The sequence below is a fragment of the Danio rerio genome, chromosome 11 (genome assembly GCF_052040795.2).
Source record: "Danio rerio strain M-AB ecotype USA chromosome 11, GRCz13ab, whole genome shotgun sequence".
Lineage (NCBI taxonomy): Eukaryota > Metazoa > Chordata > Actinopteri > Cypriniformes > Danionidae > Danio > Danio rerio.
In genome coordinates, this window is record NC_141031.1 from 35,827,717 (window position 1) to 35,899,805 (window position 72,089).

The window sequence follows — 72,089 nt, forward strand, 5'->3', positions numbered from 1 at the left end:
GCAGTGGTGCAGTAGGTAGTGCTGTTGCCTCACAGCAAGAAGGTTGCTGGGTCGCTGGTTCGATCCTCGGCTCAGTTGGCGTTTCTGTGTGGAGTTTGCATGTTCTCCCTGCATTCGCGTGGGTTTCCTCCGGGTGCTCTGGTTTCCCCCACAGGTCGGTGGTTTAGTCGATTGATCAGTCATTTGACAGTGGCTTCTGGTGGATTTACACGAGAACAGCAGGCGCAAATGGCACTCACAAGAGAAATTTGAAATCTCAAAAAGCATCCACAGTGACCTCTGGAGGATCTGCGAAAACAAAAATAGCAAAAAACTTAGCTCCTGGGACGTATTTTTCGCTCTTCAGAAATGTATATTGCGGTACATTTTCAGAATGAGCCTGGGTTGAAAAATGGGCATCCATAAAACACATCTTACCATTTACTATTTAACATGCACTTGTCATTAACTGTGATTGGCTTTTTTTATATACTGTATATTGTTTATTTATTTTTTGTTCTACTCAAATATCTGTTCAAATAGTGTATAAACGTCAGTCAGAATTTCAAGCAGACTTTAAAGGTGACATATACCATTTCTCTGTCACCTAAAAGATTCCCGAATAAATAAAGAAGCTTTTAAAATATTTCCTGTAAGTTGAGGAAATGTCAGCTTGGTTAGGTTGTTCTAGAAGCAATAATCATTTGAGACTGAATCTTAACCAGTTTAAGGTCAGTGGAAAGATATGTCAAAAATCCTCCAAGCTGCTATATTTATGACATATTGGCTGACTCAAACAAGTCCCATAGTCCCTTGCTGGGAAAGGCTAGTGAAGATTGGCCTAGTGCAGAAGGAGAAATGAAATAATGTGAAAATGACCTTGAATTAGCTGTGCTGGCTCTCTGGAATCGATTCAGCCTACATGTAAGAGTAGAATTACTGCTGAGAGGTCAGGCCGGCTGGAAGCCAGAGGAGCAGAGCTGTGGACGGTGTAGTAGCGGAGCAAAGAGCAGGAGAAAACATGTGCGGATGAGCTAAAGGATTCACTCACACTCCATCTGGAGAGAAGAAAAACAGAGGTCTGCTTGATATGTCGCTTTAGATATCCTTAAACCAACAATATATGGGTAAAATGGCACAGGTGCTGTCTGTTTCTTACATGTGTATGTGACATTGTTTTTAATCCTCCTCTTGACCTAGTCAGTAAAGTTCAAAAATGTCCCGTGACCATTTTGACAGAAAAAAGAGAATTTTAATGTGTATTTTGAAGATATATTACATTTCTCAAATGACCCTAACATTAGAAAAGATGCATTTATTTTTGTGAAGTCTGTGCACAACAAAATACAGCAACAATTGTTTCCAATGGAGGCGTGCAGCTCTATGTTTCATCACATAAAATATTATTAATTAGAATTAAAATACTACAAAAATTACTACTCTCTACATAAATACAAAAATCACTACCTTAAAATGGGTCAGGAACGTCAGGAAATTTAAAAAAAGAGAGACTTATTGTCTTTATATCACCTCAGTATGACTGTGGACACATTATAACTACACACAGTTCTGTCCAATCAGCTTACAAAAGGGGATTTTCATCATAGGTGCCCTTTAATGTTCAAAGATCAAATGTTTACAGGTCAAAATATGAAAGCTATACCTAATTATTTAAAATAAAGTCTGAATGGGTAAATTGCATTCTGTATAGTGTAATCCTTGCATATATGTATGCATGTATACATTAAATATTGATTAAAGCATAGACTTCATGCAATCAGAACATATGCATTACATATTAAAAACTAAGAATGAATCAAAGCAGTAAACTGATCAGTTTTGCATAACCATCAAACCGCCATAGGCAAGTGGACCTTTTAAATATGCCTGGCATGCTTGGAAATTGACCGTTTCTTAGAAAAGTGTTGCACAGTGGTTTATATTTAACATAATCCAATGTGAAGCCACATGGTGCTGAACTGTTAAATCAATATTTGATGCAATTTCTTTTTTTTTCTCCTGTGATTTATTTAATGATTTAAAAAACACATTTATAATATTAAAGCAGATAAAATCAAAGCCTACATGCGGCATGCTAGAATGAAAAAAGGCAGTGTTTATGGTTTGTACCGAGAAACAACACTCGCTTCAAAGAATTGTAATTAAAAAGGCTTGCTTGAGTTTGTGTTTAAAGAACTCAATTAACTGATACTTTTAAATAAACACAAAACTGTTCATTCACAGCATCATATATTCACACTTCATCTGTGAGGAAGAAACACGGCTGAACAGCAACAGCACGCGCATTAATATTAATTTAGGATTTTAATTGTGTTTCTGTGCTTAAATACATACAAATGATTTGCAGAGCTTTAAAGCTTTAACGAGCATAACATTGGATTAGATTTGTCAATCCCTACTAATGAAAATTAGACATTTGGGTTGTCAAAAACAATGATTTCCACACACAAAAAAAATACCCATTTTAGTCTACGCTCCACAATAGGATCTCTTCATCCAGACACAGCAGGCTAATAAAGAATAATGATTTCAGTGGGTGGTCATCAAACACTTTAAGGGCTGAGCTTTTTAAAGAGACAGTTCATCCTCAAATAAACGTTTGCTATTCAGTTAGTCACCCTCAGGCCATACAAGATGTTTTTTTTTTTTTTTTTCACTTTAGTAGAACATGAAGATCACCTAAAACGGTGGTCCTTGGTTTAAAAATAAAAAATATTATTTCATAAATTTCAAAATCAACTGTAGGCATCTTTCTCATATCTGGCACCTGTACTCTGAAAAAGCCTTCCTAGCACAGTTCGGGAGGGAGACACACTTTGTCAGTTTAAAACTAGATTAAAGGTCTCTTTGCATTAGCATACACATAATACACACACTATTTTAAATCGGAAATCTCTAAAGGACTGTTAGTCTGCATTATTTAGAGCAATCAGAGCTGGGAACACTTCCCAAAAGACAATATAATTTGAATGACATCTACACTTATGTTAGTCTGCTTTTCATTATCCTGAGGTTTCCATAGTCCTGGATCAGGCTGTATCCTGAGCATATGCTGTGGTGATCATGGAGGAGTGGAGTGGGGACTGATTCCTGAGAGACCCCAGTGTCTTTGCATTGATCCCATGGGCCAGCCTGATCACCTGCTGGTGACCTTCTTACACCTGCAGCTTCTCCACAATGGACGTCCAGCATTCTCCAGCGTCCAGCACCTAGACTGCAGCTATTTATAATCGCTATCAATAACTCCTGTACAGCAGTCCTACAACATTCTGTCACTCGATGACACTGGAATACCCTGTCAGAAAAGTCTAGTGGCTGGGAATGAGCTTTTTACAATGTCCGCTATGTTGGTAATGTTGTTTTGGTGTGATGAATATGGCCACGGTGTAAATGCACAGTATAGTTTCGATTTTATTGCCACATTAGATTGTTATGATAACATAAAATATGCCTTCAGTGATTTTCTGAAGATAAATACCAAAAATTAGCACAACTGGAATAACTACAGCAGTTGCGATTGTCTGATCTCATATGAAGCATGAGATTGCGATGGCATGTGATGACGTGTGCAGGATCTGCAGTGCTGTGCCAATTTTTAGGGGTAAATTTAGGGGTGGAAGTACAAAAATAGAAATGGGATTGGGCCTAAGTTTGGCCAGAGTAAAAATGGCCGTGCCCAACTGAGCCTGGTTTCTCTCGTGTTTTTTTTTTCCTTCACTTTTGTCAATTGGTGAAGTTTTGTTCCTCGCCACTGTCGTCACTGGCCTGCTTGGTTTTGAGACTTGTGCAGCTGCTCATCGATAGATTTGCACTTCAGTGTTTGGACTTATTTTATGCTTTGGCCTATATAATGTTTTAAAATCCTATAATTCTTGTAGTCGCACGACTTCATTTTTATGAAATGACCAAAATTTATATTTTGTCTTAATTTTCTTATTTTCATGTTGTTGCAATTTTAGGTATCATTTGGGTTTCTTAGTCATACAAATACATTGGTTTTATAAACTAAACAGTGCCTGAAGCAATTCTTAAAAAAAAAAAAAAAAAAAACTGCCATAAAAGAATTTAAATTACATTAAATGGTCACACTTTACAATACATTCATTAGTTAATGTTAATTAATACATTTACTAACATAAACAAACAATGAAAAATACATCTCTTACTGTATTTGTATATGTTAGTTAACGTTAGTTAATGAAAATACAGTAGTTCATTGTTAATTCATGTTAACTCATGGTGAATTAAATAATGTTAACAAGCATGGACATGGATGTTAACAATGCATTAGTAAATGTTCAATTATGATTAATAAATGCTGCACGTGTTGTTCATGATTAGTTCGTGTTAGTAAATGCATTAACTAATGAACATTATTTTAAAGAGTTACCCATTAAATAATGAATAACATCTGTTAAACAAAAGCCTTAAAAATGAACCAAATATTAAGATTAAAGTATTTTTAAAAATCTAACAATATATATTAATACTAAGCATAATAAATGTACATGCAGTCACAACAAAAGCTAATCCACCAAACTCACCTAGTTCTATAATTATCGTACTAATTAAAGCAAAATAGTCTGTGTTGGCTGCTAAAAGCTAGCATCAAATTCGTCAGTTCTTTTGCAGAAATATGACTATATTTGCCTCCACAAAATTACACTTCTTGCCCTATCATAAAGCATCAAGCATTTCACTAGAAACTGTACATGTTGATAGATTAGTTAAATGTATATGTGAGGATCCATGCAGTTCATTTTAAGAGAATCGTAAGGCAGGCAAAGGTCATGATAGATGTAAACAGGAGCATGTAGGTAATCCAAGAGCAGTCAAAATAAATCTATCTACCTGTTCATCCGCTCTACTGTCTATCATTCATCCATCCGTCCATCCATCCATCCATCCATCCATCCATCCATCCATACATACATACATACATACACACATACATACATACATACATACATACATACATACATACATACATACATACATACATACATACATACATCCATCCATACATCCATCCATCCACCTATCTATCTATCTATCTATCTATCTATCTATCTATCTATCTATCTATCTATCTATCTATCTATCTATCTATCTATCTATCTATCTATCTATCTATCTATCTATCTATCTATCTATCTATCTATCTATCTATCTATCTATCTATCTACCTGTTCATCCGCTCTACTGTCTATCATTCATCCATCCGTCCGTCCATCCATCCATCCATCCATCCATCCATCCATCCATCCATCCACCAACCCACCCATCTATCTATCTATCTATCTATCTATCTATCTATCTATCTATCTATCTATCTATCTATCTATCTATCTATCTATCTATCTATCTATCTATCTATCTATCTACCTGTTCATCCGCTCTACTGTCTATCATTCATTCATTCATCCATCCGTCCGTCCATCCATCCATCCATCCATCCATCCATCCATCCATCCATCCATCCATCCATCCATCCATCCATCCATCCACCAACCCATCCATCCATCTATCTATCTATCTATCTATCTATCTATCTATCTATCTATCTATCTATCTATCTATCTATCTATCTATCTATCTATCTATCTATCTATCTATCTATCTATCTATCTATCTATCTATCTATCTATCTATCTATCTATCGTATCTATCCATCCATCCATCCCTCCAAGTTTCTAGCTACCTACCTACCAAAATTTGATAGATTTGAAACAAATTGTGGTTGAGTTAATAATAAAATATGTTTAATTTCTGGGGTGAAGCAACCCTTTAAACAGATCCACAAGGTGTGTGTTTGAAATAACACGTTTAGACACTATCTCATGTCATGCGATGATCAAGTACCCCTGGAATTAATCAACATTGTGTTTATGCCTTCCATAATCAAGCAACCTTTTCAACCCGTCAATCTCTTTGACAAATGACATCATCAGTGAATGTGAGGGGTGAAGCGGCGACAGGCTGGATGACTAACCTTCACAAATGTCACTCTGTCAGTCAATGTGACGGAAAACACTGTCAGGCCGTCGATAATCGGCTTGCACCTCTCGTCTCCATTGTACCCCATCAGCTCCTTTCCCATTCATAATCTGCCACTCCATCAATGCGCTTCTGCCATTGTTTTAGACATCAATAACAATAACAATGTTAGCATCAGTAATTGCCACAGTTTAACACAAGCCATTAGATACAGGACAAGAAACTTGACCTTGTGGCTATTTGCATAATTGCATAATTCATGAATTGTATTTTGATAAAAATAACAAATAAAATAATGACTTACTTTTGTTAAAAATGACAAATTAGCTAAATAAAAAAATAAATAATAATACTAATATTAGTATTTTGCAATAGTGGTATTACTAAGACATAGATACTATTACAATATTACAGCTTGACATGCAAATTAATTACTTTGTTATTTTTAAAACAAAAAAATTACCCAGAAAACTAAAAATCATTCATTCATTCATATTCTTTTCAGCTTAGTCTCTCTTTAACTTTTTTAGTCGCCACAGCGGAATGAACCGCCAAATTGATTAGTTCATTCATTTATTACTTTTCTTTTTGGCTTAGTCGCATTATTAATCTAGAGTCACCACAGCGGAATGAACCGCCAACTTATCCAGCATATGTTTTACGCAGTGGATGCCCCTCCAGCTGCAACCCATCACAGGGAAACATCCATACACACTCATTCACACACATCCACTACTGACAATTTAGCTTACCCAATACACCTAGGACTACGCATGTCTTTGGATTGTGAGGGAAACCCAAGCACACGAAGGAAACCCACGCAAACAAGGGGAGAACTTGCAAACTACACACAGAAATGCCAACTGACCCAGACGAGGCTCAAACCAGCAACTTTCTTGCATTGAGGGGATCGTGCTACTCATTGTGCTACTGCTTCGCCCCAGAAAGCTAAAAATATTAAATATAAAAAGTTCATTCATAAACTGACCCTTCCTATTATTCAAATGCATCATAAAAGCATTTTTGAAAAATTTTAATGATTTAAAAACAAAAAAATTGTAAAAAAAAAAAAAAAGAAAATTTCAAAGTATTATGAACATATATAAATGCATGGACCCTTTTCACAGGACCATTATGACATGTCTTAAAACAAATATAGGAACCTTTATATGTATTTATGTATGTATTAGGGCACTAGGGCTTTAAAGCTGTAAGTGTCTTGAAAAAATATCTAGTAAAATATTATTTACTGTCATCATGGCAAAAATAAAATGAATCAGTTATTGGAAACGAGTTATTAAAACTATTATGTTTAGAAATGTGTTGAACAAATCTTCTCTCCGTTAAACAGAAATTGGGGAAACAATAATCAGGGAGGCTAATAATTTAGGGGATTTATAAATTCTGACCTGAACCATAGCTAAAACAAATTCTTTTTCAGAGTCCTGCAGCTGTCATGCATCCTTATTTTAATTTATGATGATGAGCAATAAGGTATTATAAGCAAAAAGCTGTGCTTCAATTTTGAATGGTGACACCCACAGACATCATCACCAAATATAAAACAAAGGTAAAACTTTCTCATGCATAGCCGTTGGCTAGAATTATGCATTATAGGCTTTATGCTATAGAGAAATAACAGATAAACTAAGACTGCATTTTATAGATAAACAGCTCTCGCTAATAATTCACTTTCATATTTGACATGAAACGCACATTTATCGGTAGGAATGATATATATATTGATAGTCTACAGAACAAACCATCATTATAAAATAACTTGCCAAGTTAACCTAAATACTTAAGCCTTTAAATGTCACTTTAAGCTGTATATACGTGTCTTGAAAACTATCCAGTAAACTGTTATTTACTGTCATTGTGGCAAAAATAAAATAAATAAGTTATTAGAAATGAGTTATTAAATCTATTATGTTAAGAAATGTGTTGGAAAAAATTTTTGTTTGTTAAACAGAAATTGGGGAAAAAAAATAAACCATAGGGCTAATAATTCTAACTTCAACTGTATGCCTACATATCCATAATACACAGCAATATAGCCTGGTTTGTTGAATAGTATTGCTTTCTCACTACAATTGATCCGCTCCAGAGTTCGTTTCAATGGAGCCATTCAGCTAATCTCAGACAGATTGTTTCGGCACCATTCCGATTTCGATCGTTGGATTCACATAAGCCATACTAACCGCTCTAACAAAGGAAACACGCCAGGTTCAGAAACAAAAGTCAGGTGTAATAGGGCCCTTATATCAGTGGTTCTCAACCACGTTCCAGGAGGAGCACCAGCACTGCATGTTTTGGAGGTCTCCTTTGTCTGTCACATTCATTTTGGGCTTTCTAATCTCTGCTAATGAGCCGATGATCTGAATCAGGTGTGTTTGGTTAAGAACACTGTATTATATCATCTTTGCATGTTTTCAACGCAGTTTTTATTCCTATTTTTGAAAGTCTTGAACACACCGTCATGAAATGATGGAAATATTGGAATTTTTTTTGGTGTACTCTCCCATTCCCTGTGCTCTAAGTTTACCCAAATATGATGACTTCCGCTGCTGAGGAACCCAGAAATGTAAAAAAGGGTCCATAATAAAAATAAAAATAAACATTAGTCTGTTACCTACAAAATATATAGTACAATAATTATATTTCTTGACAATTATGCTAGCATTCATTCCACCATGTTAGTTGTCAAACCGTTGAAGCACTTCTTGTTTTAGTCATCAATAACAATAACAATGTTAGCATCAGTAATTGCCATATTTTAACACAGGCCACTGGATACAGGACAAGACACTTGACCTTGTGGCCATTTGCATATTTGCATAATTCATGGATTGCATTGAAGCACAAAAATCCCTGTCTTTTTTTAGAGTGACCTTTGACCTCGGGTGATGCGTTCACCTCAATTCAGAGCAATCTACCTGGGCAAATGAATAAGCCTGGCGCGACGCCCGGTATTAATTAATGAGGCCGGGCATAAACACATTGCCAAAGGCCGACAGGGATTTGCACTCAAACAAATGCAACAAAGCTTCCAGGAAGAGGTTGAAGAGTCACTGAAACTGGAGACAGATATAAAAACAGCTCATGGTGAAGTCAAAGGCTGAAATGGGGATAAAGACAGCAATATGCTTAAGGGCCGGCAGTGCAGTTCATACTGTGTGTCATACAGTATTAAAGCATTAGTTAAAGCAGACACAGAGAGTCTGTTATCTGTTATTCACCTTTGTACTGTTATTGCTGGTAAGAAAAAAAAAAAAAAAACTAAACAAAATATTTAATAAAGTTTAAATATAATAAAATTCTAATTGAATTTAATTTATTTACTGAATGGCATTCAAATGCTACAAAACTTCATTTTTTACCTTTTTATCTTTGGTGGCGGAAAAGCTAATTCCTTATAATAAAAATAGTATAACAGAACAGATCATAACAGAACAGATCGTAGATGATACATGGTACAAAAATAGGGGCGATTAACATTTAAATCATTCAAAACTCCATATAACTTTATTTTGGCTCTAAATCTCATAAATAAACTTAAAACTTCAATATCACAGACATCACACTTGTTCCAATTTATGTTCAAATATCATATTTTAAATGTGAATTAGACTGAAATATTAATCCTTTCACACGTATAATCACACCGGTGTGGTCAGCTTCCCCGAAGTGTACGATCACACCAGTGTGATTAGAAACTTTAGATCGCATGTCATCAACTGCTAAATTTCCAATCTTACAACATCCGCTGAGGCACAGCCAGAAGATGCAGTGCTTGTCATAAATCACAATTTATCCATGCTTTCAAAAAAAAAAAATTATAATTATTATCTTTCAATATAACTGGACGATGTGCTTTGCTCACATAAGATACTGTTTATGTCATTCGATTATTTTCTTTATTCCTCTCCCAGATAAAGTTTTTTTTTCCTTATAAATAAACATGACATCAATCCAGCAGCTCGGATCTAATATAAATACTTATCGTTAACTTCTGATTGCAGATGTATCCCTTCTCGCAACAAAGGGATTGCCCATTACCCATCACATAGCAATTAATACCATCATTACCATCATCACGTAATAAACTTGACACATTGCCATGGGAACTTAGAATGCAATGAATTCTAAGTCACGGTCCCCCCAAAAAAAAATAAATAAACAAATAAATCACGCAGAAGGGTCAGCTGGAGTATTTAAAACTCATGCGTGAGAGGGTTAATATCACAGCAAGTATTTTTTGGCGATTATAAGAAATCTAATGGACATCTAACAGATATCTAATAGACCTCTAAACATAGACATACTGTTTTTGTTAAATCTAAATCACTGAAAATCCAACAGACACATACAAAAATCAAGAAAAGACAAAACTAGAGTAGTCATCCAATACACATAAATAAATGACTACACATGTAAAGTCTGTCTGAACTGTACTTGATGACTAATCTATTTTTGGGCTATTCTCAAATCTCTAAATCTATGACAAATTTATGTCTGTTTATATGTGTATTCAATGTCTATTAGACTTCTTTTAAACACAAAATGCTCCCTACATGGGATGATACCTTCACCTCATGCAAACAAGCTGCACAAACATTCTTCAAAACATCTTCAAAACTAACTCTCCAAAACTTTAAATGTGTACCTACAGTATATAAACAGAGTGGCTCTACATCAAACCTAAAGCATACTTATTTGCATTATTTCCAGCTATCAACCCCAACAGCTGTGATTCGTCATATGTTAATGGCAGAAACAAGTAATACTCCAAAAAACCTGAACCGCAGCCAAGAGATGAAACACTGCATATGTTACAAAGCAAAGTAGTGTGACAACAAAAAAAAGGAGAGCTCTTAAAATGCAAAGACTGGAATTTAATCCCCTACCTTTACAGAGAACATCTTCTCATTTGATTGTGGATCCTGAACTCAGCCATAATAGAGGAGGGTGAACAAGCACGGGGCATTTCATCTGCGCCAAGCATAAAAAAAAGCTGCTTTTGGAGGCCACGTAAAGCATATTTTATAATCTTTCCTCAGCAAGGCACAAAAGAGAGGCTTTCGGTTGGAGTGTGTTGAAGATGGAGGACATGACAAATTACAAACCATCTCGACAGCGGATGATTTGTGTTTTGTGCTGCTGCTGCTGCTCAGTAAAGTAATATTAGTGTAGACTGCTTTTATGGTTTTTCATAGTCCTTTTTGCAGTCAGAATTGCTATGCTCTCATCCATCTTCCCTACTATCAGCTTTTTATGTCGAGGAGTGGAAAGACATAAGAAGTAAATGATCAAAATCTTGTGAAATCAGGTGAATTATGTATTTTAATATATTTCTTAAGGAACATTAGATTTTTTTCAACCTAGACTCATTCTGAAAACATGCCACTAAATTTCTGGAGAGCACCAAATACATCCAAGGAGTTACGTGTTTTGCAGCTTTTGGTTTCACAAACTCACCAGAAGCCGCTGTGTACTCTTTTCAGATCTCAAATTTCGCTTGCGAGAGCCATTTACACCTGTTGTTCTCGCAACCCACCAAAAGCCGATGACAACTGACTGACTGACCAAGCAACCGATTGACTGACCTACCCTACTCCTTCCCTAAACCCAACCAATAGTGTATTCGAGAGCACAGATTGACCCGTCCACCCACTTCCCTAAACACAACCGACAGTTTTCAAAAGCAATCCAGAAAAAGAAAAGCCATCACCTGATTTTTACCACGTTTTCAGATTTTACCACATTATCACCCAGTTATTTACTTCTGCTTCTGATTTTGTCGTACTTGCTTTCTGGAACCATTCCTCATTGGAATTGAACCCTGTCGTTATGGTCAACTCGTCTCTGCATCTCAAGTCCACTGACATAAATGGCGAGCTAATTGAACTAAGCCTTCCATATGGAGGTAAGCGGTCAACTGGTAAGCGCAAAAAGGAACTGTGTCAAACCACCAGATAACATTCGTTTTAAAGATGAAATGCAGCCATACATACTTCTGGCTACATAATTCACGATCTCCAGAAATGTATATAGGGCTACGTTTTTAGAACAAGCCTGTGTTGATTTATTTTGCATGCGCTCATTATTTGATGTAATATTGATTTATTGGGATTGAAGGTAAACTATTAGGTTAATTATTGATTTTTTAAAAATACTTTAATATGTTTTATCTAACATGCTAGCATAACATTTTTTATTTTTTTTATTTTATGCATCCTTTAACCTGATAAGCTATTGTCTGTAATTTGCTGAATTTCAGGCATGTATTATGCATTTCTTTGCTTATTTATTATTTAGCTACTTATTTGTTTATTAGAATATTTAGATAATTTTAAGTAATTTACTTCACTTTTAGATAATGGTGATTTATTTATTCATAATTCTACATTTATAATATGAAAATCATAAAATATAAAGATGATGTAAACATAATTTAGCATTAAGGCAAAAGTTTAACTTGAAAATAGAAACCGACAATAAAGTTTCACAAAAAAGTTAAAAATTTTTTGTAAAAGTAGTAATATTATAGAAATAACCAAAAAAATAAATGATTTGTCTTTTGATATTTTAATATTTATTTTATATTTATGTTGTCTGATCTGAATTTCCAACAGGCATTATTATGATTTTTATGACGTATGCAACGTTAAAGGCTACTTTTATGCTTTTTATTTTAGTTTTTTTTTTAAGAACGATCTCCTATAAATTATAAATATTAAAAATAATAATTAGAATTATAATACTATAATGAAAAAGGCATATAATACAAAGAGAACCACATGAAAACAGAATTTGTCATCCACCTGGGAAATATTTGATATATTCAAAATAATATTGAGTGTACTCAAACTAAATTATTCGATGAATTTACTACATTTTTAGGTAAGGTAAGTGGTTGCGAACAATTTATATGGGCTGAATTTAAACAAACAAATACAATTCATGTTTAACTTAATTTGTTTGTTTAAATTCTGCCAATATACATTGTTTGCAACCACTTACCTTATTTTTTTTTTTTTTCGTAAATTCAATAAATTTATTTTCAGTGAGGGCGGATAAAGAAATTCACTACTTTGATATGTTTTGCTTTAAATGCAAATTAGCTGCTGTTCTCCACCCTCTTTACAGATGAGGGTGGAGTCTTTATAGCTTGTGCCTCAGTCACTGCCTCAGTCATACGAATTATCAACTAAATTGTCAAAACGTAAAATACTTAAGTTTCCTCATGAATCATAACCTGATTCAGGCTGGAATAACTATGTGTTATTCCAATATATTCCATATTTTCCATGCTTGATGTTATGAAATATACAAGCATCACAGATATTGCTAAGGCCACTATAAATCTTCATCAAAAAGATATTAATTAAAAACAAATGTCCAGACTTCTATCTATCTCTCTCAGGGGTCACTTTAACCTCTTTGCAGAAAGGTTTCTTTGGCAGGGCTCTTCTTTCATAAAAGCGCTCTTATAAGTCGAGGTGACCTGCTGCCACTCTTCCAATAAGGGCCCAAAATCCCTGAAGCGGTCAAAAGTCTTTCTCTATTACAGTCAAAACAGGCACCCAGACCCCCATCACTCTTCTTTCATCCCGCAGCAGCCATATGAAAGAAATCCTTCATTCTTTATTCACACTCAGCACAGCGCCAAATCCACACTATTTTAAGCATTTCTTTTATCATAGTTGTAAGACTTTTGGAGACAGTAATATTAAGAAGAAGTCATATTAGATTTGTTCTCTTTTTTTGACTGAAAAAAAGGACAAAGAAACACCAGAAAAGACAAGTATCGCTGTCACAGTGTGAGGCCGACATAATACTTCAGTGACAAAAATACTGGATTTTAGTTTTTGTCATTGAATTTAATACAGAACAAAACTGAATATGAAGTTTGTAAATTATTTTAGTAGAAATGAAATATAAAGAGATATGAGCGATGAAAATTAATCAAAATATATTTTAACTAACCCAATTTCAAGGGCAATATAAAGGGAGGGATGAGAGCTACACAACATTAAATACACTTTATTATATCCTAAAAGGACACTTATCATTCTAATACAAATCATTCTGCCATGACTTTTAAGTTTGACTGGGTCATATTGTATTTTCCATTAATTAGCCATGTCTGATCTATAATGTTTTGCATTATCTTGTTTAAAATAGGAGATTCAACACTTAATGTTTAAAGTAATCCAAAACAGACACCAGAGATTCAGTTTTTGTGCAGTTCAACAAAAGGAGAAGCATTTTGTCTATGTTTTGACTCAGTCATTAAATGATGAAATGTTTAATTAAAAAGAGATATAATAGATATAAATAGATATAAAATAAATAAATTACTTGTGCAGTATATGGATGATAGAAATAAACACTTAGGTGGGGAAACAACTAAAGCGATTGTTCACTCTAAAACGGCATTGTACATTCCATCATCTACCTCCACTTGACTTGTTCCAAATCAGTTTGAGTTTGTTCTGTTGAAAATAAAGAAGATATTTTGAAGTATGCTGGTTACCTGTACCCATTGACCTCTATAGTATTTGCATTTCCTACTGTGAATACCAATGGTTACTGGTTTCCAACATTCTTTAAAATATTTTCTTTTGTCTTCAACAGGGAAAGAAGTCAAGCTGGTTCAAAACAACTCAAGGGTCTTTTTACATTCCATAGTAGTTAGTTGAACCTCAGAGCGGCAAACAACACACAATTTAAAAAATAAATAAATAAAAACATCTTGGTTTTGAGATGGGTGCCTGATGTTTGAGAAAGTTATCATGTAAAGCACACACTTTCTCAGACAGGCATTAACATTTTCTCTATTCTCTCTTGTTTAAGCACTCTCAAAGGTCAAACTTTCGTAGAAAAGTAAGTCCAGCTTTATAGAATAAAATCAAAGATCAAAACCTGTTTTCTGGCGCAAACATTCATCGCTGTCAGCAAAAGATTCTTAAAGCTTTGTAGCTTTTGTGCAGATAATGTAAGATGAAGGCATCACAGACTCCATCCTTAAGGGGGTTGCACACCGAAATGCGCTGCGCACATGACAGTTAGAAGTAACAAACAGGACATGCACATTCGCATGTTATTCAAAATGAAACCGATGGTGCTCTGTGGCACGGCATAAATATGAACTGTGTCCTAAGTTGTAGCTGGGCACTACAGACAGCTGATGACTTGCGGCGCCAGTGCGTACCTTGATATAAACCTATGTTTACACTTTTTAAATGAATGGCGCTGCGTGGCATGGCAGATCCGGTGTGCGATCCCTTTACGATGGTCTTGCTGTGGACAGTTAAAGTCCCGTTTGCATCCCAGTTGGAATTCACACTACTAGCGATCGAAGATTAGTTTGTTAGTTTGGCAAGCTGAGCTCATTCTGTACTGGAGACACAGTGGAGATTGATTAACAATGGTCTACAGCCAATCAGGATGCAGAGCACATTGCGCTGTAAAAAAAAAAAAAAAAAAAAAAAAAAGCATGTCACATTGCGCTAAAAAATATCTGTAAGTGTAACTGTAAGGCCACAAAAGCTGAACTGTGCTATTGTGAGGGACCACTGTACTGGCAAAACTCAGAAGTTATGTTATTGAAAGTGTACTAAAAAAATCATCCTCATCATTCCTAATATTAATAATTAAAAATTTCAATTTGCAAAAACGTGTGTGTCTTTTTTGTTGATTAAAAGACATAAATGATCATTATAGTGATCTATAACATGACATGGGCATCACCATGCCTCATTCATTTTGCTTTTATGAATGAGGCATGGTGATGCAGGATTCAGCACGTAAATTCACCAGTTACTCCTAAAATGTGTTTAAGCAAGTGGCTGGCCAGCTGGGAGAAGAATAGATTGAACTTCATTGTTACTATCTGATAAAATACACATCTGCAAATTATATTTGAATGGACTGTTAGACTTCCATAGACTTTCTTGTGCTTTACAAACTAAAATGTATTGTTTAACTAGTACTTGTGTGTTTTTACATGTCTAAACATAAAATAAGCATGAGGTGGTTAAAAACACAGCATAATTGTGATAATATGACATGTCTTTCTCTAGCTCAGTGCCAGCCAAGGCGCAAAAGCTCAGTTTGATTTTTTCACATAATGCTTGTCAAGCTGTTAACAAGTAAACACCAGCACTAGGGACATTATGGTCCTCACTTTAAAATGGAACAAAAGTAGGATTGGTTACGTTACCTCCGCTAGTTTTTTTTTTTTTTGCTCCGTCCTGTCTATGATGTGCCAAATATTTAGCAAGCTATTTTAATCTATTTGTTATTGCAGCCCTAGTCAAAACTACAAGTGTACATGTGACTGCACAACAATGATCGTTATTCAAAAATTTAGATTTTGTTGAGCTGAATCTCGTTATATTTTTGACGTCAGTTGTGGGCCCAAGGCAGGAGGAGAAGGGGCCACAAAAGGCCCATGGGCCTTTAGTTTGAAACCCCTGCAGTACATGATGTAACTACTGATGTAACTATTACAGTCAAGCTTTAAATCTACAAAGATTATCAAAATTTGTTGGTAATTTTGGAGTGAGATATGCTAACAGTCTAATCTGATTCAATGATCTATGCCAAGCTAAGCTAATAGTGTTCTCGCCAGACTATGAGAACGGATTCAAAAAGAATAAAACTTAACTCATTAGCTTTAGGGAAGCTGTAAAAGAAGCCCATTTATTTTAATGCTTAAATCACCGCCTTGGTGATGGATAAAAGTCCCAAACAGAATGCAGAAATGTATTTTTTATTTTTTTTAAGTTTGAAAAAAAAACTATATAACAGCAATCCAAGGTGTATTTTGTAGTGACTACAACATTACAGTCTATTACTGAAAACTAATTCACAATCATCCTAATGATTCATTACTTTCATAATGTGTTTTCTTTCTCTTGCTTCTTGCGGTGAGTTTCCTTCCAAACGGCACGTAAAAAGTTTCAGCTTCGTTCGCACCTTGCGCCGCCTTTCTTTCCTTTGTCTCTCGCTTCCATTTATTTTTCACACCTAGAGGTAAATAGATTTGAAAGCTATTCCTCCATAGCGATCCTCTTCTCATCGCTCCAGCCTGGACAAATAGTTCAACTCTTTGTCTACACCTCCAGACCTCCAGAATACCTCACGAAAATCTGCCCATTTGAGCTTCACGCCAGCCAATTTTGACCGAGAAGCAGCGGCACAATGATAACTTGATTTAGCCCTCAAATATCCTCCCAGCAGATTGTTTCAGCCACTCGGGAGAGATGAGAGTTGTGTCAACCGAAGCCATTCAGCGTCTGCCCTGAGAGACGAGCTGAGAGCCATGCCATTAACCCTCTCTCTCGCTGCCAAATGGTTTTGAACCTGCCTTTCTGAGGTGAGACGGAAAGCGGGGAACGCCGGGTAGAAGCGGCACACACACGTCCCCCTCAACACCGGAGAGAGACTTAAAAGTGAGCAGGAGCTGTTTAAAGAGCGGCCGTCTCCAAAGATACAAAAATCAATGTGCTTTCAAAGCCGTTTTTTTTTTTTTTCTCCATCCACCCCTGTATATCTTAAGCTGAAAGACAGGACAACGTGTGTAAACACAATAAAAGAACGGGGGGGGGATGTAAAATTAGCTCTTCAGTTTACGCCGATTGTCTTGTGGCTGGAGACTGAATGCTAAACTAACTGACTGTGCAGCTTATATGGTGAAAGTATTAGACAGTAGAATGAAAATCATGTAAGCTGTCTGAATAAAGAAAAAGAAAAAAAATGTAACGCTGAGAGAACGGGATAACGGTGGCTTATAAGGTTTTAAAAGGATTCATGCACACTGTGAAAGTATAAATACTTTTTGAATGTATTTCTGGATTATGTAATTTACATACACTCACCGGCCACTTTGTTAATGCAAATTTCTAATCAGCCAATCACATAGCAGCAATCCAATGCATTTAAAGGGCCATGAAACCCCCTCGTTTCAGCAGGGTGTTTTCACACCTCTACTTTGGAAAAAGTCAGAAAAGTGGGCGTGTCCAGCTCTGTTTAGGGGGAGTGTCGGAGGGAGAAAAGTGGGATGGTGTGGGAGTGTCTATTTGGGCACGCGCGAGTTTCAGAGTCAAAATACACACACACACACACACACACACACACACACACACACACACACACACACACACACACACACACACACACACACACACACACACACATGAACACACACACATGAGAAAGTGAAGGTGTTTAACCTACATGGACATCTGTAGTCGAATTATTTGCCAAATTATTAAAAGGTGGACTTTAACTGCAGTTTGGCTCTTTCATTCAGGGAATTCATTCATGCCCCTCGCGACACACAAGATATTTGATTCGAGGAGCTGCTCTAAGCATGTATTTTTCATGCAATGTTTTATACCGCATGTTGAATGAGAGAAAAAAACCTCCGCATTTCTCAGAAACTTAGATGCACACGACAGGTAGTGTCAGAAAGCCGCGCGTGTTATTCCGGTCACCAGATCTCAGCGTTTGCAGATGAAAACAGCTCTCAGGTAAACAATAATCCTCCTTTGACACGCAAGTTATTGTTGTCGCGCGTCGCGTACACTGTTAATCCACACGTGACTCTGAGCTCTCACAGAGAGAAAATTAAAACGAAACTTAACTGCAGCAAACTATAAAAGCAACACTTCACGCTTGTTTTGCCAACACAACGTGGCGTCTCTGTCCTGAAAACACAGTGATAGTAATGAATATTAATGAAGTTGCACAATAGAGCACGCTGATTGGTTTGAACCAAGCCTTACTCATGCATTAATGCATCACACTGTAAGACGTAATAAAACTCACTCTGGCACAGACGCCCAGTCTGCACGCTGGAATACATGCTATTATGTCATGACCGTGACGCAGCTTCAAAAATTCGTTTCAAACCGGAAGTACGAATTTGCTTGAAATAACACAAAAACAACCAATTTACACTTTTTAGTGCAATATAGGTGTCTTAATAGTGTTTTTAGCAGTGTGGGACACATATACGACTGTCAACAGCTCAAAAAATGTGTTTTGGTGTTTCGTAAACCTTTAAGCATGTAGGTATGGTCAAAACGATCCGAACCAAGCATCAGAATGGAAAAGATAGGTGATTCAAGTGAGTTTGAACATGGTTCAAGGTTGTTGGTGCAAGACGGGCTGCTCTGAGTATTTCAGAAACTGCTGATCTCCTGAGAGTTTTATGCACAACCATCTCTAGGGTTTACAGAGAATGGTCAGAAAAAGAGAAAATATCCTGTGAGTGGCAGTTCTGTGGGTGCAAATGCCTTGTTGATGCCATAGGTCAAAGTCAAAGAAGAATGGTCAGACTGGTTCAAGCTGATAGAAAGACAACAGTAACTCAAATAACCACTCGTTACAACCAAGGTATGCAGAAGAGCATCTCTAAATCCACAACACGTCAAACCTTGAAGTGGATGGGCAACAGCAGCAGAAGACCACACAGGATGTACCTCCTGTCAGCTAAAACCAGGAAACTGAGGTTACAATTACACAGGCTCACCAAAAATGGCCATAAAAATATTGGAAAAACGTTACCTGGTCTGATGAGTCTCGATTTCTGCTGCGACATTTGGATGGTAGGGTCAGAATTTGGCATTAACATACTGCTTTGAATCAACGGTTCAGGCTGCTGGTGGTGGTGGTGTAGTGGTGTTGGGGGTATTTTCTTGGCACACTTTGGGCCCATTAGTACCAATTGAGCATTGTGTCAATGCCACAGCCTACCTGAGTATTGTTGCTGACCATGTCTGATGGCTAATTCAAGATAATGGATAATGAGCCATGTCATGAAGCACTAATCATCTCAGACTGGTTTCTTGAACATGACAATGAGTTCACTGTACTCAAATGGCCTCCACGGTCACTTGATTTCAATTCAATAGAGCACATTTGGGATATGGTGGAACAGGAGATTTGCATCATGGATGTACAGCCGACACATTTGCAGTGACTGTGTAATGCTATTAAGTCAATGTGGACCAAAATCTCTGAGGAATATTTCCAGTACCTTGTTGAATCTATGCCATGAAGGAGTAAGGCAGTTCTGAAGGCAAACTGGATGAATGATTGAAAATTATTCAAAATAATATAATATATATATATATATATATATATATATATATATATATATATATATATATATATAAATCAACACGTTTTAGAATTGTTATGGTTTTTATAGTTTTAAATGAAAAATGAATTATAGCATTATTTATTTGAATATTTTAATAAAAATAATTCAATTGATATTTAAATTTGGTAACACTTTACTTTGATGGACCAGTTGAGTATTAGTAGACTGTCTACTTAATATCTGCTACTGTCTACTCAATATCTGCTGATACTGCTCCTTCAAAAGACATTTAACTGACTATAAGAAACTTTGCAATCAGTCAAACAGACTTTAGCATAAATATAGTTGCTCAAGCGTAAAACCAGGCAAAAAGCCATTTGCTCGCACGTGACCGTCAGAATCGCCAGGCTGGCGCAGAAGCTCCATCGAAAATACTGGGGTAAAATAAATGCTCATATTATAAAGACAAGGCGGGGTGAATGTAATTTAATGCAGTGCTTGTACAATCTAAGACCCACTTTATATCGGATATCACTCAGCCAGTAGAGATTGCAGATTTTTAAAGAAAACAGACTTAAACGCGCCGATTTTGCATTGGCATACAATTCACTGGAAACGGTTAACCTAGGTTACTGGCAAATTAAAAGTCCTATTAGCATGCTTCGGCATATACCCTATTGTCCAACACTGATTACACACACCATTTAAGCAACACACACACTCACTCCCATCGTCGAGTCTTGTTATCTGTAAAGTGACATTTCAATGTGGTTTACTAGTCTTGTTTTTCTGTGTTTTGACCTAAGCCTTGTTTGCCTTTTTGTCCCTGTCTGCCGCCTACCTTCCTGCATGTGGATCCTCACCTCAGTTGTCTCTGTCACTCGCCGTGTTACACTAACCCTAACCCCAACCTAACATTCTACTTATATTCCAATGAGAATTAGTTGGCATGTAGACTTAAATTCAATCATTTATCGGACCATCAAAATAAAGTGTGTCCATGAATTTTACATCTTAACAGACATTTCCTATAATAGAATTTTAGGTTCAAATCAGATGTTATTCCTAATTATATTCCAGAAATATATTGACCAATTAGTTTAACAACATTTTAAAATATATTTCACATTTTCTAAATATAGTTTTAAATGTCATAAACTAAAAAATGTTTAGATGTAACCTTGTGGCATATGAAATGCTGGCAAATCATACACAGAGAACACGCGGTGACCTCTTAGCTAGATCCTTTTCTGAATAATTAACCAAATAAAAAGTTTTCCGCTGACATCTGTTCACAGCAAACCTCCAAAAGTGTAAACAGTTTCTGACAGCGAGTCACAATCTCTGCATGTTTAACAGCCATTGCTTCGCCATTGTGGAGTAAATTACCATTGGCAGTCCAATATAAAATCCCAGTCCTGAATCACTGGTGCATCAATCCAACGGCAGGGAAATACATTTACACCAACTGCTTACCAGGCTTGTCATTCTTGTTTAATATTGTAAATTATTCAGTGATTGGTCACTGGTGCAATGTATTAAAATGGCTGTGGATCGGACTTTAATGAGCCAATGGAATGTTTTGCAAGTTAATCAGATACAATTCCAGTCCACTAATTAAGGAGAAAAATTATTAACGCCCCTCTCCCGTAGGACAACAGGGTTCAGGGGTACTTTTTTTTCTGCAGCGTTATTAATTACACAGACTGAAAGAATCTTCTAAAGCTTTTTTATGTCAAGCGTAGCCTGACCAAGGAAATAATTGTTTTGATCTGCACCACTGCATTCATATATCAAGCAAGGAGACACAAAACACACAAATACACACTCTCACACCCCTGCTTATTATGTGTGCGTGTCCGTTCGGCCCACAGAGTAGCAAAAAAACAAAACAAAACAGAGAATAACAAAGAGAGACGAAAGAGTCATGATGAAGGGAAGACTGTAAAACAGATGGTTTAATTCAGACTGGATTAACAACTTTCAAGGCTGTTCAAACTGTGCCTCCTTTGGTAGATACTGGAATTACAGTATTGTGAGAACAGACCCATTTCCATTGTCTGACAGCTTTTATTTGGACCTGAACAAAGACCATGAATATCCTATTAAAATATGTATATTACATTGATTGAATAGTTGGTTGGGGGTTCTTAAAGGGACAGTTTATACAAACTTGTTGACTGATTATTTGATTGTTGATTGGGGGGTTGTACTTAAGGGGACAGTTTAACCAAACTGGTAGGCTGTTTGGTTAGTTGTTTGGATAATTGGGGGTTCTTAAAGGTTCTAAACTGGTTGGTCGGTTGATTGGTTGGTTCTTAAAGAGACAGTTCATCCAAATGGGTTGGTACTAAAGAGAAGTTTATTCAATCTGGTTGGTTGTTTCATAAAGAGACATTTTATTCAAACTGGTTGATTGGTTGATTGATAGGTAGGTAAGTAGGTAGGTAGGTTAAATGGATGGATGGTTGGTTGATTGGGGGGTTCTTAAAGGGACAATTTATCCAAACTAGTTGGTTGTTTGGATGATTTAGGGTACTTAAAGAGACAGTTTATCTAAAATGGTTGGTTGGTTGGTTGGTTCTCAAAAGGACAGTTCATTTAAATGAGTTGATTTGTTGGTATGTTCTTAAAGGTACATTTTATTCAAACTGGCTGGTTGGTAGATCGGTTGGTAGATTAGTAAGTTGGTAGGTAGGTAGGTTGGTTGGATGATTAAGTGTCCTTAAAGCGATAGTTTATATAAACTGGTTGGTTGGATGGATGGTTGGGGGTTCTTAAAGAGACAGTTTATCTAAACTAGTTGGTTGGTTGATTGGTTCTTAAAGGGACAGTTCATCCAAACGAGTTGATTGGTTAGTTGGTTCTTAAAGGGACCATTTATTCAAACTGGTTAATTGATTCTTAAAGGGAAAGTTTATTCAAACTGGTTGGTTGGTTCTTAATCAGACAGTTCATATAAACTGTTTGGTTGATCGGTTGAAGGTTCTTAAAGGGACAGTTTATCTAAAAAACACAGTTTGTTGTAATTTACTAAAACTTAGGGGTTGTAATTGTTGACGATTCATAAAATACTAATTATCTTAATATAAAATAAGAAATCATAAATTAATTATCAAATAATAAATGTAGAAAATATGCTCTTTATTAAGCCTTTTAAATGACAAAAAAAAAAAAAAAAAAAACACGGCATATTCATAAATGTCATGACAAAGTTATTATATCGCCATGAAAAAGTTAAAGCAATGCATTCTAAATAATTGTCACATAAAAGATGTGGGTGGATCCGCAGTAGTGTTTAAAACTGACATGTGAAGGGGTTAATTCTATTTTTTTTTTCTCATTTGCTAAAAAGTAGTCTCTTTGCAACAGCACCAAACACTACTCATCCACACTTTATAAACATGGCGTTTGAGTCCTCAATCTCCACCAAACACATTCCCCACAATCCCTGTTTTCCAGACAATCACTCATTCGTGACCCATTCATGACCGATCGCTGACATTGTAATCCTCGGATTGCAGAAATTCATTAATAGTGTCTGTGACTAATGCAGAGCGCCCTAATGCCAAATAAATGGCAGGGAAATGAGAAAGCAGTGGCGGAGACGGTTCAAAGACAATTAGCGGGTGTCAAAGCGAGAAGGCGGTAGCACATGACAGCAGAGGTGAGGGTGAAGACCCTTTGATGGGCTTTTTTTCCCAATTAATGCAGTTTTTGAAGCCCCTCTTGCCTGGACCCTCCTTCTCACACTTTGCTTTGAAGAAATTCTTTTTTTTTTTTTTTATACATATTTGTAGGTAGATTTCCTATGAAGGTTTAAATACAGTGCGCCTTTGGTGTGATGAAAAAAAAAAAATGTTTCAATAGTTTGCTTGAGCATCATACCAGCAATAACAGCTCAACCTGTTTGGTTGACCAGTGGTAGAAGTGAGAAGTGTTAAGAAAAAATGCTTTTAAAACACTTGTTTTAAAAAAAAAATGAAAGCTCTAGAAACTGACAAGGCAAATGTACTAAGCTGAGTATATTTTTGTTAAAACCAGCAGCAGCGAGAGTACAACAACACATGACCACAATGAAATGACCGGTAAGTAAACGTTAAGCTAGTTGGGAACAGTGCAAACCAACAATGTCTGCAAACCACTGCTTATGTACTGAACATTTTCCTTGTACTGTAGCCCTTTAACAGCAGCAGCCTAGTCCAGTTTGCTGCTAACAGTGAAGAGCCAGGACCTGTAATGTTACCAAGCATCAGTCATGAGCCAAACACACTAGAATGGGCAGGTACAGTAGGATTGTCTATGAGTGACTATAAGAATTAAAATTATTCATATTAATAAATATTACAACTGCTCAATGAAGAAAGCCCTGAGACAAGTAATGAAATCAGATGAGTAACTACATTAATAAATCTGACCTAACTTGATCAGAAAGCTAAAAAAAGGGGAGAAAAGATGAAGCCATTATTAGAAAGTAGCACTGACTATATATTCAGATATTGCAGAAAAGGACATTATGATGTTTTAAAGAATAATGTTGGAGATTTAGCTCCCCTTTAATGTTCTCATAATTCTGAAAAAATGGTTGAATTTACAAAGCAGCTGTTTCCTTGAAAAAGACATGATAGTGTAATTAGAAAATGCAATACATAAATTTTAATATTTATTTCATACATATTGTTTAAATATATATATATATATATATATATATATATATATATATATACACACACACGTACACACACACACATATATATATATATATATATATATATATATATATATATATATATATATATATAAATATATATATATATATATATATATATATATATATATATATATATATATATATATATATATATATATATATATATATATATATATATGTATGTATGTATGTATGTATGTATTTATTTTATATATTTTTTCACTTCAATGTTTGGATATTTATACTAATTTATACAGAAAAAAAGAGTTTGCTACTGTTAAACATTACATTGTGTTAACTGTTCAAATAAACCTTCACTAAAGTATTGAATTGGAATTGACGTTATTTTAATACAGTCAGTCGTGAACTGAAGTGGGCCAGTCTAAGGCTCGAAACTCCAGGGTGAAAAAGAGTTCCTCTCCGGCCCTGAGTAGGAATGTGCAATAAGAATCACGCAGAATATGTATTTTATGGGTATAAATAAACAGCCAAAATATTTATAATAGGCAGGTAATAAGCCTTCAGTTAATAGTGAGAATTTGTACTTCAACTCAAGTGTTGCCATAAGTCTTCTGAAGTAAAGATTTTTTATTGCAGAAAAAAAAACAACTAATTATTGAAAAAAAAATTTAATTAATAATTAAATTATTCAGGCATAAATGTATTACGCAACAAGAAAAAACATTTTAAATTGTATGTTGGATTTATTTATTTTTTTACATTAAACTCAAAAAATAAATAAGTAAATTAGTTAATAAAAATAATAATAATAATAATAATAAATGAAAATGCAAGATGTACAGGTGTGTGAAAAATTGTTTTTGCATGCAGTGTCTCATCTTATAGGATAACTATTTTCCTCAGAGATCATTTACAATTCTCCTAGAGTTGAGTTTAGCCATTTTGAATCCATTCAGCTGATCTCCAGGACTGGCGGGAGCACTTTTAGCTTAGCTTAGCATAAATCAATTAAACGAATTAGACCATTAGCATCACCATCAAAAAAGCAGAAATAAGTTTCAAAACTCCTTCCATTTTATGCTTGACGCTTGACTCTTCAGTAGTTATCTTGTGCTTTTAGACTGATGGAAAAAACTATTTTCTAGGTTGGTATGGAATGGTGAAGCAGTGGGTAGCGATGTCGCCTCACAGCAAGAAGGTCACTGTTTCGAGTCTCAATTGGCTTAGTTGGCATTTCTGAGTTTGCATGTTTTCCCCGTGTTCATGTGGGTTTCCTCCGGGTGCTCCCGTTTCTCCCACAAGTCCAAGACATGCGCAACAGGTGAATTGGGTAAGCTACATTGTCTGCAGTGTATGTGTGTATGTCCTGGTCTTCCAGGTTGGGGGTTGAGCGTTAGGCTAACAACCCATCTCGTAAAATTTAGATGATACACCAACATGGTGTGGCTAAATATCAACTTCGATATAAACTGCACAGGGATTAAGTAAAGTTTGTTAATGGTCTAATCGGATTCAATAATTTGTGCTAAGCTATGCTAAAAGTAGAGGATGTAAAATGAGCCTATTTTCAAAAAAAAGATGGGTGGAAACACCCTATTCATCCCAATAGTTTAATCAAATGAATAGTTCAGTAATGGACAATGTTGACCAATGCAGACGTGAAGTGATCTTGCTTATCTGGCCATGCACAGACCCCGATCAGGATCATCTCAACACCGAGACCCTTTAATTGTGCATGAATATGGTGATCGCGGCACACACATGAGTCTACATGAATATTTACACCAGATGCGATCTTTAGATGCTGAATGTCAGCAGGTGGCAAGTTGTACGTTGCTAAGACGGAGATTGCTTGAGGCTAGCGGAGTAAACAACCGCTAAGAAAAAATAATAAATAAATAAAAATACAGTACCAGACTAAACATTGAAGCGCAGGTGAGGCTCTCAAACTCCTAGATGTTGTTTTGCCCTTTGGAGGTCTGGCCGTCAGTACGAGTTTTCACTTTCTCTCTCCATTTCCAGAGGCCTTGGGGTTTATCTGTTGTCGGTGAGATAAAAATCAGCGCGGGGCAAAACAGACGCTATGGGTGCTGAAGAAAACAAGCACCTTTTCCTGCTCCGAAAAAGTCTCACCATTGGCTGCCTGTTTGTTCCTGCCTAGCACAATCAATAGAGCCGTAGAGATTAGGGGAGAACTTAATTTGATAACGCTCAAAAAAGCAATTATATTCCTGCTCGCTGTTGACTAATTGGACTGTCACGAGCATTAAGCATCTTCACGTAACGCACTGACAGCTCCAAACACCTGTAAATATCGAATGCGGGCGTAATTCTCATATGGATTGTCAGGATTTGGCTGCGGGCTACTGCTGGTTATGAACGCATCTCTCTTTAAAGCGATCATACTTGAAATTAGGTGCGTGTGGGTGCTTGAGAAGACGCAGGTTTGACGTATTGTTTATCATACGCCCCTCTCTCCCATGTGAATATTAAACGTATTATGGGGACCCAGGGGTAATAGGGAAGCGTTAATTGAATCAATACATCTACAAGGCTGTGGGAAGACGGTGTGGGAAATGTCACAAAGTTGTTGGGTTTTATTTTGTTTGTTTGTTTGAGTTGGTATGAGCTTCAAGTTAGTATTAAAGATGGTTTTAATTTAGTGGTAACACCTGGGTCAAACATGAAAGCTGGTTAGTGTGTGTTTGAGTAAATATTATAAAAGGTAATTTATCTCTGTTTAACATCAGGCACTTTTTTCATCTCAAGAGGTAATACGATACAGATTTGAGCTTTTTTACACTCTCTCTCTCTCTCTCTCTCTCTCTCTCTCTCTCTCTCTCTCTATATATATATATATATATATATATATATATATATATATATATATATATACACACACACACACAAACACACACACACACACACACACACACACACACACACACACACACGCATATATGTAGTTGAACTAAAAATTATTAGCTCACCTGAATTATTAGTCCCCCTGTTTATTTTTTTACCCAATTTCTGTTTAACAAAGAGAATAATAAAAATAATATTTCCTTAAATTTATATAGAGCTTTTCTGAACACTCAAAGCACTTTACACATAGGGGTGTATCTCCTCATCCACCACCAGTGTGCAGCATCCACCTGGATGATGCGACGGCAGCCATTTTGCGGCAGACCGCACACCACACAAGAGCTGATTGGAGGAGAGGAAACAGAGCGATGAAGCCAATTATGATATGGGATAGTTACGAGGCCATGATGGACAGAGGCCAGTAGGCAGATATGGCCAGGATGCTGGGGTTAAATCCTTACTCTTTTTCGAAGGACTTCTTGGAATTTTTAATGACCACAGAGAGTCAGGACCTTGGTTTAAAGTCACATTCAAAAGACTGCACTCACTGAGCAGTATAGAGTCCCTGTCACTATACTGGGGCATTAGCAGGGGCGTAGCTAACAGGCCCACAGGGCAAGCATTGCAGGGGGGCCCCGCGTCAATCAACTACAAACATGCCAGACGCACAAGACCAACCGTCAGGTAGGGAGGCTTCAAAAATATTTTTAATCACGTTTTCTGTGTTATATTTCATTTGCAACAACAATGTGAACTTATATGAAGATATGTTTGAACATTACCTTCTGAATGCAGTAACTATACAAAGACCTGAGGAGATTTTACTGCATGAAAGACCCACAACTGGCAGATTAACCTGTGGAAATGTGGATGATGTGTCGAGGTGATGGACAGGGGACGTAATTAGCAACATAACAATCTGTTGACGAGGATGTAGTGTCCCAAAGCTTGCATATTCTTCTGTTACACACCCAGAAGTATATACTTTTCCTTCACAAAAATAGTACATCATTTAAGGTGAAATATAAGTATGTGAATTGGGACGCAGCGAGTAAAAATAACAAACTGACAACAAAGCAAAGAAATGCCGTTCGGATATAGGCGCAGCTGAAATTAAGCACAGCTGAAGCAGCGGTTCAAAACAGCTGATCGGCGTTAGGTAATGACCCCATGTGATCACAACACATACGCAACGCATGTGCAGTACAGCTGCGGTCACACTAGAGTTTGAGCTTGCGAAATTCTGTTGAACGGCACTGCAAAAAGGGGCAGGTTTAAACAAGATGATTAGACATTTAATAAATTGAGGGATTGGTCCATGTTATGTATTTCTGTTTTTTGTGCTCTGTTTCTCTGAGTTTTTCTCTCTCTCTCTCTCGCTCTGTTCTCCCATATCTGCTTTCATGTATTCTCAGGCTCCGTTCATTGGTCCATTCAGCTGTCAGTCATTCCTCTCCGGTTACGTCACTCTTAGATCACATCCAATAAGCAAAGACCACCCGTGTTAAAAACGCACGCCAGACCACTCGCCTTCCCTTCCTTGCATTTTTCTCTTTCTCTGCTTTGTTGTTTGTTTGTATTTATCGAGTGCGTTTAGAAATAACCCGTCTAACTGTGTTTTGTTGTTGCCAGTTTCTGTGTGCACGTTATCCGTCCGTTATTCGTACATCGTTCTTAGTTTATCGTTGTTTACGAGGCTTGGACGAAGCGGACAGGTAAGAAGGTCACGATACATATTGCAACACATAGGACTACTCTGCTGTCTAGTACACTAGGTTAGGGGCGAGCGCCACTCCTTGTACCTTTTGGATAGATAGATAGAGTATATAGTTAGGACTCGGAAGATCTCCGCGTCTTAATTAAACTGTTTTTCACATAGTTAGTTAGCTAGATGCTTCTGGGAAGTTAGATTTAGTTTGGGTTTTGTTCTTTTCATTTCTTAAGCGCCCCCTTCTACTAGCTCTCTTGTTTTTTCCTGTCTTTATTTGTCTCAGTGTTGTATATATTGTAAATAGTATATTTTTGCCTTACTTACTTTTTCTTTGTTTTTGATTAATTCGTTGTTGTTGTTCACTTTGGGATTGTAAATAAAAGCACACATTTTTAGGCATTATTTAAGTTGTCTTTCCACTCATTCACTGTTTATATAAATATATTTTAATAAAATAAATTTCAAACCCCACTATCCCCTAGATTAACACCAGGGGTTTGTAACAGTCCATGTTTCAAATTTCTGCCCAGAGACGTCATGTTTATCCTCAATTGGTCTCACGTCGTTAAGTGTGAGCGATTTCTCAGGTCAGAGTTTACCAGGCTTTAACTTTGCACCACAGCGAACTGTGAAACGTGATGCACGAACGTGCGTTTCCGGTCTGATGCATTCGCGTGCATATGAATGGAAGTCTATGGGGAGAAAAGTCCAGTGTGACTGCAGCTTAAAGCAAAACATAATCACGTGACAGCAACATAAATTACCACAGAAAGAGCGCACACATCCACAATTGGGACATTTTCAACATAAAATGTCAACAAAGTAGAGGTAAAGATTTGTAATACTTGTAATACACTTGTAGTACAAACAGCTAAATAACTTGTAATACTAATAAACTTGTTAATTACCAGTTTAGTTTTTTTTTTTTATGTGAAAAATTTACTAATTCAAACAATCAAATGCAATACAAGCAATACGATGTGATGAAAATTACATTAATTTAATTAATTTTACAGAAATATGTCAATAAAAAATCTGAATATATGAGTATATAAATATTTTCGTTACTTATTACAAATTAAATTCCCCCTTTCAAAGTCTCTCTCATCTGCACCTTTTATATTTCCAGAGGCAGAAACGGGCCTCCATAATAAAGAACAAAGAGAATTTAAGAAAAAGGTCAAAGCATGAAAGGCAAACTACAACCTGGTGCAAAGATTTCACCTCACTTCATGCACCTAACAATTAAAAGTCATGCATTTATTTTTAAACGTTGATGGTCTGAGGTAATTTGAAGCTATTGTGCCAAATGAAGCGCCAGAACCCTAGTATTCATCACTGAACGTGTTTGAAGCAGTTGAACACCTAATAATTACAGCAGCTGCATGGATTAAATCAGGTGCGGAACAAATGCCTTTATGTATCCCTGAGACAGCGATAATTCCTCACACAACAAGGACATCTCTGAGGTTGAATACATTAGAATGAATCACCATGATCCTGTGCTGCATTACTAAATGACTCATTTAATACATTAGAGGCCTTTCCAGGAAAACCAGACAGATAAACTGTCAAAGGGAGGTCAGAACGAGAGAATGCACAATGTAAAAATACTTTTGTGATTTAGTTATCTTAACTTATCTTTGACATTGAAATAGCTGCATTTTTATAAATTGTCCACTCAACAAGAAAATTTAAGTTACTCTGTCTTACAAGTTGACTTGTAGGTCCCATGAAGTGCTTGGAAATGTGCATTGTTTTATTCAATGTTAGATATAATATCAACAGAAAGATGTAGTGAAGGTGGGACAGTATGGCTCCTCCCCATATGAAAAAAAAAAAAAAACAGCCAATAGCGTTTCGTTTTATCACAGCTCTGCCAGTGAGAGCGGTTGAGCTCAAATGCATCAAATAAATATGAACAAATGTCTTGTAGGGGGCAGGACATGTCAGATGCTGGAGACTAGGGCTAGCAAAAGATTGTGATCTCAATTTGACCCCCACACGATCTTAATCCAGCATTTCTACAATTCAGCCAATTATATTTTCAAGTTCAGGAGAGGAGCTAGCATATATATGGTTGCACAAGTCTTCGCATTGCTCTGGATACCTCCAAATGGCGTGGAAAGAGTCAGCATGCTGTATTGATAAGGTATAATTCACCCAAAAATTTAATTTCTGTCTTGTAATGGTGTATTTGTAGCCGAGAAATCACACGCCAGCTGGTGCATAGAGGATGTGCACGCTCCCATGAATGATGTCTACGTTAGTGAACAGAATCTGCATAAGCTGTGAATAACATGTAATAAAGTTTCAGTATGTCTACTCTGATTTTCCACAAAAAAGTCTAAAGATATGCGGTAGGTGAATTGGGTAAGCTAAATTGTCCATAGTGTGTGTGTGTGAATGAGAGTGTATGGATGTTTCCCAGTGATGGGTTGCAGCTGAAAAGGCACTCCTGCCTCTGCTCGCAGACCTCCATGCCCAGTATCATGCATTTTTTAAAAGAATTCTGAGGTAGACCTGAACCGAAAGTAGGGGGTTTTATAGTCCTTTAACAAACAGGACAAAGTTAAAGTCTGTTCAAATCCACCATTCCAAGTCTTTACAAGACAAGTAAAGCATTTTAACCTACAGCAGACCTACACATAGGCCTAATATCATTGTTTTTTTATCATATGTTTGAGAAATGACAATAATAATAGCCTACTTATATTACCCTTTATTTTACATCTAATCATGAGAAAATTGAATTGTGAGAATATTGTGATCTTGAATTTAAAGGGGTGGTCAAGAATGTAATTTTAAGGCTTGGTTGTGTTAATAAGATGCAAAGCAATGTTTGCTAATGCTTCACTTGCAGGAAATCATGTTATTTTTTCATAAATCTCACTTTGATTATATACAGCTGCTCAGCTAACATAAAAACGACTGATATATTAAATTACAGTTATGTAGTATAAAATAACATTTACAGATATTTACCGTAAATTTAAATTTAAGGAATTTACTGTAAATTAACGTCCATTATTTTACAGTAAATTACTGTAATTTAACAACTGTTATTTTATGGTAAATTACTGTAATTTAACGACCATTATTTTACTTTTTTTTTTTTTTCCGGCAGCTGGGACAAAAAGTACAATAACGAAGTAAAAAAAGTACAAAAAAATTATAAATTTTTTTTTACAGTGTACATTTAAAATAATAAAAACAAAATCGTTGTATTTATTGTCTGTCTAATTGTCAATAAATGTTTCACAAACTCACTCAAAAACATCATGATATATTACTAGATTAATCGTTTTTGAGTATTAATTCAGTAACACATTTTTGTTGGTTGTTTGTTGCCACCTATTGGCTTAAAATGTAATCGCTACAACCTTCAATTGGAGCAAACCAAAGTATGCAACCCAGGCTCATTTTGAATACATAACCTTATATACATTTCTGGAGAGCGCCAAATACATCCCAGGAGGTACGTTTTTTTTTTTTTTTTTTTTTTTGCAGTTTTTGTTTTCATAAATCCACCAGAGGCCGCTGTGTGCACTTTTTAAGATATCAAATTTCACTCGCAAGTGCTATTCACGCCTGCTCATCTTATGTAAATCCACCAGAGGTTGCTGTAGAATGACTGTTGACTGGCTGAGCTACTGACCCACTCTTCTTTCCATAAACCCAAATGATAGTTTTCAAAAGTACCTACTGACCTGCCCACCCACTTCTCTAAACCCAACTGACAGTGTTTTTTTTTTTTTTTTTTTTTTTTAAAGCACTACAGAAAAAGGAAATCCATCGCGGCCACCTGATTTTTACTATGTTTTCAGATTTGACCACATTCTCACCCTGTAATTTACTTGTTTATTTAAATTCATGTTTTTGTCTTACCTGCTTTCTGAAACTGTTCTTCATCTCTAACATAAACCCTGTTTTCACGGTTAACTCCTCTCTGCATTTCAAACACATTGACGTTCGCAGTGAGCTACTGGACAAACTGGAAACAGAAAAGCTGTTCATATGAAAATAAGTGATCAGCTGGTAAGCATGAAAAAGAACGGCATCATACTGCTCCATAGCGTTTGTTTTTAAAACAAAATGCAGCCATATGTACTTCCGGCAACATAATTCGCAATCTCCAGAAATGTGGAGATGAGCCTGTGTTGAAACTGTGGGTCTTAACTAACTTTCTTAGCATCTACATCTTAACATCTTAGAAACCTATATAAACATCTTAGAAACCTGTATAGCAACCACTGCAATACCCTAGAAACCACGTGAACATCCAAAGCAACACACTAGCAACCAACACAAGTACCTCAAGTAACACAACCCAAGTAACACAACCCCACAGAAGCACTTGGTGTCATTTTGCACTACTTGCGACCTTCGTAAGGTGGAACAAAAAGAAAAGAATTAGGCAAAAAAAGCAGTCACCGCCCTTGTGCCACTTCTCTTCCGAGGCCTAATGAAGTAATCTATTGTTTCTACCCAGAGGGCAAACAAGTTTGAATATATGGATGTAGCGAGATAATTGTCATTCCCATAATTGTGCGATTGTGAACCATTTAATTCTGCAAACCCTTCATTCTGCCACAGGGCGCAACCAATGCAGCCCATTTAATTCCTTTTCATAAAAATCAATACAGTCCTTTAGGGGGACAGAGGTAAATGAGTCTATTAAACAGGAGGCTGTAATCAATGCATAATGAATATGGGATGTCTTGAGTGGGGTTAGAGAGGGTCAGGCGCTCCGACGTGTCTTGCATTAGCTTCTGTAGGTCGAGATTCAATTCAGTCGAATCTGATTCGAAATGGCAGGACTAACCACTCTGAAAATCTCGTGACGTCACTAAACAATCGAGCCATTCATACCTGGCTTACAGTATTTATGTGCTATTCCATTTTAAATAGTTAATACATAATGCAAAATGAAACTGGACTGAACTAAAGTGAAGAACTGTTTTCTTTTCAGTTCATAATTTTCCATCTGAATTCATCAGGGCTGAAGAAGGATTAAACAGTTCTGGAAGTAAAAAAAAAAATCATTCTTTTTTTTCAGTAGGGAAGTCGATAATTAATTTAAACAAATGATTCAAAGACTTTAAAGACAGACCTGTTGTAAGCTCTGAGGTTGTGCTTTTGTTGAATGCAATTGTTTGCATTAATTATTAAAAACCAAACAGAAAATCCTACCAATCAGTGTTGAAGCAACCATAAGTCTCCAACGGAGGACACTAGCTCTGCGTGCTTCCATGAAACACTGCTTGGTGTAATTAAGTCTTAATAACTTAAATTTCATTGTCTATGTCTGTCTGTCTGTCTGTCTGTCTGTCTGTCTGTCTGTCTATCTATCTATCTATCTATCTTTTTAACTCTCTGTCTGTCCTCTGTCTATCCCTTCGCCCATCCATCCTTTCATCCATCCATATCTGCCTTGATCCAGCTATTTATCCATCCATCCATCCATCCATCCATCCATCCATCCATCCAATCTCTACCTCAATCTATTAATCAATCCATCCACCTTAACCTTTATCCATCTACCAATCCATCAATTCAAGTAATTTATGCCTACATCCATCGATCCATCCATCCATACATCCATCCAATTTCTACTTAAACCCATCCATTCATCCATATCAGCCTTCATCCATCCATCCATCCATCCATCCATCCATGCAAGTAATCTCTGCCTTCAACCATCTGTCTATCCATCTATCCTATTTTTACCACCATCCATCCATCCATCCATCCAACTTTTACCTCAACCCATCTCATCTATCCATCCATCCGTATCTGCCTTCTTCCAGCTATACATCCATCTATCCATCCATTCACCCATCCATCCGTCCATCTATCCATCCATCCATCCATCTATCCGAGTAAACTTTGCCTTCATCCATGTGTCTATTCATCCATCCATCCATCCATATCTGCCTTTATTCATCCATCTGTCCATCCGAACATCCATCAAAGTAATTTCTGCCTTCATCTATCTATCCGTCCATCCTTACATCTGTCCATACATCTATCCATTCATCCATCCATCCAATTTCTACATCAACCCATTTATCTATCCACATCTGCCTTCATCTAGCTATACATCTATCCATTCATCCATCCATCCATCCATCCATCCATCCATCCAGGTAATCTTTGCCTTCATTCATACATCCATCCAATTTCTACCTCAAACTATCCATCCATCCATCCATCCATATTTGCCTTCATCCAGCTATCCATCCATCTATCCATCCATCCATCCATCCATCCATCCATCCATCCAACCATCCATCCATCCATCCATCCATCCATCCATCCATCCATCCATCCATCCATCCATCCGAGTAATCAATGCCTTCATCAATCTCAATCCATCCATCCATTCGTCCATCCATCCATCTATCCATCCATATTTGCATTCATCCAGCTATCTATCCATCCATTCATCAGAGTAATCTCTGCCTTCAATCTCAATCCATCCATCCATCCATCCATATTTGCCTTTATCCAGCTATCCATCCATCCATCCACCCATCTGAGTAATCTCTGCATTTATCAATCTGTCAATCCATCCACCCATCCATCCATCATCCATATTTGCCTTCATCCATCTATCCATCTCCACCCATTCGAGTAATCTCTGCCTTTACAATGTCAATCCATCCATCCATCCATCCATCCATCCATCCATCTTTCCATCCATATATGAATCCAAGTAATCTCTGCCTTCATCCATCTATCCATCCATCCATCCATCCATCAAGCAATTTTTGCCCTCTATCTGTGTCAAAGTACCAATATATTTTTCAATGTGTATAGCGAGAATCAACTCTGACCAGCTTTGAAAAAAAACTTTATTTTTTTATTTGATTATAAATAAATAATGTTAAAGCCTATTGCGATGTAAAAACTGTTAGCTATAGAAACACATTTTTTATATTAATCTTACTGACCTTAGTCTTTTAAACTGTATAAAGCATTATTCAGTACAATAGTTATCAATCTAGCCTATTTCCATTGTCAATTATCATAACATTACACTGACCTTAAATTATACCTATTGTCAAAAAACAAATCTCTTTTATTCCACTCAATGAGTGCTCATCACATTGTCATCACATTGGGTCAATCTGCTTGTGGGTTGATATTAGCATAGCTGACATGTGGAGAGAGATGAGGAAATGATAGAAACAATCGAAAAATGAGAGAAAAGAGATGACAGTGGGAGAGAGAGAAAAGTGAGAGCAGAAGGTGTTTTTATGAGCAATGGTTTTACTGTCCAGCTGCTGAGGTCTCACAGATGGCAGAGCGGATGACAGTCATGGGCAAGATATGAGGGAGGAGAGCCTGGCGATATTATCCTCCACCAATGAGAACGCAGTTCACAATAGCCCACCGGCCACAAACATTCACCTTTCATTCCCGGCCGGTCACAGACTCTCTTAATAATGAAAATCCAATATGTGTATATCACTGGAAGCACTTATGATAGTCTCGAATTAGCCTTAATAATAATGCTGGGTGGATAATGCACTAAAAGTGTGTTTGTCTGTATGAGTGCATGCGTGTGTGTGTGAGAGAGAGAGAGTTTAATGAACTGTGTACAGCATAATGAGAAACCTGTTGTCATGTGACTGAGACCTTGGAAATGAGACACCTCTCAAAATTCACAGCCCAACAGATGCTAATAAGAAAACTTTGTGCGTTGTGTTAATAAGCAGCAGACCTGAACGAAAATCTTTACGCCCCATAAAGCATAACCTGAGCAAAGAACACTACATCTACTTAATAATTACACACACTTGCTGGATCACATACATTATTTCTTTCGTTCCATCTATTCATTTATCATTCTCTATTTTTGTTCCTCTGGCTCTATTTATTTTACCTTTCACTGTTGTCTGACAGTCCATCTGTCCTTCTCTTCATCTTTCTGTCGGCCTACTCTTTTACCCAGTCGTCCATCTGTCCATCCATCTAATTAATTTCTACCTCTCTCTAGTCATCTATCCATCCATCCATACATCCATACATTTCTGCCTTTATCCATCCATCCATCCATCCATCCATTTCTGCCTTTATCCATCCATCCATCCATCCATCCATCCATCCATCCATCCATCCATTTCTGCCTTTATCCATCCATCCATCCATCTATCCATCCATCCATCCATCCATCCATCCATCTTTGCCTTCATCTATCCAGCCATCCCTGCCTTCATCCATCCATCCATACATCCATCCATCCATTTCTGCCTTTATCCATCCATCCATCCATCCATCCATTTTTGCCTCCATCTATCCAGCCATCCCTGCCTTCATCCATCTATCCATCCATCCATCCCTTTCCGCCTTCATCCATCCACCTATCCATACGTTTGTGCATACATCTCTTTCATCTTATTTCTACCTGTTTAGTCATCCATCCATCTCTGCCTTTATCCATCTTTGCCTTTATCTATCCATCCATCTATCCTTGCTTTCATCCATCCATCCATCCATTTCCGGCTTCATCTATCTATCCATCCTCCTATCCGTTTGTCCATACATTTATCTCTCATCTTTCTCATTTTTACCTGTTTAGTCATCCATCCATCTCTACCTTCATCCATCTTTGCCTTCGTCCATCCATCTATGCCTCCATCCATCCACCATCTATCCATCCATTCCTGCCTTTATCTATTTCTGCCTCTGTCTGTCTGTTTGTCTATCTATCCATCTCTTTATCTCTGACTTCAGCTATCAATTTATCCATCCATCCATCCATCTCTATAATTATTTCCAACTCTGTCTGTCTGTCTGTCTGTCATTAAATTGACTTTCATTCTTTCTCCCATTCAGTTGCCAAATAGTCTGGCAGTCCCATCTGGCCCATGTCTGTTTCCAGAGGGGCTCTTCAAGGAATCCAGCAGGAATAACAGGCTTTGTACTACACTGTATTCTCCACCACGGCCACACTGAAGGACAAAACACATCCTGTATAAACACAAAGTCTGATTGGAAGAACTGTGTTTGAATCTCTGGTAAAGCCACACATTCCTTATTGAAGCAGCAGGTAGTGATGTTACTTGGCAACCATCAAAAGTCTGCGGCTGGTCAAATGAACAGCATTATCTGGTGGGTAAATTACTTGTTCTGTTTATTTTGTGTAATAATATTAACTGCTTATTGTTTTCTGTCACAACAGTTTTGCGAATGCATTCACAGCCCATTCATTTGTACAACCAACTTCAAAACACGATAAGCATAGTATTATTAGACTGATTAAATCTGACTGAAAGAATTGTGAAAATATTTTCATTTTCATTATTTTATTTTTTAAGGACAATGTGACCTTAAATGAAGTTTACATAAGACATCAACATTCATTATCTTGTCGGCTTAGTCCCTTTATTAATCCGGGGTCACCACAGCGGAATGAACCGCCGACTTATCCAGCAAGTTTTTACACAGCGGATGCCCTTCCAGCCGCAACCCCTCTCTGGGAAACATCCACATTCACACACACACTCATACACTACGGACAATTTAGCCTACCCAATTTACCTGTACCGCATGTCTTTGTACTGTGGGGGAAACCGGAGCACCCGGAGGAAACCCATGCGAAGGCAGGGAGAACATGCAAACTCCACACAGCAACGCCAACTGAGCCGAGGTTCGAACCAGCGACTTTTTTGCTGTGAAGCGACAGCACTACCCACTGCGCCACTGACTCGCCGACATCGACAATAAATTTTAAAATATTATTTTAAAAATACTGCATTTTAAAGGTTATTGATGTGTGATATGTATTATGAAGTTCAAGTAACTGCAAATGACCTATTCTGTTTGCTTGGATTATAAATAAAGCTACGAACTGTTTTTCACCACACTTAAGGACCTTACCTCAATTTTACATTTTTTTTTTTTTTTTACTGCAAAATCACCCAGTAAAATATAACATATAATCTTTATAGTTTACAACTGCACAATTTCAAATGAATTTTGAAATGCAATTATAGAGGTGTCAAATATAATAGATTATTCGATGCACCGCGGTACAGACATTGACAATTGGTTATCTGTTCAGTATTAGATCCTAACCGGTTATGACTTACTGATGGAAATGATCTCATATGTGCTATATTGTGTAAGCTTACAATGGTGAGGGAGGTGACCACAAGTAATTAAAACACTCCAACTACTTAAAAATGCTGAAGCTGTGGAAAATTCACTGCGCATGTCTTTGGACAGTCTTTCACTGACGCTAAAGTTACAGCCCCTATTTCACTACTATAGAGAAATTGAAAGCTCAATGTCTCTCACACTCTCTCTCCCTCTTTGGACCTTTGACCTGCTGGAATGAGGTAACGTTTTCCCTCCTCTCTGCTATTACAGCGATACTTCTGGATACAGACACAAGCATCTAACATGGATAAGCTGTGATTTCCGCTGCCGTCTATCAGTGTCACTCATTGGAAAACAGTGCCAAAGCGTCAGAGCCAATCGCATCCTTTCTGTTGAGTGAGTGACCAATCATAGGCGTTTAACAACTCGCTCAACAATGGTCAAAAAGCAGGCAGGATAATATTTACGTTAGTTTATTTGCTTTAAATGCTCACATTGTTCTGTGCATGTACTTTAGTTTCATACATTCAAAATTAAAGTCACAGTTTATGTATCTGACTGTATTAAAGGGCAAAATTGTATTACAAATACATATAAAATGTATTTATAACTTAATTTTTTAATACAATTCTTATTGTGCTGTGAAGTGAAATATAAAATTGAGTATGGAAAGCATCATTAATTCACCAAGATATCGAAATGAACTAAATCGATGGCATGATAATTGCAATTGAATTGAATTACGAGACATTATTAATTAAAAATTAAATTAAAAGTTACTGATTTTAGTTTTATTTTTTTTAAATAAAAATAGATGCAGCCTTTGTGAGCATGAAAACACCTTTAAAAGTCATAAATAGGTCACAAAGGTCATAAAATAAATGAAAAATAATTAAATCTCATGTATTAATGAGTGACTCAAAACCCCCAGTGAATAGGCAAAGAATGACTTTATCTTCAAGCAGTCAATTGCTTTTTTACTTTGATTTGTTTTCTTTTGATGACCCCAATGAACATCCAATTTTTGAATTAAACCGTCCTGTTGTTTGCCTTTATTGTGATGCTTTGTGTCTCACTTCCTCCAAAGGACACGAGGACATTCATCTCTTCACACGAGATTCACTCCCAGACTTCAGATCGGCCCCGTATCACAATGAATTTTTACGCCCACTCATAAAAGGAATCCATTTCCATCTTAATTCACTGAAAGGATCTCTTCAAACCCGGCCCGGGCTCAAATTAATCTAATTCCGACCCCACGGGGAGATGTGTAATACATCCTCTCTCGTGCGCTCACGGTTCATCTCTTGTCATAGAGTAATGAGTGAGCGCTGCTACATGTTGAAGTCATGACAGCTACATTCATTACAGTAACCAGTTTAAGTAACCAGCAGCTGCAGAAAAGACCAGCTCATTTTAAACTTCATTTAGAAGAATACATGTTTCAGATATTTGAGGCAAGGTGTCACCCATTGCCTGCAAGCATTTACATTTTTCCTGTATAATAACAAGGTTATTACAAGTAGAATGACTTTTGTTGCTTGAAATAGATTAACGGTAAGTTCAAATAAAACAAGTAAACTTTTACGGATAGTTAAGAGTAGTACAAGTTGGTAAGCTAAAAAAGTCTAAAAGAAAGGATGAATTTATTTGAAAATCAGATATTATTACAACAAAATACATTAAAACTGTAATATTGTAAAATATAAATATCAATATTACATATTAATTAGGGTAATGTGTATTATAATGTATAGTATTATATAAAAAATATATATATCATATAGTGTGTAAACAACACTGAATTTTTCATTATTATGTAAATTTACTTATAATACTTATAGTGGATAACTCAAATTTTTTCTTTAACATAATTTCTACATGTAAAAATTAGTTTTTTTTTGCATAAATAATATTAATGGCATTAAAATAGACACTTCTGTACTGCTTAAAGTGACATTTAAAAGCTTAACTAGGTTAATTAGGTTAACTAAGCAGGTTAGGGTAATTAGGCAAGTTTTTGGATAATGATAAAAAAAAAAAAATGCTTAAAGGGGCAAAAAATTTTGTCCAAACAAAATAAACAAAGAAAAATATAAATGAATAAGACTTTCTCCAGAAGAAAAAATATTATCAGACATGCTGTATGTCTAATATATATATATATATATATATATATATATATATATATATATATATATATATATATATATATATATATATATATATATATATATATATATATATATATATAATTTCAGTCTTTCTGCTTTTACTTTTTTTATCTTTACTAATAAAAGAATATCATAATAGAAAATACAGTAAAAATATATATAGTGAAATAGTGAAATATTACAATTAAAATAACTCTTTTTTTCTTTTAATATATTTTAAAATGGAATTATTTTATTTCTACAATTTATAACTTAAATATATTGACTTATCGCACAACACATGGACATGAGCTTGATCATTTTTCGTGTTGCTATGCACACATGCATAAAAAACAATTTAAAAAAAAATGTAACATTTTAGCTGAAAGTATGGTTAAAAAACACTATAGTATTTATTATAAATTACTATTGTATTTTTCATGTGGCTGTGAAAAGGATGTCTTTAGTCCTTAACCTTTTGAACTTTTACTCAAAATGTTACTAAACTAGATCTGCCCAATAATGGGAAAATATGCAATATTGTTTATAAGTGTTGCAATAAAGATATTTTTTACAATGTAACTGACTTGCAAAATACTATTTGATCAGCAATTTAAAAAAAAAATAATAATTGAAATTTTCTTTTTTTCAATTTACATACATTTACCAACTTATGATTAACAAAACAACGGATTTCTTACAGTACTTCCGATAATATTTTTTCTCAGCAGGAAGTGAAACTAATTTTGAGAGGAGCACATGATATGATTGACCACAGCTGGTCCCTATCGATAATCACTAGCTAGCCAATCGGATAACTCCAAATTTAACATAAATATTCAGCTTAACTTTACTCCCTAAAAATTCTGATAGATTCTGATATATAATTTTTATTTTATTATATGAATATTATTTTTATTTTTTTTATTTTTTATCAACAAAACAAACCATCACTATGCAAATACTAATTACGCAATCTTGCTAACCTAAATAACTTAGATATTCCTTTAAATTTCATTTAAGGTGAATATATAATGACAGCACATCATATTTTACAACTTTTTTTTTATCTACGTTAATTTGGCAAGTTAGGGTAATTAAGCAAGTCATTGTAATGGTTTATTCTGTAGCCTATCAATATATATATATATATATATATATATATATATATATATATATATTGACTTATCGCACAACACATGGACATGAGCTTGATCATTTTTCGTGTTGCTATGCACACATGCATAAAAAACAATTTAAAAAAAAATGTAACATTTTAGCTGAAAGTATGGTTAAAAAACACTATAGTATTTATTATAAATTACTATTGTATTTTTCATGTGGGTGTTTGACCACTGAAAATTGATCTGGGAGCAGATATCTTAGCCTCTTTTACTTTTTACCTGGCATTTTTTTTGTTATATATATATATATATATATATATTTATATATTTTGATTCCAATGACTAATTAATATGTTGTTAAAATTACAACAATTAAAACATTTTTATTATAATTTTTTTTAAACATTGTGTTCTTTGGCAGAGTGTACTTGCATTGTGAGGCTATTATATTGTCATTCTGGCATTATATAATGAGTGGCATAATATAATGATAATAATAATATTATTATTTATTGCAATATATTTTGGTTGCAATATTTCATCCAAAAAAAATAAAAAATAGATATTGTGACAGGCCTAATCAATGTAGTTCACTTTTACTAAATTATTTAAAATAAATATATAAACAAATATAAAATTAAACTTTACTTTGCCCTAGTGACTATTTATTCAACTTTAAGATGACAAATTAATATAAAAAACAATTATATGAATTGAATATTTATATATAATTTATTATTAATATTTAATATTAATATTTATATTAATATATTATAATATTGAACTTTCTTTATCATATTTATACCTTTTACCTCTCTGGGAATTTTAATCACACCCTGTTTGTTATTTGAATTCACGTTCTCCATTTAACTCTAAAAGACACAGAAGCGTAGACACCTTACATAGTTCAGAATTCAAACCATAAAGTGACTGGATGAAACCGCACCAGGACATGCACTAAAACTCTGATATCTTGAAAACACAGGAGCCGTAACGCCTTCATCCGAGACAGTATGGCTCTCCCAGATAATGGCGGTCCTGAAAGCGTGTGCAATACATCTTAAGCGTGGGTCCTTCAACTCTGATTGTAAACTATCCATTTGGGTGGAATGGTGTTGTGGCAGCCGTTTCTCGCTGAATGTTATACACGGCCTGTCGTTATCCTTTCATATGATGTCTTTAAAATGAGCCAAGCGCTCCGGCGTGACACGTTCGTGATTGTGCCTGGTTAATCTCCCGATCAGGAGCGTCCGTCTATCTGACCACATTTCACACAAGCCTTTCAGTTACATGAATAATGCAACTGGAGTGTCGAGAGGCGTGCAACGCAAATAAATAAATAAATAAATAAATAAATAAATCCATCAGTTTTTACAATCACTACAGTGTTCTCCACTAATATTGGCTCACTTGGTAAATACATAAATAGAAGGCTGTGAAAAGGATGTCTTTAGTCCTTAACCTTTTGAACTTTTACTCAAAATGTTACTAAACTAGATCTGCCCAATACTGGGAAAATATGCAATATTGTTTATAAGTGTTGCAATAAAGATATTTTTTACAATGTAACTGACTTGCAAAATACTATTTGATCAGCAATTTAAAAAAAAAATAATAATTGAAATTTTCTTTTTTTCAATTTACATACATTTACCAACTTATGATTAACAAAACAACGGATTTCTTACAGTACTTCCGATAATATTTTTTCTCAGCAGGAAGTGAAACTAATTTTGAGAGGAGCACATGATATGATTGACCACAGCTGGTCCCTATCGATAATCACTAGCTAGCCAATCGGATAACTCCAAATTTAACATAAATATTCAGCTTAACTTTACTCCCTAAAAATTCTGATAGATTCTGATATATAATTTTTATTTTATTATATGAATATTATTTTTATTTTTTTTATTTTTTATCAACAAAACAAACCATCACTATGCAAATACTAATTACGCAATCTTGCTAACCTAAATAACTTAGATATTCCTTTAAATTTCATTTAAGGTGAATATATAATGACAGCACATCATATTTTACAACTTTTTTTTTATCTACGTTAATTTGGCAAGTTAGGGTAATTAAGCAAGTCATTGTAATGGTTTATTCTGTAGCCTATCAATATATATATATATATATATATATATATATATATATATATATATATATATATATATATATATATATATATATATATATATATATATATATATAAAGCTTAATAATTTTGACCTTAAAATTGTTTAAAACATTTTAATTAGTTATGTTGTACTAGTAATGAAACAAATAAGACTTTATCCAGATGAAAAAAAAAAATATTAAAGGAAATACAGTGAAAAATCCCTGGCTCTGTTAAACGTCATTTAGGCAATATTTGGAAAAGATAAAAAAAATAAATAAAAAATACACAAAAGGGATTATAATTTTGACTTAATAATGAGTAGCCAAAAAATCTCCAAGAAAAGCCTGTAATGTCAATAAAAAAATAATATAATGGTTAATACATTCAGAAAAATATAAATATCTTAAACAATACATTGAATGCCTTTTATTCATAGCCTTTTTCTTATATTTTCCAAGAGTGCCAAAATTAGGACATTGTATGTACATCCCCATTTAGCCAATCCATCTTAAGATGGCTTGCCATCTTAAACGATAAATTAAAAATCTCTTTTTGGAAACACTTCCACACAAAACCAATTACGACTTAGTGAATAAATATTTAATCTGTGTATTCAGAGGTAATTTATCATCACCCTCAATGCCTGACCTAAAGCAGCGTTACAGGGGAGAGCTTTAATTTGCTTTAGCGGCTGTGGAAAATGGTATGGATTCGGGCATTTCCTTTTTTCATGTTTTATTTATTTATTTTTATTTTTTTACCCTCTGCTTCTGTTTTGCTCTTCCAGGAATCTCAAACCCCAGGCTTTGACAGGGTCTATCAAAACACACAACGGGAGTCCTTTAAAGCACAGACATGAGGACATGCCACTGAAGCAGACGCAGATAACTGCACTTCTCTGATATTTTGCAGCTTTACAGACTGTTTTATTATTTATATAGACATTAACATTTTATTTATTTATATTAACAGACATTATCAAGTAACATGTATCTTTCCTTGAAATAAATACACACATACACATCTAAAGTTAAAGACATAATTATTAGCCCTCTGTCATATTTTAATTTTTTTTCTAAACATTTTCCAAACGCTGCTTCACAGAAATATATTGTTTACATATTTTAAACGTAATAGTTTTAATAACTAAATTGTAATAAATAATTTATTTTGTCTTAACCATGATAAGAGTACAGAATATTTTAATAGTTATTTTGATTATGTTAAGGCATTGGATAACAGTGATTTGTCTTGTAAAAAAGGGGTAATAATAATGGCATACGCCTTTTTTCTTCATTTAAAAAAAAATATATATATTATTTTATTTGAAAATATCATTATTATTATTATTATTATTATTATTTTTATTGTTATTCATTTTCTTTTCGGCTTAGTCACATCGGAATGAACCGCCAACTTATCCAGCATATGCAATGCAAAACATTTAAAAATTATAATATTATCTTCAAAGTATATATAAAAATGTATATATATATATATATATATATATATATATATATATATATATATATATATATATATATATATATATATATATATATATATATATATTATATATTTTTTTTTCGTTCAATAAATAGTTTTACAATTTATATAAAAAAAAAATCACATATTGCTTATGTGCTCACTGGCCACTTTATTAGGTACAACCTGTTCAACTCCTCATAATTGCAAATTTCTAATCAGTTAATCACATGGCAGCAACTTAATGCATTTGGGCAAGAACAGGAACTGGAAACTGAGGCTAAAATTCCCAAAGGCTAATGAAAATTGGACAATAGAAGATGAAAAATGTTGATGGTCTGATGAGTCTTGATTTTTGCTTTCGGATGGTAGGGTCAGAATTTAGCATCAGCAACATGAAAGCCTTCATCCATCCTGCCCTGTATTAATGGTTCAGGTTAGTGGTGGTGGTGGTGGTATAATGGTGCAGGGGATATTTTCTTGACACCATTAGTACCGATTGAGCATCGTGTCAACAACACAGCTTCCCTGAGCATTGTTGCTAACCTTGTTTATTCTTTTATGACCACAGTGTACCCATCTTCGGATGGCTACTTCAGAATAACACATCATGTCATAAAGCACAAATAATCTCAGACTAGTTTCTTGAACATGACAATGAGTTCCCTGTAATCAAATGACCTCCACATTTCCCAGAACTCAATTCAATAGAGCACCTTTGGCATGTGGTGGAACGGGAAATTCGCATCATGGATGTGCAGCTGACAAATATGCAGCAACTATGTGATGCTATCATGTCAATATGGAGCAAAATCTCTGAGGAATGTTTCCAGAACCTTGTTGAATCTATCCCAAAAAGGGTTAAGGCAGTTCTGGAGGCAAATGCAGGTCCAACCTGGTTCTAGTAAGGTGTACCTAATAAAGTGGCCGGTGATAGTATTTTATAATGCTGTATTTTATGCATAATACATACACAGATAATATGCAAATGCAATATTTTATTTTTATTGTGATTTATTACCATTGTAAACCATTAACATTAGGTATATTTAAAATAGTATTGTACTTTGAACTGCCAAAAGCTCAAATCCTTGCTTTACATACGCTCTCGTTTCCTTATGATCTTCCAAGTATAAACACAAACACTCGGTGCACACTGTCCTCTGTCCATGCTATGCATTGTGACACAAATCACATGTTTGGTCTCTGTGACTTTGAAACAGAAATGTCAAATATTGTCATTTGACATTTCGACATTTTCACTTATGAATTTTTCATAAATGACACAGGCTGAAGAATGAGAGGCATTCTTTCTGCTCGACAAAAGAAGCTAAGATAGCATTTACCACCTCAAAAAAAAAAAAAAAAAACGTCAAAGAGGAAGGCCGGTTTTTCAACCTTAAGCTCTCGCCATGCCGCATTCGTATCCCGCTTTCCCGGCATCTCTGATGTTGTTCGGCTGCTAAATCTCCTGCTATTCCCTCCTGACCTCCAGCAGCACCTGTGAGAGTGTATTTAGAGACCACATGATGATCCAATATGTTCAACACACTCAACATGTCATGTTCCATCTCTGCTCCACTCCTTTACAACAGCTTCCACTTCACCCAGAACAGCGGCCAGAGACGATAACAGGGTGTAACTCTAGACACTTAACGTCCCAAAGGTTTCAACCTTTTCTGTTACACGAAGGTCACATTAAAAGTACAGATCAACCAAAATGAAAATCTACCTCTAATTTACTCACCCTTCGGCCATTTTTAAATTTAAACTAGATAAAAGTCCTTTGAAGTACTTTAAAAGGTGCATTTTTTATTAGATTGTTGATGTTACGTCAATGAAAAAACAACGAGATGGTTGGACAAAGCCAATAAATGGTCCCCTTTAAAAAATAGCCAATAGCATTTCGTTTTATCATCGCTCTGCAAGTGAGAGTGATTGAAATCAGTCACATCATTTAAAAGGTCAAGGTGTTTTGAGAGCAAAAACAAATATCTTATACATGTTTTTTTAAAGCAAAAGTATCATTATATTCAACAAACTAGAAAATATTTATGCCTTCACTAAAACCATATTCTGAAACTGTTGCTTATGGCATGAGGACTCACAATTTTTTGACCAATCACAAAACAGTGGGTCAAGCTGGTCAATTAGAACACTTTGACCATTTTGTAAGGTGGGTGTTTTTAAAAACTGGAACATTTCAGACAAATGTAAAATAGGTGTAAACACACACACACACACACACACACACACACACACACCTAAAAAATACACTGCAAAAAGACTCACAAAATACATTGCCAGTACTTGAGTTAAAAGTTCAGTCAACTCAAAAAAAAATGTGAGCAAGTTATCTTACTATTTTAAGTTGAGTCAACTTTTGAAATTGAAATAAAATTAAGCTTAAGGCAGGAGGATGTGACATATAGTTGAAAATAAACAGCAGTAAAATTGCAGAACGAACCAACCAAGCAACGGATGAACCAACGAACCAACCAATGAACCAACCAGCAAACCTAACAAACAACCAGACAATAATGAAAAACACCTTTTAAAGTTTCACATGGCTCAGTAAAAAAAAAAAAAAAAAAAAAAAAAAAAAAAAAAAAACTTATACCAAGTTTGATACCACGGTTATTTTTGTAGAAAGTATTTTTTTTTTTCCCTTAATGTTTGATTGCAGCAATATTAGTTTTAAAGTATTTGAGAAATATTTCAATCAAGTTGCTGTATTATATACATTTTTAAATGATGTTTTATTTAGTTTCAGCTTGTGTTTTTTTTCTTTTCTTTTTTTGTTATAATTACGAAACACCCAATAAACGCTGTGGGAAACTGTATGAAAAACACCCAAAGCAGAAAATGTACAAAAAAACAAAAAAAAAATCTGTTACTTTTAAAGTTTTAGTAAACAATGTGTACAAAATACTATTAAAAAAAGTAAATAATTCAATATTTGTATTTGGAATCCATGAGGTTAGTTAACCATAAAATTATTGCTAATTTGAGGATGAAGAGGGGGGGGGGGGGGGGGGTGAAATTGCAGATGAACCAACCAACCAAGCAATGACTGAAGCAACCAAATAATGAACCAACCAACTAACAAATGAAGCAACCATCCAATGAACAAAGCAAAAAACCGACCAACTAATGAGCAAACCAATGAAGCAACCAGTCAATCAATGAACAAATCAATGAGCCAATAAATCAATGAAGCAAAAAAAAAAAAGAATGAACGAACCACTGAAACAACCAACCAATAAACAAACGAACCAGTTAACCAACCAACTAACAAACCAACCAGTTAATTAACTAACCAATCAATCAACTAACAGAGCAACCAACCACTTAAGCAACCAACTAGCTAATGAACCAACCAACCAACAACCGAACCAATAAAGCAACCAACCATCTAATGAATTAACCAACCAATCAATCAACCTACCAACCAACCAACAAACCAACCAACTAATGAACAAATCTATAAAGCAACCAACCATTGAAGCAAGCAAGCAACCAACCAATCAACAAATCAATGAACCAATGTAGCAACCAACAGATGAACAAACCCACCAATGAACCCACCAACCAACCGACCGAACCGACCGAACCGATCGATCGATCGATCGATCGATCGATCGATCGATCAATCGATCAATCAATCAATCAATCAATCAATCAATCAATCAATCAATCAATCAATAATGTCGAAAGTGTTCATACCTGAAGTAACACCCAATAATCAACAGCAGAAAAGGAACTAAAAAATCAGTTTTATACTTGCAGGGTCATTCGAAATCCACTGAAATTTAAATAAGTGCAGTTTTATCTGTAAATAATAACACAAAAAGAGCTACACAGAGAGGGGGAAAGAAGGTGCATTTTCTTTATAAAGACAGAAAGAATAAAAGCATAAAAATACAAACTGTTTCAGCTTAAAGGACAAGGAGAATGAGACAGCGGCAAAAAGGACATTTTATTCATCTAAATATGTCTGGTAGACACATTTGCTTTTGTTTGCATCTGAGGACAGTGTCTCAAATACAAGGTCTACCTCTGTCACATTTGCATCGGATGGCCTTTATAGATGCTCGACTGTACTGCCTGTTGTTCCGTGCGCTTTGTTTTGCTTTGCTCTCAGATTGAGTATATCTCATTTAGTCTGATCCTTCAGCACCGTATTCCCAAACAATATCTCTGCCTGCACTCATGCCCCGCTTTCAGGAGAGGGTAATTTATGCGCACCGCAGCTGAAAAAGTTTACTTATTTCATGTTTAATGCATAAGCGTGAGGACTTCCTGCATCTCTAAACAAATAACAAGTGGAGTTTGGATTTATGACCGATCAGTGACCATTGTGTGTTAAGGTTGGTCTATATGATAATGAGATTTATACAGTGAAATAGTGCCGAGCTCAGAGAATGCCATCTCATGGTCCGTTATTTATTTTTTTAGCGTACAGTAGGTCAGCGTGTGAGAAACAACTGCTATTTTTTTTCTTGGTTAATGCATTTCGTTGTTCTTATTTGATTCCAGTAACCCTCGTCCCAGAAGGCTAATTGCTAATCATCTGCAATCCTAAACATGATAAATGTGAGCATGCCTGAATCACAGATGCACAAATCAAACAGCAACTGTCGACTCAGACACTGTGAGGTCGGCAAAGATGTGGTTGAGTGGAAAACATTAGCTCAGAAAGGCTAAACATCGGGTACATTTTAGTAAATTCAATGCCCTGATTTATGTAAAAATGGACTTATGAATAAATAGTGCACATTCATTTTACTTTTTAAAAATTTGGTTTAATTCTAATTATAAAAGAGCATGATTGGGCATACACTCAACATCATAAGCTCTCAATCACAATCCATTAAAAAATGCATTAAAAAGGATGCGTATATTTAACAAAGATAAAAATAACAGAGATATTGTGAAATATCAACACAATCTAGATCAACAAATTATAATATATTTTAAATTGTAATTTATTTATGCAATTCAGAACTTCATTTTTTTCCAGTCTTTGCTGCCACCTATTTTAGATTTTTTTTTCTAATATGCAAATTTTGTGCTCAAAATATTAGTGTTATTATCATCAACTATATTATTATTATTATTATTATTATTACTATCAACAATATAATTACAAATAGTACTACTACTACTAGTACTACTACTACTACTAATAATAATAATAATAATAATAATAATAATGATGAAGATGATGACGATGATGATGATAATAATAATAATAATAATAATAATAATAATAATAATAATATATTTTATTGTTATTCTTATTATTCTTATTATTCTAATTATTCTTATTATCATCATCATCATCATCTTCATCATCATCATCATCATCATCATCTTCATCATTATTATTAGTATTATTATTATTATTATTATTATTATTATTATTATTATTATTATTATATGGATTTTTCAATAAGGCACCATTAGTTGATATATTTACCTTTTATAATTCATAATAGGAGCACTTTACGATAAATTCACCTGTGCACATCTGAAAGAATAACTGCATGTAGGGTAGCACAATGCACTTCACGGTTTTGGATACATTATAACATCTCTATAGCACCATTCCTTCCATACATAAAAAAGAGAGAAAATGGTAAAAAAAAAAATAAAAATAATAAAAATAAAAAAGTGTATATTTCAGCTCTCCTCTTAGTCTTGAGAAACACAGAAAGAACGCCACATTAATAAAGCAGCATGAATTATTAAACTTTCTGTCTGCTAAGAAATAACAGCTAAACTTACAACAGTGGAATCCTCATTCATTTATGCACTTTAGAGAGAAGGTAAAATAAGTCTACAAGGGGCACAATTTAAGCTTCAACAGAAGTCAATCCTTCACTGACAACCGAACAGAGACAACAGCAGACACCGATGCTCTGTGTTCAACACAATAAGCACAGGGAAACCGGAAAAACAAGAGGAAATTAAGCCTCTGTGTATTTTACCGTTGAACGAGCAAAGCCGGCGAAACAACTTGAGGTTTAAAAGAGAGGGAGAGAGTGTTGTTTTCCCCTCACTCATTCTTCACTTCCTCCTTATTCTCTCTCTCTCTTTAACATTGAGTGACTCAATTTCATGCTCCATTGCCATATCTACGCCAACACTGCATGAAATCATTTCAATGCGGGGATTTCAAAGTAACTGAGTATTTCAAAAAGTCTCCTGATACGGGTTTGTATTAGTCAGGGCCGATGCAGCGTCGCACGTATTCACACACACACACAATCGGCGCAGATAACTCTCGAGCGCAGGATTGGAGACGTACACCTTTGCATCGTCCTAAAGGATGAAATCCGTAAATATTGTGCCCATGACCGAGTTTGTATTCCTGGAAAATTCAGCTGACTCCCTGCGATTTGATGCTGATTCACAACGGCGTCGCGTTCGGGGAATAATTGGATGGAAAACCTTAAACCATCGGGGAGCTTGAGATTGACGTGAGTCTCTTTTCATCACTTTCTGAAAGGTTTGAAGAAGGAAAGTGAATGTAAAAAAAAAATGAGGGGAAAGTATCAAAATAGGCAGATTCATATCCGGTCAGTGATTATGTGAGGAGTTTAAATGGGAGTGGAGTGAATTGGTCTTTCAAGGAAACTTTTTTGGTTTAAAGCACATAAAGATAAATAAACCCACTCAGATATCAACATGCAGCCAGTTCTTAGTACACATACTCATAGTTCACACATGCACAGCATTGAAAAAAATTAAGCTAACACTGAGAAAATATTCATTCATTCAATTTCCTTTGGCTTTGTTCCTTATTTATCAAGAGTTACCACAGCGGAATTGACCCCCAACTTATCCAGCATATGTTTTACGAAGCGGATGCCCTTCCAGTCGCAACCCAGATGTTGGAGCCATTTCTTCTATTATTAAGTTCTCATTAAATAAGTTGATTGAATGATATGAGTATTATTATTATTATTATTATTATTATCTATTTTTTTTTTTTCATTTTCTTGTCGGCTTAGTCTCTTTATTAATCCGGGGTCGGCACAGCCAATTATCTAGCAAGTTTTTTTTTATGCAGTGGATGCCCTTCCAGCCGCAACCCATCTCTGGGAAACATCCATACACACACTCATACACTACGGACAATTTAGCCTACCCAATTCACCTGTACCACATGTCTTTGGACTGTGGGGGAAACCAGAGCACCCGGAGGAAACCCATGCGAGCGCAGGGAGAACATGCAAACTTCACACAGAAACGCCAACTGAGCCGAGGCTCGAACAGCGACCTTCTTGCTGTGAGGCACCAGCACTGCGCCACTGATTCGCCCTATTATTATTATTATTATTATTATTATTAAGTTTACATTTGATAATTATTGTATTCAGGTTTGAGTATTTGCTTTGTATACTGTTCATGTTGGAGTATTTGCTTTATTGTTTTTGATTTTGTGAATGAAGACTTTTATTCTGTCGAAATTGGGATTTAAGGCAGCCAGTTAGTAGGTGGGGAGTAAAGGAAAAAAAAAATCAGACCGTGAGGTTGTATGTGGAGAAGGGTGCTACTGAGGAACAATGGAGCTATTTTACTGATTTGACGGCACCAGATGTGATAAAAAATAAACAATGAGAAAATGTTTCACAAGTGACTTACGCGTCATTGTTTTACCCTTATCAAGATAGCGGCTTAGAGCAAAAATGCCGCTACCACAGAACTGCGAAACACCCATACACTCATACACTATGGTCAGCTTACTTCATCCAATTCACTTATACCACATGTCTTTAGACTGTGGGGGAAACTGGAACACAGGGGGACCATGCAAACTCCACACATAAATGCCAATTGGTCTAACCGGGACTCGAACCTGCAACCTTCTTGCTTGTGAGGCAACAGTGATAACCAATGACCCACCATGCTACTCACTAAGAAAATATTCTTAAGGAATTATATTTTGTAATGTCAGGATTATTATTATTATTATTATTATTATTATTACTATTATTTGGTTAATTTATTACTATTACCTTTTTTATCTTACAGACAAAGCTTTTGCAGCTTTTGTGGACACAAACTCAAGCATTCGGTTAAAAATTGTAATTTAAAGTCGCAATGAAATATACATTTGCAATGTTTATTTTGCAAGTGCACATTGTTATTGGTGTCGTAGGTGGGAAATTAACCCATTCAAGTTAAACAACCGAAAAATGAAATGTTAAATTAAAATCTGACCGTTTGTTCTCCACGTGTTCGCGTTGGTTTCCTCCGGGTGCTCCGGTTTCCCCCACAGTCCGAAGAAATGCGGTACAGGTGAATTGAATAAACTAGTGATAAACTGTGTATGGCTATTTCCTAGTGCTGGGTTGCATCTGGAAGGGTATCTGCTCTGTAAATCATATGCTTGATAAGTTAGCAGTTTATTCCACTGTGGCGACCCCTGATGAATAAAAGGACTAAGTTGAAGGAAAATGAATGAATGAATAAAATACCCAAATAAATAATCAGAGTTGGATTTGTCCAAATCTGACTCAATATTGGGTTAAAATACACCAGGATTTGTTTGATTCTATTTACTATATTTATTTTTTTATATGATTTATATCAAACTATATAAAAAAGAACAAATTTAAAGCATAATTCATTTAATAATTTATTTGATGTCTCTCAACCGTGTCAATGTTAGGCATAGTGCAGTCAGAGTGTTAGTATCTTCTATCCATGTGTACTTTTAGCTCTAAGATAAAACGATTAAACGTTTAAATTAAGTCATCAAACTTTAGACGGCAGAAAAAAACAGAAAAAAAGTGAGCTAATGCAGAGAGAAAAAAACACTCAAATATATTTTATTTTGTGAATTAAGTATTATTATGATTGCTATTCATTTGTTTAATTCATTACTTTATCATTATCTTTTTTGTCTGACAGCTTTTTGTGGTTAAAAACTCAGTTTTCCATTAGATTCAACTACTTTGTCTCCGTTCCGAGACTGTTGAAATTCACACAAGGCTGATTCCCAAGTCTGCTGGCAATATAGTGACAACCATATTTAATATTTTGTTGGGTAGTTTCAACAGTGTCCTTGAACTCTTCCTGCAGATTTAATGCAGTCATAATGGAAGAAAGTCTATAAACGAGCTTCATATGGACACAGACGTTTTAATCTTCAGCTGCAATATTCACATTCAGAATATGCTGGACAATGCAGCATTTTTATAAAAGGCAGACAGGCATTAATTGTGCACAGAGAAGTTTTAAGGTCTTTAATTTTGCAGTACCACAATGCAGTGAGAAAATCCATTGATTATATTGTTATCTACAGAGTCCTCCATTAACATTGAGACTTGTGGTAACTATGAAAAGGCATTAGTAAAAAAAGGTCTTAATTGTTTAACCTTCTGATCTTTAGTTCATATTAGACACTAAATATATAAAACTGAAGACACTTGAGAATTTGATTTGGCTTTTTTTTTCTTCAAACCCTTTTAAATCCGGGGATACTGCGGATTGTTCACTACCTGATCTCTAAAGGGGGTGGTAGGAACCTTGGGCACATAACCGGGGCGGGGTCTCAGGATGACGTGAGAGTAATCCGGCCCGAATTCCAGGCACGAGTCACTGACCGAAAATGCCTCCAGGTCCCCGACCCTCTTGATGGAGGCCAACGCAACCAGCAGAGCTGTCTTCAGGGACAGAAATCTTAGAGATACTGATTCGAGTGGCTCAAAGGGATCGGATCGCAGACTCGTGAGAACGAGGGCGAGATCCCAAGAGGGCATGAGAGGGGGGCGAGATGGATTAATTCGCCTAGCACCCCTAAGGAACTGGATGACCAGGTTATGCTTTCCCACGGTGCCGCCAGCTACCGCGCTATGATAAGCGGAGATGGCGGCCACGTAAACCTTGAGAGTGGAGGGCGACAGCCTGCTGTCCAACTTCTCTTGAAGGAAAGAGAGCACAACACTAATCTGGCAATTTCGGGGGTCTTCTCTGCGAGAGACGCACCATTCAGTGAATAGACTCCACTTCAGGGCGTAGGCGCGCCTCGTGGAGGGGGCTCTAGCCTGAGTGATGGTATTAACCACCGCAGTCGGTAGGTTACCTAAGTCTTCCTCGCGTCTAGGGACCACACGTGGAGGTTCCAAAGATCGGGGCGAGGGTGCCAGATGGTGCCCTGTCCCTGAGAGAGTAGGTCCTCTCTCAAAGGGATCCGCCAGGGGAGGGCCGTCGCGAGGAGTGAGAGCTCTGGTATCCAGGTCCGGTTGGGCCAAAGGGGCGCAACTAGCAGAACCTGTTCCTCGTCCTCCCTGACCTTGCACAGAAACTGCGCGAGCAGGCTCACTGGGGGAAACGCATACTTGCGCATGCCCCGAGGCCAGCTGTGGGCCAGTGCATCCGTGCCGAGAGAGCCTTCGGTCAGGGAAAAAAACAACTGGCAGTGAGCGTTCTCGGGGGAAGCAAACAGATCGATCTGGGCCTCCCCGAATCGCGCCCATATCAGCTGAACAGACTCGGGGTGGAGTCTCCATTCTCCAGGACGTAACAGCTGTCGTGAGAGCGCATCGGCTGCACGATTGAGCGTGCCTGGGACGTGAATGGCGCGCAGCGATTTCAGCCGCGGGTGACTCCAGAGGAGCAGACGGCGGGCGAGCTGAGACATGCGGCGAGAGCGCATACCCCCCATGCGGTTGATATACGACACCGCCGCCATACTGTCCGTCCTGACCAGCACGTGTTGCCGCTCCAGCACCGGTAAAAAGCGGTGGAGAGCGAGGAACACTGCCAACAGCTCTAGGCGATTGATATGCCAATGCAGCTGGGCACCCTTCCAGAGGCCCGCAGCCGCATGCCCGCGACACACGGCCCCCCAACCCGTGTTGGAAGCGTCTGTTGAAACAACAACATGGCTGGACGCCTGTCCTAGAGGCACACCGGCCTGTAGGAACGAGGGGTCGTTCCAAGGGCTGAGGGCGCGGCGACACAGCGCAGTAACCGAGACCCGGTGTGTGCCCGCGTGCCATGCGCGTCTGGGGACCCGATCGTGAAGCCAGTGCTGAAGTGGTCTCATATGGAGCAACCCGAGCGGCGTGACGGCGGCTGCGGATGCCATATGCCCCAGGAGCCTCTGAAAGAACTTCAGTGGGACCACTAGTTTGCTGTCGAGCTCCCTCAGACAGTTCAGCAACAAGCGAGCGCGTTCCTCGGAGAGGTGCGCTACCATGGTGATCGAGTCCAGCTCCATCCCGAGAAAAGAAATCCTCTGCACGGGGGCGAGTTTGCTCTTTTCTCGGTTGACCTGAAGCCCCAGTAGGCGGAGATGCCGAAGCACCTTGTCCCTGTGCATAATCAATTGCTCCCGCGAGTGGGCTAAAATCAGCCAGTCGTCGAGATAATTGAGTATGCGAATGCCCGCGAGCCGAAGGGGCGCTAGGGCACCCTCCGCGAGTTTGGTGAAGACCCGCGGAGACAGAGAGAGCCCGAAGGGGAGGACCTTGTACTGCCACGCTCGACCCTCGAACGCAAACCGCAGAAATTGGCGGTGGCGTGGAAGAATGGAGACATGGAAATACGCGTCCTTCAGGTCTATGGCTGCAAACCAATCCCGAGGACGAACGCATTGGAGAATGCGCCTCTGCGTGAGCATTCTGAACGGCAGCCTGTGCAGACAGCGGTTCAAAACGCGCAGATCTAGGATTGGCCGTGACCCACCGCTCTTTTTGGGTACGATGAAGTATGGGCTGTAAAACCCACTCTCCATCTCGGCTGGAGGAACCGGCTCGATTGCACCCTTCGCCAGGAGGGCAGCAATCTCCTCTCGCAAGACAGGGGCGGACAGGGGGTTGACCCTGGAGGAATACACGCCCGTAAACTTGGGGGGCCGTTTCGCGAACTGAATCGCGTAACCGAGTCTGATTGTGCGTATGAGCCACCGCGAGGGGCTGGCCCGCGCTAACCAGGCAGGCAGAGCCCTCGCTAATGGAGTCATCGCTACAATCGCTGACGTACCAGCGGTGGGGCAGCGCGGAGTGGGTGTGCTGATCCGGGAAGCACGAGGGTCCCGCGGAAGAGCTGGAGGAGAGCGATTCGCTCTGGCTCCGCACCCTGACTCCGGAGAGGGGGCTGGAGGGCTGAGGGAAGGGAGACCGTCCCCCCAGCGCTCGTGAGCCACTGGCGAAGCACGTAGAGTCTGCGAGCCGGAAGGCAGCGCGTCCCGGACTGGCAGAACTCGTGCAGTCACATCCGGGGAAGGGAAAAAGTGCTCTTTTACTGATGTTTTGGTGGCACTGAAAAGTACCGTTGTTATCGGGGCCCCGCCCTCCAGCGGGGAAAGAGCAAGTTTCCTCTTCTCCGGATGGCCTGTCTCAGGGACGCTTCGCGGTCCGTTTACCGGACTTAACGGCGCCCTGGGCAGGAGGGGCTGCCTGCTTTCGAGGTGAACGCCGCGCCCGCTTGGCTGGAGGCGCAGGCGGGGGCGGGGCAGCACTCGTTGGCGGGCGCCCTCGGCGAGGAACAGCGGAGGTGGATGGCTCGGCGGGCGGAGCGGGCTTACGGCCACGCCGATAGATGACATTGCCCATCGCATCCGACTGCTCTTTCACTGCCTTGAATTCCTGGGTGAATTCACCGACGGTGTCGCCGAACAGGCCAGCCTGGGATATGGGCGAGTCAAGAAAGCGAACTTTGTCAACGTCGCGCATATCGGCCAGGTTTAGCCAGAGGTGGCGTTCCTGAACCACAAGTGTGGACATCGTCCTGCCCAGCGCACACGCGGCTGACTTAGTAGTCCGAAGAGCATAGTCGGTCGCGGTGCGCAGCTCATGTAATAAGCTTGGGTTGGACCCGCCCTCGTGCAGCTCGGCCAGCGCCTGCGCTTGGTAGCGCTGGTAGGTGGCCATCGCGTGCAAAGCAGAAGCAGCCTGGCCCGCAGCCTTATAAGCTCTGGCTCCGAGGGAGGCAGACAACCTACAGGCTTTGGACGGGAGGCGGGGCAAACCCCGCCACGTAGAGGCGCCGCGCGGACAAAGATTGACCGCGATAGCGCGCTCCACTGACGGGATCGCCTCATACCCCCTGGCAGCTCCGCCGTCAAGGGCGGTGAGGGCGGAGGCACTCGCAGCACGGGCAGAGAAAGGTGCCCTCCAAGACTGCGTGAGCCTACTGTGCACTTCCGGGAAGAAGGGGACGAGAGGCTTCGAAGGCTTCGCCTTCTGGTCCTCTACGTAGCACCCATCTAGTCGGTCCGGCCGCGGAGCTGGGGGATAAACCATCTCCAACCCCACGGCCGAAGCAGCCCGGGAAAGCACGGCTAACATGTCCGCTTCAGGATCCGATTTGACAGCGCTCACCTGCCCGGAGGGGGCGAGCGGGTCCGGATCTTCGTCGGACAGTGAAAGCCCTCCCTCCGATGCCGCGGAGGACATCTGATCTCCGGTGTCAGCGAGTGTGAGAGCTACCATCTGGTTAGACGGATCACTCTCACCACCCGAAGCTTGGATGGAGCGCCGTGAGGAGCGAGAGGTTCGCGAGCCCGTGGGCGGCGGATTATCTCCCGCTGAAACCCTCAGATCTGCCCGAGCGCCCGCTGCTTTTTTAGAACAGGAGGCAACTGGGGTGGCTCGATCTCTTGCGAAAGTTAGCCGCGATCTTAGCTGTGCAACGGTCATGGCATCGCAATGACGACATGAACCGCCCGCGAGCACCGCATTAACATGCTGGACCCCCAAACATGCAATGCAGTGATCGTGTCCATCATCCGGAGCCAGGAAACCCCCGCATCCAGAAACGCACAGTCGGAGCGCCATCCTGAAAAGGACGTGCTGCACGACTGTGTTGCTCTTTTAGGAAAGTTGCAACTATACGCACCGCTCTGGAGGACCGGACCCAAAGAACCGCAGGCAAGGGAGTAACCCAGCTCGACCGTCTGCCACCGCGAAGACCCACTCTGGACCGGGAGACACACTCGTTCGCTCTGAAGTGCTGATCAGCAAGAGGAACCCTCATCGACTCACTCAGAAAGGATCTGAAGTGAAAAGGATGGCGTCTGCTGGCTTCAGGTGTGCTTATATGCTGAGATAATTGCAGATGTCGCACACCTGCGCAAGCTTACGCTGCCAATTAATTTCATTCATTGGCCCGTTCAATACTCTCCAGACAAGCGGCTTCTGATCCGAATCCTCCCAATGCGTGGATTTTACAAATCAAATCCACTTATAGTGCTGAAGTTCCCCCCGAAGGGGAACTGATGTTGAGCAGGGAAGTCGTTTGGTGTCACACACTGCATTCAATTTGGAACGGCCCATTCCTGTGATCTAATCCCTTAGAGGGCCCCATTAGAAAGGATAGGGTACAGAGAGGAGCCCTTCTAAATGGAAACCAGTAAGAGCATCCAGTCAACCACTCAATGATTTAAATGATCTGTTCAGAGTGAGTCTCCAGTAAACAATTCCTACATTCAAATGATACTATCAGAGTGAGTCTTCAGTTAAAACTAATTTAAATAATCTGTTTAACGCGAGTCTCCAGTAAATTATTAACTGATTCAAATGATCTGTTCAAAGTGAGTCTCCAGTAAATTATTCAATTATTCAAATGATCTGTTCAGAGTGAGTCTCTAGTAAATGATTCACTGTTTTAAATGATCTGTTCAGATTAAGTCTCCAGAAAACAATTGTCTGATTCAAATGATCTGTTCAGAGTGAGTCTCCAATAAACAACATCCCGATCCAAACGATCTGTTCAGAGTGAGTCAACAATAAACAACATCCCGATTCAAATGATCTGCTTAGAGTGAGTCTCTAGCTAAAAATTCACTGATTCAAATGATTTGTTCAGAGTGAGTCTCCAGTAAACAACACTATCATCCAAATGATCTGTTCAAAGTGAGTCTCTTGTCAATGATTTACTGATTTAAATGGTCCATTCAGAGTGAGTCTCCAGTTAACAACACTATGATTCAAATAATCAGTTCAGAGTGAGTCTCCAAGTAAACAACTCCCTCCAGTAAAAAATAAAAATAAAAAACACTTATTCAAATGATCCATTCAGAGTAGGTGTCCAGTAATTGATCCACTAATTCAAATGATCTGTTCAGATTGAGTCTCTAGTAAACAACAGTCTGATTCAAATGATTCAATTCAATTCAGCTTTATTTGTATAGCGCTTTTACAATGTAGATTGTGTCAAAGCAGCTTCACATAAATGGTCATAGTAACTGGAACAGGGTAGTTCAGTTTTTAGTGTTTAAAGATCTGTTCAGAGTGGTTCTCCAATAAACAACATCCCGATCCAAACAATCTGTTCAGAGTAAGTCAACATTAAACAACATCCCGATTCAAACGATCTGGGGTCTGTTCTTCGTACGTGGATTACTCAATTAGCTGGATTTGGATGTTGACGATTTGACACGATCCAGGATCGTTTCGTTCTTCAAAGCTGATCCGAGAGTTGTTGTCATAGCAACAGTTCTGCTAGGTCAAACCTGATCGGGAGCAGGTTCAAATCATATAAACAGGATTAGATCGGCTCAGTTCAAGCAAAGATAATACAGAAAGTATGTTCCGAATTCTGATATTTTCTTACAGTAGTAGTTATATACACTTGGGAAAATGGTACATATTTTTTAAACTATATATATAAAGTTATAGTCATTAATAAAATAAATTAAGTTATACATATTAATTAAACATGCAATCTGCACCCTCGAAATGAAAGTACAACTGCCACCTGGTGGTGCAAAGAGAAAACTTATTGATATGAACTTTTTAGATCGCTTTAGTACAAACTGTGTATAATAAAAATGCACAATATGTGACTTTTTAAAGCAATAATACATTTATGCAGTCATAAACTTGAAAGTTTATATGCTGGTGATTTGATGCTTCACAAAAGTTGCAGACGCCTTTACCAATATGAAAATACTTTTGTAAACAACCAGTTATTCTTTACACCGATTTAAAAACGGCTACTATAATAAAGAAAATATTTTCTAAATGTGGAACTAAATACATTGATTTGCATTGAAATACATGATGAATACACTTGACACATGAAAGTGGAAATTGCAGCTCACAACAAATGTGGAAGGTTATTGCGTGTCATATTTAACAAGCCGTTTACTGCTAATTTGATGTAATTTTGCTCACATGGATAATTGAATATTAATCAGATGATGTCATTACGCTGCTGTGCCGTCAGCCAATCGTTGCATTGCTGATCATGATTTCGAGGATCGATAGATCTGTCCTTCAGCGATCTCAGATCAGTTTATCCAGACATTCTAATCTGATTCGCAAACTCGTTTGAAGAACCAAATTAGCGAGAGATCAGTTATCAAGATTAAAAGATCCAGGATCTGCCAAATCATCTTAGATCATTTAAGCGAGGTACGAAGAACGGACCCCTGTTCAGAGTGAGTCAACAATAAACAACATCCCGATTCAAATGATCTGCTCAGAGTGAGTCTCCAGCAAATGATTCACTGATTCAAACGATTTGTTCAAAGTGAGTCTCCAGTAAACAACAGCCTAATTCAATTGATCTATTCAGAGTGAGTATTTAGTAAACGACTGGCTGATTAAAATGAATAATTCAGAGTGAGTGAGTCTCCAGTAAACAACTTTCTGATTCAAATGATCTGTTTAGGGTGAGTTTTTAGGAAACAACTGAATGATTCAAAGGATTGAATCTCCAGCTAACAACTCCCTGATTTTACAAACTAATCTGAATGGAGTTCAGTGTATAAATGTGGTATCACATGTTTTTACATTTATTGAATTATCATGAGTTATAAGTGGAGTGATTACAACATGACAAGTTTTGGTAATTACACTTTCTTGAAAAATAAACATTCACCAGTAATTACCTTTTAATTTAAGTAAAAAAAAATAATAAATAAATAAAATAAAAAATCAAGTATGTTTGTACTTTGACTTAAGTAATATTGAAAAGGAGGAATTTTTCTTCTATCAGAGTCATATTTTATTATTGTATCTGTAGTTTTACTTTTAAGTACATAAAAAAAAAGAAAACTCTTGCTGTTTGTTCAAACAACCTATAAATGAGCTGAAATTCAATTCTTTAATTTTATTTGTTTATTTTTTGGATGGGGGGGGGGGGGGGTGCAACATAATTGTTTCATGTTCAATCTACTTAAATTTCTAAAAAAATGAACAGGCATTTAATTTGTACTGGTTGTGTTGGGACAACATAAAGGGATTATGTGGAACCCAGAATTTTTTACAGTGAGTACTGACCAAGAGAGTCAATAATACTGGATGGTCCTGTATGCCATTAAATGTTGTGAATATCATATTCATGCAAAAAATAAAATATTTCCAAATTATGATACACTCGTATATCTACAGTATACATAAATAAGAAGTGGAGAGATTGAATACTTCCAGGTTATTGGTGTATATGTTATTTCCATATTGTCTGACCTGCAGTAATTCCCCAAATGCCTTGCAATGTTAAACTCGGCAAGGATATTCTTGACACTTTCTGAGCGGAGAATTGTAAAACTGCACGGAATAAAAGTAACATGATGGGAAAATGCATTAATAAACAAACAAATAAATAAATAATGGAACAGCCTGAGCATGCCTTGCACTCAGTGTTGACCGCACTGTCTGGCAGAGACGTGGCTGAGCAAAAGGCTTTTATTGCTAGAAAGCAATTCTTTTTCATTTGAATGTCGAATGTGTTCGGCATATTTGGATGTTTGCGAGTCAAGGGCCCACACCGCATTAGTCTGCCCTTATTACCCAGCAAGACCTTGTTGCTATTCCCTTGTTGCTTTGTGAACATAATAAAATGAAGAAGAGGAGATGGAGAGTGGAAGGCACTGTATGTCTTGTATGCTGTTCATAGAGCTCGGCCTCTCTGGCCTCTGTGAGATTTCATTCGGATTGCATGAGTTTGCCAGAACATTACATAAAATAGATATTTTAACCATATGGCCACTGCGCTTCTGATGCTCATTATTTGTTACCCTTACTTTCAAGGTGGATCAAAGAGGAGAGGTGGATGAATCAAAGTACTCTCAAAAAAAAAAAATCATTGAATTAAACACAAAAAATGCATAAATTAACCACAAAAAGTACATGAAAAAAATGCATTTAATTGGCGATATCATATTATTATTACAATTATTGAAATTAATAACAGCAACTATAATAATGATGACACTTATACTACTACTTCTACTACTACTGCTACTAATACTACTACTACTACTACTACTAATAATAATAATAATAATAATAATAATAATAATAATAATAATAATAATATGTTAATAATAAATAATAGTAGAAATACATTAAACATGTAATAACATATTTCCTATTAAAAATTATATTTTTATAATAAGTATTGACAGTCTTCACAGCAAGAAGGTCGCTGGCTCACTGGACTGTGGGGTAAACCGAAGGACCCAGAGGAAACCACGTGAATGCAGGGAGAACATGCATACTCCAAACAGAAACACCAACTGACCCTTGCCGAGGCTCGAACCAGTGACTTTCTTGTTGTGAGGTGACAGCACTACCTACTGCGCTGTCTATATATATAATTAGCTATATATAATTATGATTGGAATTAATATTTACATTCATTATAGCAATAATATTTTATGATTTATAATAAGTATTAATTGTATTATTAAAATTAAATTTATATAAAATAATAAAATAATGCATTAAGCAACTATATGTAATGTTTGTTAGAATTTATATTTGCATTATTTATTTTAATAATTATATATTTTTACATTTTAGTAAGTAATCATTTTATTATTGGAATATAATTTATCTAATCATTTTAAATTCATATATTATTTATTAAATAACTACAAATAACAATGGTTGGAATTTATATTTGCTTAATGTGCATTAATAATTGAATTGAAGCTGGAAGGGCATCCGCTGTGTATAACATGTGCTAGATAAGTTGGTGGTTCATTCCAGATTAATAAAGGAACTAAGGCGAAAATAAAATGAATGAATGAATTTATATAATAGAATATTTTTGAATTATTATTATAATATAATAAAAAATATAATAATGGTTTGAATTTATATATTTATATTAATACTATTTTATAATTTATAATAGATAATAATTATATTATTAAATTATAATTTTCATAATAGATTAATGGCGACGCAGGGGTGCAGTAGGTAGTGCTATCGCCTCACAGCAAGAAGGTCGCTGGTTTGAGCCTCAGCTGGGTCAGTTGGCATTTCTGTGTAGAGTTTGCATGTTCTCCCTGTGTTTGTGTGGGTTTCCTCCGGGTGCTCCGGTTTTCCCCAGAGTCTAAAGACATGGGGTACAGGTGAATTGGGTAGGCTAAATTGTCCGTAGTGTATGTGTGTGACTGAGTGTGTGAATGTTTCCCAGGGATGGGTTGCGGCTAGAAGTGCAAAAAACGTGCTGGATAAGTCAAGGACTAATGAAGGGACTAAACTAAAAAGAAAATAAATAAATGGATAATAGACTAATTTTAAATTAATAAAATAATTTATATGAATTTATACAAAATATCTTTCAGATATCACATCTCAATAATACATTTTATATTATTATTTTCAAATTGTATGTGAATGCTATATTCATTATATAATATAAACATATATTTCATCTACATTTCAGCAGTTTCTCAAAAGTATGTATTAAACTACTGTACTTGAAAGATTTGCAGGCCAATTCATCCATCAATTACCCTAACCAAATTCCTATAGAAGCCAAAATCTAAAGGTCAACAAAGCAATATTTTGGTCATATTTACCCAGCAGTCGACCGGAGCGGTGGTCCAGCTTTGATCTGTACTCTCACATTATCTGAAACAGGCCAAGCTTCATCTCAAATTTGACCTGACATGCAAAAGCAAATATCATCTGCTTGAGTGGCCATAGCAGACAAGCAATTACGGCCATGTTGACAGAAAGGCATGCCGGATCTTCTTTAAAGCTCACGGAAATCTTACACACACTTGAAGATTCTTGAGAGTAAATGGTACTGTATGAGCAAAACGACCTTGCAGGAAGCAAGAACAAACCACTGAAAATGTCACATAAAAGAACATTCAAGCAATTACCTGAGAAGCTAATCTAATCACAGAGCAATACACTACACAGAGTAAAAAAAAATAAAAAATAGAAAAACAGACAACACAAAATCAAAGCACATAAAAGAGAATACACATATATGCTACGTCGAGAAAACAAGCACAAACAACTAACAAGCTACACTGATTTCATTACGCTGTTTGAGCATTGAGTTTAATTCAATACCAGCTCTCAAAATATCGTCTTCAAGGGATTATATCAAAATACTGTAACTTTTCTGAAGTGTGCCATACGTATAGTCTAAGTTGTTATCGTAATTGTTGTTCTAATCATGTACGGGCTGACAGTATTGTCTGTCACTTGCTTTCCAAAAGACAAAAACAAGCATTACTGTGTGATTAAACCTAAGAGAATGAAGTTAAAATGACCCTATAGTTTATGTTATGTGATCCAAAGCATTCCTGAATGTTTTTACATTTGTAAGAATTTAAATAATATCACAATATGTCCAAGTACATTTTTCGAAATATGCAGAGTATGTACACATCACAAGTATGATAATGATTCTATACTAGGGCTGAGCGATTTAGGGAAAATATATAATTGTAATTTTATAGGCAGATTCTGTTAAATTTTGTAAAGTCAAGATTAAGCTCAATATTGTAGTTTACACACTTTAAATAAAAGGAATACAACTTTTTTTTGTAACCTGAAAGGGCTTTATTTTAACGAGCTAGGTGCAAAGTCTGAAGCGCAAGGCACAAAAGTATTACTTTTGCTATTTTACGGACGGAACAGTGTTTAGCTTATTCTCTTAATTGGTTATGGATGTGTTTTGAAAATAAAACCAATCAGAATTTCATCTCTCCTTCCCTTTAAGAGTCAGTTGCTTCGAGCTATGGCGTATTTGCTATTTACAGACACTTTGTAGAGTGCAATTTAACACAACTGCCTCTAGGAGTCGCCAATGAAAATAAAAAAGACACGTACAAAAAATGTGCGTACGCCAGCCATGAAGTTAGTAAATCCAAACGTGAGCGATTCTGAGCATGAAACCTGGTGTACGCAAAGTTTTTGTGCGTACGCAGCGTTGATACATGAGGCCCCTGATGTTTACGCTCATAATGTTTATATTATTTGCAAATTACTAACCTCATGTGGAGCTCTGAATCTGTCTCTATTTTCAGAGTATATTACTGTCCATGAGAGGTTGCATTTCGGTCGCGAACGCACACTTTGAGAGTCTTTCTGTCTGAGTGAATGAAATATGCTGTTTTCATATTATGGTATTTTTATCCCTTAGAAGAGTCAAAAACATACATACAGCACCCTTAAGTTTTGTAACAACTTGATGGTGAAAAAATAGTGTGTGATTTTGTATTTTTTTTTTTTTTTTGTGTGTGAATTATCGCTTTAAAACTAAAATAGTTTGATACTAACACCCAAAAACTTCTCTTGATTTCAGGAGGACTTTAAACTCTCTTGCAATATTTCATCAACCCCATCAACCCCATACACTTTAGAGGACATGCTAACATTTACTCCTGTGTTATTAATTTCACAAATGGACTTAAGCTAATTGGAGACCATTATTCTGTTGTATGACACATTAGTCCGGTGGTCACCTTCAAGAGCATGTACTGACAAGTCTACACAACTTGGCTATTAACATTCTCATTAAGTGCATGATAAAGTGCCTTCTTTATAGTGAACAGAACACACCCCTTCATGAGCTGCGATTCACCTCCCGGCGGGATGGATAAAAATGTCCTATTTAGATTAATCTCCTATGTTTAACTTTAAATATTAACAAATAGAGTACATTATGACTTTACAAGATGACTTCTTACTATAGTGACTTGTGGTAATATGCACAAACATGCTGTGTCAAACAATATATTACTGCTTGAGGATTTTGAGTTCATAAATGACAAACAAATATTGTATCTAATAGGGAGAGACTGTAACCAGGGGAAGTAACACTGACAGCAGAGGTGTGGATCCACATGCAGGTTTGATAGCGAGGTCAGGCCAGCAATGGTCAACATGGGGCAAACAAAGGCAATCCAATATCGTAGTCAGTAAGCAGGAAGATGGTCAGAGGCAGGCAGCAAACAGGATTAAACAAATAAACAAGGCAAGAATCAAAAACACGGTAAAGCCAGACAATGGAAACACAGTGTAATGTCTCTAGAACAGATAAGACTCAGCAACAAGTGTTTTTTTTAAAGGTGAATATATAGTCTGTGTAATCAGTTTAAAAGCAGCTTTAGCTGTGAGTGTCTAATCAATGGTGACCTGGAGCAGGTGTGTGTGTTGCATGACTGGAACTGTAGTCCATAAAGCGGCAGATTTGTAGTATGAATGTGAATGTTTTCCAGTGATCTATGGTGTTTAGATTGCTGGTGATCGTGACTGAGAGATATTAGCTGAATTTAGTAATCATAGTAAATTATTACAGAGACCTTTCCATGTTAATGCAATACATTCAGGCATGTGGATCCATATAAACAATGGTGGAAACAGAAAAAAACGATGTCAGACTAATTTAAAAATATCAATTGTGTGGCCTGTGTGACCTCATGACAAGTTCACTAGACCAAATTAATAAATGTGACCCTGATGCCAAAATTAGAATTAATTAACACAATAAACCCCTACACTTAACATCAAGTACACAAACAAAAAACTAGTGGAAAAAAATAAAAAAACAATAATAAACAAAACTAATAATAATAAATAACAATCCATTGATTAACTATATTTATTACTTAACCAAACTACTTCAGGCACAAAAAGTTAATTTATTGAAGTTTGTGGAAAATCTTTTTGTTCTTAGACGTCGCTCAAGGGGAATCCACTCAAAATATTTGTTTAAGGGGTGTGTGGTATCTTCTAGTGTTTTATGTGCCATCTTCAACACCTGCTGTTCGTAATAGGATGCAAGACTTTGAAATGATGCTTGTGTGTCTCTAATAGCAATATGTTGTATTACCCATAATAAATGTGCCCCCTTAGCTGACTCAGGAGGGAAGACATAGCAAACACAGCTGCTTTTAGGGGTTTGTTTGCCACACAAAAGTGTTCTTGAAGATTCATATGATAACAGTTGAACCACAATCACATGCAACATGCTTTGATAATGTTTTTTGGGTGCTTTTTTGTATTTAACCGTTAGGGCACAGCTGCCCAAAATGGCATTTGCGAGTTGGATTAGCGATTGAAATGCTGCAGGTTCCAATCTCTGCCATAGCAAGCATTGTAGATGGTGGGAGTGAATAGGAGGAGCTCTGTCCACCCTGAATGCTATGAGTCCCTTGAGCAAAGCACTGATCCCCCAACTGCTCTGTTTGTGTGTTCACTGCTGTGTGTGTGCACTTGGATGTTTTAAATGCACAAATTCAGAGTATGGGTCACCATACTTGGCCACATGTCACTGTTTTTACATTGTGCTGTCTATGGAGGATGAGGGGAGCTCTCGGATTTCATCTAATATATATATATATATATATATATATATATATATATATATATATATATATATATATATATATATATATATATATATATATATATATATATATATTTATGCATACAGTGCATGTCTGAGCTCCAGCGTTCTTCTGTAGAGAGAGGTTCTCCACCTTACAGCAGGACAACTGTCTGTGCAGCAATCCACCAATCATGCCTGTATGGTAGAGTGACCAGACGGAAGCCCCTGCCCGCCTAGAATTTGCCAAAAGGCATCTGGAGGACTCTCAGACCATAAGACACAAAATTCTCTGGTCTGATGAGACTAAAATTGAACTCTTTGGAGTGAATGCCAGGCGTTACGTTTGGAGAAAACCAGGCTCATCAATAGGCTAATACCATCCCTACAGTGAAGCATGGTGGTGGCCATGGAAGCATTGCAGCCTAGGGTGCATCAACAAAGTATTGAGCAAAGGCTGTAAATATTTATGTACATGTGATTTTTCAGTTTTTTTCATTTCAATCAATTTGCGACAATTTCAAAAAAATATTTTTTCACGTTGTCATTATGGGGTGTTGTGTATATAACTTTGATGGAATACATTAATTTAATCCATTTTGGAATTTGTAACATAAAAAATGTGGAAAAAGAATAGCGCTGTGAATACTTTCCGGATGCCCTGCAGGGCTCAAAATTAACCTTTCTGCTTGGTAGTGCCGGTGCTCTTAACTTTAAGCATTTAGGCACATCAGCCAAAATTTTGTCGCACCCACCAATTATAAGCACTGTTCCTACAAGTTTTATACAAACATATTTATTGCATTTGAAATCAACAGTAATCAAACTAACAAGCAAAAAATATATATGCATGTGTGAGGAAAGTAGGAAGTCTCAACGAAATCCTGTTATCACAAGAAAAAACATTTTTAAACCATAACTGAGTGATCAAAAGATACACGGACCGCTCACCGACCCAGCACGCACTGCTTGACATGAATAAATCTGTTAATGATATAACTGTGCTGTTCTCACGGGTGGTGTCTGATATTGCACTGATGCTTTTGACCTATACTGTATCTTATTATATGCATACGTCATGTTAATAGCAATACCGGTCTTTTCATGAGTAGCGATATTAGTTGTGATGGTGTACGTGGTGTTAAATTTTACATATATGAAAGATAGATGTGACAAGATGTGGCAAACAGTTACCTGAAAATTCCATCCCATACACTTTTCATAGCAGACACTCCGAAAAGTGTAGATGATGCATGGTGGATTAAAATTCAGCACATGATCATTACTAAGATGTGTCATTATTTGTAACTTTAGATGCCATGGTTTCTAAAACAAAATCTGTCAGTGTTATCTTCGTTCTCATCTTCAGCGATTTACAAATTTTTGCGGTAGTAGCTCTCCCTGTCATCCCAAGTCAGAAGGCCAATAAGAAGAGCGGGAAGGCGGGGCAAGCATTACAGACTTGGCTTTGTTTCCTGCAGCAAGTTGACATGACAACTGTTTTAAACCATTCCTGAGCACTGCGTTTTGCGTTTCAAGTGCAAAGATGCATTCTGCGTGAATGTCTCCCGAATCGCATGTGGTGAACATTTTGCAGTAAAATCTGGTCGCACACAACAATTTTATGCTCTCGCAAAAATGCTCCCAAATATATTTTTAGGTCGCATAGATAAAATTTCGGGCACATATGCGACCAAAATGGTTGCAATTTCAAACCCTGCACTATTTCTGTGTGTTTTGAAAATCTCTGGGGACTGGAATGGAGTTATTAGCGTAATCAATAACATAATTGTCCTTTTGTATTAACTAATACTTTAATTTGCACATTGTCACTTGCAACTTTCCACTCTCATCAACACTTTTACAGGATTGCAGTATTCAGTGACTCTGGCCCTTGATGTGTAAAACATCAGCGTACGCTCGACCCAAGAGGAATAGGGTCTTTAATTAAGCTGGAAGAGGGTGAATGGCAGAGGTCAGCACCAAGACTCAACCTCTCCGCTTTAAATAAACCATCTTTGACATCTGCTGCCTGCCATCCATTTTCACAACCTTCACTGACAACACAGAGGAGCAACCATAAATATCACTGACAAGACCGAGCGACATATCCCGGACCAAACGGATTAAATATACAAATGTGTTTTATGGAGGTCAGCACGCAAGAGCTTACAT